The sequence below is a fragment of the Notothenia rossii genome, assembly GCF_949606895.1.
Source record: "Notothenia rossii genome assembly, chromosome: 5".
Taxonomy (NCBI): domain Eukaryota; kingdom Metazoa; phylum Chordata; class Actinopteri; order Perciformes; family Nototheniidae; genus Notothenia; species Notothenia rossii.
In genome coordinates, this window is record NC_136903.1 from 3,680,013 (window position 1) to 3,752,101 (window position 72,089).

At 42.8% G+C, this 72,089-nt stretch overlaps 3 protein-coding genes and 1 long non-coding RNA gene across 6 annotated transcripts in view; 2 read left to right on the plus strand and 2 right to left on the minus strand.

Moving 5' to 3' along the window:
- Positions 1 to 12,869: 12,869 nt before the first annotated feature.
- On the minus strand, positions 12,870 to 29,094 carry LOC307041582 (uncharacterized protein). Of its 2 annotated transcripts, none has more exons than XM_079685048.1 (2): positions 28,611 to 29,094; positions 12,870 to 14,716 (listed from the first exon to the last, which is right to left on the minus strand). In XM_079685048.1, the coding sequence occupies exons 1-2, from the start codon at positions 28,852 to 28,854 to the stop codon at positions 13,509 to 13,511; spliced, it is 1,452 nt and encodes a 483-aa protein (XP_079541174.1). In that variant the 5' UTR covers positions 28,855 to 29,094; the 3' UTR covers positions 12,870 to 13,508. The 2 variants fall into 2 exon arrangements, with proteins under 2 accessions (XP_079541174.1, XP_079541175.1); XM_079685049.1 differs by lacking the exon at positions 28,611 to 29,094 and adding an exon at positions 28,201 to 28,359.
- Positions 29,095 to 33,203: 4,109 nt separating this feature from the next.
- Positions 33,204 to 36,723, minus strand: LOC307041859. The gene is made up of 3 exons (XR_013808913.1): positions 36,100 to 36,723; positions 35,891 to 35,970; positions 33,204 to 34,174 (listed from the first exon to the last, which is right to left on the minus strand). It is a non-coding gene; the product is annotated as an uncharacterized lncRNA (long non-coding RNA).
- Positions 36,724 to 38,169: 1,446 nt separating this feature from the next.
- On the plus strand, positions 38,170 to 51,739 carry LOC307041893 (uncharacterized protein). The gene is made up of 2 exons (XM_079685455.1): positions 38,170 to 38,685; positions 50,281 to 51,739. Exons 1-2 carry the CDS (start codon positions 38,442 to 38,444, stop codon positions 51,405 to 51,407), a joined length of 1,371 nt encoding a protein of 456 aa, XP_079541581.1. The 5' UTR covers positions 38,170 to 38,441; the 3' UTR covers positions 51,408 to 51,739.
- Positions 51,740 to 66,696: 14,957 nt separating this feature from the next.
- The window catches only part of LOC307040157 (uncharacterized protein), a 16,367-nt gene continuing 10,974 nt past the window's right edge, over positions 66,697 to 72,089 (plus strand). The window contains exons 1-2 of one of the 2 annotated variants that reach the window (XM_079682748.1): positions 66,697 to 67,183; positions 70,904 to 71,002. In XM_079682748.1, coding sequence (XP_079538874.1) covers positions 66,934 to 67,183; positions 70,904 to 71,002 — 349 coding nt within the window. In that variant the 5' untranslated portion in view covers positions 66,697 to 66,933. The remainder of the gene's footprint in view (positions 67,184 to 70,903; positions 71,003 to 72,089) is intronic. The other variant, XM_079682749.1, reaches the window with a different exon arrangement.

Here is a 72,089-nt window from a genome sequence, read left to right on the forward strand (position 1 = left end):
ATTACAGGTACTGAGACAACGAAATGCAGTTTAGCTTCTAACCAGGAGTGCAACAAGCAGTAAAGTGAAAAGTAATGTACACAATCTACAGAATAAAAGATAAAATTAATTTAATGATGAATAAACAGGGAGGGGTATAAATACAATAGATATACACAGCAGCCTGTGAGCAGTATGAACAGTGTGTATGAATATGCTAAGATATATAAAGTATGAAAACGGTAAGCAGTGCAAGTATAGTATAAAATATATAGATATTAATTTCATGATGATAAACATTGTGGAACAATGATGAAAAATGTGAATGGAAGTGGCGACGTAAAACTGACACAAAACAACAACAAACTTTTGCTGAGCCAATTGGAAGCAGCACGGGGTACAAACCACCAATGAGCGCTCAGCTCGAGATACCAGCGAGTCGTTTCCCATCAAGCATTTCGCTTCCGCAGCTCGTGGAGAGAAACTGCGCTGCCGTGCCTCGCTCTCAAGTATGCGGGCGTCTTTGTCCCGCAAGATTTCAACGTCTCATGTAGGCGAGCCTCGAGAGCAAGTCGGACAAAATGACTAACCATCATGCACTAGCAAGACGTTGATCGTAATTGCGCAGGTCTGCGTCGGTCTCGCTTTTCTCAAACAAGCCTAATGTTAAAACGAAGTAAACTGGATATAAAATCCCCAAACAGCCGAAAACCTACCAGTTTCACCCACTGTCTCTGCCACCTCCCTCCATGCCTGGCTCCTCCGGTTTGTATCCCGGTAAATAGTTCTGGTCGTAAAGAACCGGGTGATTTGCTACAGTAATTTCTCGTTTGGAATATAGAAAATGAACTGCGGTCTGGCGCTCCCAGCTTGCACGCGGTTTGATTGGCTAGCGCTTGTACTGTCAGATTTACATAAACTGGACTTGATTGGCTAACGCTTCCACCTTAGCTTCAAAAGTTGAACATTGCTCAACTTTTGAATCCTGAAAATCCTGAAAATCCTGAAAATCTTTGCTTTGCTTCCCCACAATGCAGTTCGGCGAAAAGCGAGGCAAAGTGACGGCACCCCATTCAAAGTGAATGGGCAGAGAAGCGTCGGAAGATTTTTCTAAAGCTGCTGTGTGGACGGGCCATGAGTGGCCGGGGTGTGTGATGTCTCATATGATACTGCTGGCTTTCTTCTGCTGTCGACTTTTGTAGATGTCGTCAAGATTGGGCAGCACAGTCCCAACGATGCGCTGAGCAGCCTTCACCACCCGTTGCAGGTCCTTCCACTCTGCGGCTGCGCAGCTGGTGTACCACACACAGTTATGCAGCTGGTCAGGGTGCTTTCAATAGTCGACCGATAGAAGTTTAGCAGCAGTTTTTGTGGAAACCTGGCCTGTCTCAGTTTCCTCAGGAAAAAAAGTCTTTGCTGTGCCTTTTTCACCAGGTTTGAGGTCCAAGTTAAATCATTGGAGATGTTGACTCCAAGGAACCGTAGGTCCTCCACACTCTCCACTGCTTCTCTGTGGAGGGGGACTTCCTTTTTTGTCCTCCTGAAATCAACAATGAGCTCCTTAGTTTTGGTTTTAGTTACTCCTTAACCCTGATTTCACCCACCTGCAACCGATTTGCTAATAATCACAGACGTTCATTTCTTTGACCCCTTGACTCGACAACTTTCTTGTTTAATAATCTTTACATCTCCTCAGGACCAAGTTCCCGTGTCCTGCCTTTCACCTGTTGATCACCCACTGCTCATTTAAGGTCGACTGACTTTTACAATGGACTAGCAAGTCTTAGTGTCTTAATGCAAACGTTTTGTAAAGTGATGCTAGACCAAAAACGTGCTGTTGGGTTGTGTGCTCTCTGCAGGACGGTGTCTGTACCCAAAAGCCGCGTTCACACCGGAATACTTTTCCCACTTTAGTTCCGATATAGTTCCGAAATGTCGCGTTCACACCAAAAACAGCCGGAACTAAAATGAGTTAATGAAAATCTTTTTAACCCCTTTTCCGTCCCTGCTAGAGAGCAGGGACTCTCATGCGGCTCTCTTTTGAGAAAATAGCTATATTTCTGATTGGCTGGGCGGATTGCAAACCACGCCCCGTGAAACTCTGAAAATGCCATTTTTATTCCCTCGCATTATTAGCCCAGCGCACCAACAGACAGAGTACTTTGTTTTTGAAAGCAGTTATGGCAACAGTTATGGAAACAGTTTTGGCAAAGAAGTCATCGGAGCGGTGGAGTGATGAGGATGTGTCGGCGCTTCTGTCGATTTACTCCGAGGACGCGACCCAGCGCCTTCTGCTAAAGGCAGTTTCCAATTCTAAGTTGTACGACTGTTGTTCGCTGAAGTTACGCAACCTGGGAATATTCCACAGCGCTAACTCATGCCGGGACAAAATAAAGAAGCTCAGGCAGGACTACAAAAAAATAAAAGACCACAATAATAAGAGTGGTAACGACCGGAAGACCAGCAAATGGTACGAGATATTGGATGCTCTGCTCGGCCTCAGGCACAGCATCGATAATCGATTCGGGCGCGCTGGTGTGGGAGGCCGCTGAAATGGCGGATTCAGTGTTCGGCGACGACGACGAAGAAGGTAAAAATAAACTACATGCACTGCACTGTTTTAATCTGCACAATACTGGTCTCAGATGTACCTTTATTTGCTCAGTGGATTGAGCTAGCCATGCTACGCTGAACTGGCTAACACTGTTAGCATGCCGACCCTGAGCAGGCTAATAACAGCTAGCTGGCTAGCTATTCTCGGCCGCTATGAAAACATTTTGACTTGCGTATAAGCGTGCAATGTTTCTGTAATTTGCTTCACTAACTAATCGTGTGTTTCAGGGGCAGAGATGGGACAACTCTTTCTAGAAACGAGTGAGCTTTCCCCTCCAGATCGGGACAGCAGTCCCTTTCCACCAACCAAACGCAAAGGTACATACAAACACACTGTTACTACTCTCTTCTTGAAAAGAACGTTATGCATCGAACTGATGTCCACTAATCACGTTTATTTACGTCTTGGTACAATTATGAAACACCGTGAAAATACATCGTTTACGCTTTTAGCGCCTTTTTTCACTCTCTCACAAACGTAAACTTCCGGGCTAGAGGTCGCATGGCTTCCGTTAAGAAAACTTGTTTTGACAAAAAACAAAGTTCAAGCATACATTAAGCACTCTTCACAAATACAAAACAATAAATAAGGGCACTACACACACACACAGTGTATGTGTGTGTATATATATATATATATATATATATATATACAGTATATGTATACACACAAAGTGTGTGTGTATATATATATATATATGTATACACACAAAGTGTGTGTGTATATATATATATATACAGTATATGTATACACACAAAGTGTGTGTGTGTATATATATTATGCTATTTGATCCTATCTTACCTTCTACTTTACACCTGCATTTTTTACACTGTCCCTGCCTGCACCCTGTCAAATGTTGTCTCCGTGAACAACCTACTAGTAAACAAATTCCTTGTATGTTGTAAAACTACATGGAGAATGAACTGATCTTGTATCTTGCTTATTTGTCCTCTTAGGAAAGCGGGCTGGGATGAGAGCTTCCTTGACACCATCGCGGCGATGGAGGACCGGCGTGCCGTGTCCAGCAAGGAGAGTGAGGACCGACGTGCCATGGCCAGCAGGGAGATGCACGACGAACAGATGTTGTCTGTTCATAAGTCCCAGGAAACGGACGACAATCTGGTCATGGTGATGTCGCACCAGGCTGACGTGATGTCGCGCCAGGCTGACGCATCGGCGCGCCAGGCTGAGGTGTCTGCGCAGCAACAATAGGCCTTCCAGGTTGGGCTTCTGGCAGTGCTTTCCGAGCTGGTTAAATCCAACAGGCCTTCTTCGCTGTAGTGTGTATATATAGGGGGGGGCTGTGGCTCAGTGGATATTGTGCTGTACTTTGAATCGGGGGGGTAGCAGGTTTGAGTCCCACTGCAGTCAGCATGTCGTTGTGTCCCTGGGCAAGACACTTTACCCCAAATTGCTCCTGTGGTTGTCCACAGTATTGTGTATGTACTTCGCTTTGGATAAAAACGTCTAATAAATGACATGTAATGTAATTGCCACTGTTTTGATACTGACACTTAACTTGCACTAGTGTGTGTCTGCTGCGGAGCCTATCCCTACACCTGGGACAGTTTATTTTGTATTGTTATTATATATATATATTGCCACTGTTACTATATTGTTTTGGTAGTAAAACTTTAACTTATACGACACACCTGGGACAGCGTGATGCCGTTATTGTTATGTCTTGACTGTGCTAAATAAAAGAGAACCTACATAGCGATTAAACAGATCCTGACATGTCACATGAGGAAGTAGACCACCCCTATCCACAAAACTACCCAGTGATGACATGCCTAACACTCTGCTATCATGCATGCTACCTGGTAAGCCAACAAAAACACTCCAAAAGAGGTCCTTACCATCCACAGCACCCTGCAGGACGAGCGAGTGCCAGCCTTTGCGGTTGAAATACTCGTTGTGGTATTCCTCTGGTCTCAGAATGGGGATGTGTGATCCATCTACTGCACCTACACACTGTGGCAAACCCCATCTGCGCTCAAAAAATAACGCCATCTCCTTTAACTTCTCAGAGTTCGGCCATGGCATAAACTCAAGAAGGAGTAGCGTCACAACAGAGGACCAGAACTCGTGCACACAGCAAAGCACCGTAGAGATGCCGACTCCGAACAAATGAGACATGGTCCTGTACTCAGAGTTGGTCGCAAGTTTCCACAGTGCTATGGCGATTTTTTTACACACAGGTACACACTCCCGGAAGTTTGTGTCGCTTCTCCCCAACGTTGCTTCCAGGCGAGAACAGAGGTATTGAAAAGACTGCTTGGACATTCTGAAATCTTTAATCCACTGCTCATCGGTGTACGTTGGCACCACCGTCTCCCACCAGGCCGAGGTTCTATTGTTCACCCAGAGAGAGCGCGGGATACGACGCGCACCGTAGTATTCGCATATCTGGAACACATACAAAGGCACAAATTAGCTCTTCATGGGTCATTCCAGAATTGGAGGACAATTTAGACACCAACATTTTTGAAAAATTAACCTTTGAGAGGCCGTGAATGACCAGATTGTCGTCCGTTTCCTGGGACTTATGAACAGACAACATCTGTTCGTCGTGCATCTCCCTGCTGGCCATGGCACGTCGGTCCTCACTCTCCTTGCTGGACACGGCACGCCGGTCCTCCATCGCCGCGATGGAGTCAAGGAAGCTCTCATCCCGAACCCGCTTTCCTAAGAGGACAAATAAGCAAGATACAAGATCAGTTTATTCTCCATGTAGTTTTACAACATACAAGGAATTTGTTTACTAGTAGGTTGTTCACGGAGACAACATTTGACAGGGTGCAGGCAGGGACAGTGTAAAAAATGCAGGTGTAAAGTAGAAGGTAAGATAGGACCAAATAGCATAATATATATACACACACACACTTTGTGTGTATACATATATATATATATACACACACACTTTGTGTGTATACATATACTGTATATATATATATATATATATATATATATATATATTCACACACATACACTGTGTGTGTGTAGTGCCCTTATTTATTGTTTTGTATTTGTGAAGAGTGCTTAATGTATGCTTGAACTTTGTTTTTTGTCCAAAAAAGTTTTCTTACCGGAAGTCATGCGACCTCAAGCCCGGAAGTTTACGTTTGTGAGAGAGTGAAAAAAGGCGCTAAAAGCGTAAACGATGTATTTTCACCGTGTTTCATAATTGTACCAAGACGGAAATAAACGTGATTAGTGGACATCAGTTCGATGCATAACGTTCTTTTCAAGACTAGAGTAGTAACAGTGTGTTTGTATGTACCTTTGCGTTTGGTTGGTGGAAAAGGAGACGAGCGAGGACTGCTGTCCCGATCTGGAGGGGAAAGCTCACTCGTTTCTAGAAAGAGTTGTCCCATCTCTGCCCCTGAAACACACGATTAGTTAGTGAAGCAAATTACAGAAACATTGCACACTTATTCGCAAGTCAAAACGTTTTCATAGCGGCCGAGAATAGCTAGCCAGCTAGCTGTTATTAGTCTGCTCGGGGTCGGCATACTAACAGTGTTAGCCAGTTCAGCGTAGCATGGCTAGCTCGATCTACTGAGCAAATAAAGGTACATCTGAGACCAGTATTGTGCAGATTAAAACAGTGCAGTGCATGTAGTTTATTTTTACCTTCTTCGTCGTCGTCACCGAACACTGAATCCGCCATTTCAGCAGCCTCCCACACCAGCGCGCCCGAATCGATTGTCGATGCTGTGCCTGAGGCCGAGCAGAGCATCCAATATCTCGTACCATTTGCTGGTCTTCCGGTCGTTACCACTCTTATTATTGTGGTCTTTTATTTTTTTGTAGTCCTGCCTGAGCTTCTTTATTTTGTCCCGGCATGAGTTAGCGCTGTGGAATATTCCCAGGTTGCGTAACTTCAGCGAACAACGGTCGTACAACTTAGAATTGGAAACTGCCTGTCTGTTGGTGCGCTGGCCTAATAATGCGAGGGAATAAAAATTGCATTTTCAGAGTTTCACGGGGCGTGGTTTGCAATCCGCCTAGCCAATCAGAAATATAGCTATTTTCTCAAAAAAGAGCCGCATGAGAGTCCCTGCTCTCTAGCAGGGACGGAAAAGGGGGTACAAAGATTTTCATTAACTAATTTTAGTTACGGCTCTTTTTGGTGTGAACACGACATTTCGGAACTATATCGGAACTAAAGTGGGAAAAGTATTCCGGTGTGAACGCGGCTTTTGGGTACAGACACCGTCCTGCAGAGAGCACACAATCCAACAGCACGTTTTTGGTCTAGCATCACTTTACAAAACGTTTGCATTAAGACACTAAGACTAGCTAGTCCATTGTAAAAGTCAGTCGACCTTAAATGAGCAGTGGGTGATCAACAGGTGAAAGGCAGGACACGGGAACTTGTTCCTGAGGAGATGTAACGATTATTAAACAAGAAAGTTGTCGAGTCAAGGGGTCAAAGAAATGAACGTCTGTGATTATTAGCAAATCAGTTGCAGGTGGGTGAAATCAGGGTTAAGGAGTAACTAAAACCAAAACTAAGGAGCTCATTGTTGATTTCAGGAGGACAAAAAAGGAAGTCCCCCTCCACAGAGAAGCAGTGGAGAGTGTGGAGGACCTACGGTTCCTTGGAGTCAACATCTCCAATGATTTAACTTGGACCTCAAACCTGGTGAAAAAGGCACAGCAAAGACTGTTTTTCCTGAGGAAACTGAGACAGGCCAGGCTTCCACAAAAACTGCTGCTAAACTTCTATCGGTCGACTATTGAAAGCACCCTGACCAGCTGCATAACTGTGTGGTACACCAGCTGCGCAGCCGCAGAGTGGAAGGACCTGCAACGGGTGGTGAAGGCTGCTCAGCGCATCGTTGGGACTGTGCTGCCCAACCTTGACGACATCTACAAAAGTCGACAGCAGAAGAAAGCCAGCAGTATCATATGAGACATCACACACCCCGGCCACTCATGGCCCGTCCACACAGCAGCTTTAGAAAAATCTTCCAACGCTTCTCTGCCCATTCACTTTGAATGGGGTGACGTCACTTTGCCTCGCTTTTCGCCGAACTGCATTGTGGGGAAGCAAAGCAAAGATTTTCAGGATTTTCAGGATTTTCAGGATTCAAAAGTTGAGCAATGTTCAACTCTTGAAGCCGAGCTGGAAGCGTCAGCCAATCAAATCCCGTTTATGCAAATCTGACAGTATAAGCGCTAGCCAATCAAACCGCGTGCAAGCTAGGAGAGCCAGACCGCAGTTCATTTTCTATATTCCAAACGAGAAATTACGGTAGCAAATCACCCGGTTCTTTACGACCAGAACTATTTACCGGGATACAAACCGGAGGAGCCAGGCATGGAGGGAGGTGGCAGAGACAGTGGTTGAAACTGGTAGGTTTTCGGCTGTTTGGGGATTTTATATCCAGTTTACTACGTTTTAAAATTAGGCTTGTTTGAGAAAAGCGAGACCGACGCAGACCTGCTCAATTACGATCAACGTCTTGCTAGTGCGTTGCATGATGGTTAGTCATTTTGTCCGACTTGCTCTGGAGGCTCGCCTACATGAGACGTTGAAATCTTGCGGGACAAAGACGCCCGCATACTTGAGAGCGAGGCGCGGCAGCGCAGTTTCTCTCCACGAGCTGCGGAAGCACAATGCTTGATGGGAAACGACTCGCTGGTATCTCGAGCTGAGCGCTCATTGGTGGTTTGTACCCCGTGCTGCTTCCAATTGGCTCAGCAAAAGTTTGTTGTTGTTTTGTGTCAGTTTTACGTTGCCACTTCCATTCACATTTTTCATCATTGTTCCACAATGTTTATCATCATGAAATTAATATCTATATATTTTATACTTTACTTGCACTGCATACCGTTTTCATACTTTATATATCTTAGCATATTCATACACACTGTTCATACTGCTCTCAGGCTGCTGTGTATATCTATTGTATTCATACCCCTCCCTGTTTATTCATCATTAAATTAATTCTATCTTTTATTCTGTAGATTGTGTACATTACTTTTCACTTTACTGCTTGTTGCACTCCTGGTTAGAAGCTAAACTGCATTTCGTTGTCTCAGTACCTGTAATAGGCTATGTGCAAAAACAATAAAGTTTAATCTAATCTTGAGCAGGAACACATGTATTTACTTAGTACATATCTGACATTCTTTATAAATGCAAACCGAATCAAGCCCACTCCGGAGGCGGCAGTATGCACCTCTTAAGCCCCACGGACCCGGTTCCGGGGCCGAAATCGCGTCATTTGCAGGAAACAACGTCTAAGGAACCTTAATATTTAATAAACTATGAATATTTTATATCCATATAACGGGAAAACATTTAACTGATCTTTTTCATTTTTATTTTCAAAAAAAACACACAATGCTAACAGTGACCCTCTGAATTAGCCCCGAGCGAAAAATGCTAACCTATTACTGCACCGAAAATCACTCCTAGCTCCCTTATTACTTATCCTAGCTGCACATCCAACACATCGTTTATGATCGTAAAGACACAGAATCTAACGGTGCCCAACTCAACACTGAAAGATACAAACTCGCGATGTTATCAACAAAAGCGTACATCAAAACAAGTGGCGCAAGGTAGCCTAAAACTAACATGGCTTACCTTCGTCTTTGTCTGGTCTAAACTGGTCTTCAATGGCATTAAAACGATAACGACGATGATCTAGTTAATCCATAGGTTAATATCCAATGTGGCTGTGTCCCCTTTGAAATGTTCTGATAATCTATAAGTAATAAAACTGCAATTCCATTTTAAAATAGTAGAGCAGGCCATTCTAACGCTCTGTAGAAATATTGAATGCGCGAAGACGACATCTTTTTTTTTTTTAACATGAGTGTGTGCGGGATGATTTCCCTTCGATTCTATTGGCTCTAACGGTCAGAAAGAGATGTCACATGTCAAAATCGAAGAGATTTTCCCGACTCCGAGCTGTCCGACTTCAGGCGAGCTTTTTGAGACCTCCCCCGGCTGCGATCGGCTATTCTCATCTACTTTCAAGGCGAGCCGCAGCTCGTCTCAAACAAGCCTATTGTTTTGTATGTCGGGGGTGGGAGATTCATGTGATTGGTTGTTGGTCGCGTTGCTCGCAAAAAATCCCCCAAGCTTTCACCCCAGCGACTACAGTTTACATAGCTAGTAACATTTACAGGTTCCAACAGTTTCCGATTGGATAGCATCTATCCTTGCTTTAAAAACATTTAATTTTAGTGGAACCAAATTGCTCAGCTTCCATTCCTTTTGCAGACTGTTCCAAGACAGAGGAGCTGCGCATCTAAAAGCTATCTTCCCTAAGACAGTCCTAGCAGTTGGCACATTTAATAAAACCACAGCATTCGATCTCAGGCCGTAGCCACTTACAATTCGCCGTGAGATCAGGGAGCAGATGTAGGATGGAAGTTTCCCTAACATGGCTTTGTATATAAAAATGTACCAGTGACTGAGCCTCCGTACAGTTAGTGAAAGCAAACCTGCCCTTGGATACAGGGTACAGTGATGGGTTAATACTTTACAGTTTGTCACAAATCTCAGTGCACTGTGATAGGCGGCATCTAACTTGATCAGGTAATGGGCAGGTGCATTCATATAGATCAGATCACCATAGTCCAGTACAGTTAAAAAGGTCACAGTGATTAGCCTTTTCCTGGCCTCAACCGAGAAACAGGACTTGTTCCTTTAGAAGAAACCTAGCCTAACCCTCAGTTTTGTATGCAGGTTATTGACAGGAAGTTTAAAAGAGAGACAATCATCAAGCCAGATACCAAGGTATTTGTAACAGGTAACCACTTCAAGTTCTATTTCATCCTTACTGACCGCCAGAGGCGGTGCTTTAGCACTGGATATCTTCCGTCTCACGCATGCGTTGGTCGAATATTTATATCAACAAAGTCACGTGTGACCTCGTATGACCCCGAAAGGCATAAGTTCCGGCGTTGTCAACGAGTTCAGTCCTTTTTCATCTTCTTGCTGTGCAGGTTACTACTTTTTGAGTAGAAGCCAAGCTATCTTATTGAAAATTAAGATTCTAGCTCATCGCTACATGTAGCCTAGTGATCGTCTCGATCGGAGCTGCGGGCAAGGAAAACGCTCGCCCTCCAAAGGCTGCGACGAGCTAGCTGTCCGCCCTCCCAAGGGAGGGGACCGAGGTGGTCACCGCTCGGACCCTAGGAGCTCCGGACCGGTAAAGAGCGGACGCTCCTGCACGTCAGCCGGTGAGATCGCTACCATTTGTCGCTGATTGTGCTATCTATTCTCAAGCTAATGAGATAACTGTGTACAAGTTAGCCGAGGGCTCTCGATAATTTGTTACTGCGCTAGTGGAGGGAGCGTCTCTGCCCCCCTCTCACTACATACATTTGGCTCCTTGCCTGTTCTATCGTCCAGTTAGCTGAGTGTTTTCGTTCAAGCTAACTGCTACGGCGCTAGTGAAGGGAGCGTCTCCGCCCCCCTCTCACCGCATACAATTAGTTCCTGTTCTATCCCCAGTTAGCTGAGTGCTCTCGCTCAAAGCTAACTTGCTACAGCGCTAGTGAGGATAGTGTCTTCGCTCCCCTCTCACGGCGCACAATTGGTTATTTTATTTAATCGTTTATTTGACACAACCCTCTCTATTTTCCTCCATACCCAAACCTCTTAAAAAAGGGCTGCAACGGATCTAGATTTGAACACTTCTATGACGTCACAGAAGTGGCGCTACGGCTATTGGACCAACTCCACCAATCAGGAGGAGACAGCCACGGACATTGCCGTTTGAAAGCGCTGGAGACGCTGTAGTACATATGCCAGGCCTGTAGATGGTGCTGTTCTCAAAGAATCAGCCCATCAGCATGATCTGTTTGGTATGTTGAAAAATAAAAAGTATAAATATGCCTTATATAGGTATGGTCTTACACTATATTATTCAAATTCAGCATGATAGGTCCATTCTAACTTGCTAGCGCGAGTGAAGAGAGTGTTTCCGCTCCCCTCTCCCTGCTCACAGTTGGTTCCTGTTCCATCCTCCAGTTAACCGAGTGCTCTCGCTCAAAGTTAACTTGCTCCAGCGATAGTGAAGAGAGTGTTTCCTCTCCCCTCTCACTGCACACAGTTGGTTTAATGCCCGTTCCATCCTTCAGTTAGCAGAGTGCTCTCGCTTAGGCTAACTCGCTACGGAGCTAGTGACGTAGCGATCTTGTTTACACAAAACATATTTTTCACATAAATGGCAACGCCACCACCTTTATTAGGTTGGTCGGTATGATATACACTGTAACCATTTAAGGATATGTCAGAGGCCAATATGGATTTATTTAGCCATGTTTCTGACAATGACATCAGCGTCGGTCGAGCTCGTCCAAATGCGGACAAAATCTAGTTTAGGTAAAAGACTGCGCACATTTAAGTGAATGAAACCCAGCCCAGACTTAGAATTCAAATCAGCAGGAGTAGCAATCTGACTACTACTACTGGGCGGTCCAGGGTTAGGTTGTACATTTCCTGATAGCAATAACAACAAGAGAACCAGGCATATTTTCCTCTTAATCGACACACATACAGTTGCAAGAAAAAGTATGTGAACCCATTGGAACTAAATGGATTTCTACATAAATTGGTCATAAAATGTGTTCTGATCTTCAGAAAAGTCACAACAATAGACAAACACAGTCTGCTTAAGCTAAAACCACACAAACAATTATATGTTTTTATGTTTTTATTGAACACACCATGTAAACATTCACAGTGCAGGGTGGAACAAGTATGAGAACCCTTGGATTTAATAACTGGTTGACCCTCCTTTGGCAGCAATAACCTCAACCAAACGTTTCCTATTGTTGCATATCAGACCTGCACAACGGTCAGGAGGAATTTTGGACCATTCCACTTTACAAAACTGTTTCAGTTCAGCAATACTCTTGGGATATCTGGTGTGAATCGCTCTCTTGAGGTCGTGCCACAGCATCTCAATTGGGTTGAGGTCAGGACTCTGACTGGGCCACTCCAGAAAGTGTATTTTCTTCTGTTGAAGCCATTCTGTTGTTGATTTACTTCTGTGCTTTGGGTCGTTGTCCTGTTGCATCACCCATCTTCTGTTGAGCTTCAATTGGTGGACAGATGGCCTTAAGTTCTCCAGCAAAATGTCTTGATAAACTTGAGAATTCATTTTTCCGTCGATGATGGCAATCTGTCCAGGCCCTGAGGCAGCAAAGCAGCCCCAAACCATGATGCTCCCTCCACCCTACTTTACAGTTGGGATGAGGTTTTAATGTTGGTGTGCTGTGCCTTTTTTCTCTCCACACATAGCGTTGTGTGTTCCTTCCAAACAACTCAACTTTGGTTTCATCTGTCCACAGAATATTTTGCCAGTAGTGCTGTGGAACATCCAGGTGCTCTTTTGCAAACTTCAAACGTGCAGCAATGTTTTTTCTGGACAGCAGTGGCTTCCTCCATTTTATGACCAACTTATGCAGAAATCCAGGTAATTCCAAAGGGTTCACAAACTTTTTCTTGCAACTGTACATTGTCAACTACTTTAAAATCACCAGCAAAGTCTGTGAAAGTGTGATTAGAGCTCAAGAAGCAGTCCTGAAGAACCATCATAGCAGGCAAGTGAAAAAGACAAACATATTTTGTCGAACAGATTGTCTGTGACAAGGCAACCGGTAATTGTTTGTGTAACACATCCGAACTTTGGCAGGGGATGCACTGCGAGTGGCAGAACAGACCTGAATTCAGTAGACTTCTCAGGATGACTAGAGATCTTCTCATAGTCCAAAACAGTTAATGGGCACAGCAGAATGCCTGAACTAGCTTGCAGGCTTTGCCCCATTAATCAGAAAATCAGTTTGACAAAAACATTTAACATATTGTCCACTTATATTGATAAAGTTAGAGTTTGTTTAAGTGTTATATGAATGCCGTGCAACAATGTTGATCCAGTCAGGCAGATTTGTTAATCTCAGTTTGAATTTCATTAAGCTTTGAGGACTGACAACCAACACACTTGTGTCTATTGAAACTCATACGCCATTTAAATCTTTTGTCACAAACATTGCAGCTGTATATTTCCTCTCCTGTGTGGATTCTCATGTGTTCCTTTAAACTTCCACTCTGTGAGAAAGCTTTCTTACAAACTGAGCAGCTGTATGGTTTCTCTCCTGTGTGGATTCTTATGTGTTTTTTTAAACTTCCACTCAATGTGAAATATTTGGTACAAACTGAGCAGCTGTATGGTTTCTCTCCTGTGTGGCCTCTCATGTGTTTTTTTAAACTTCCACTCTCCGAAAAAGCTTTCTTACAAACTGAGCAGCTGTATGGTTTCTCACCTGTGTGGATTCTCATGTGTCTATCTAAAGTTCCGCCCCATGCAAAATATTTGGTACAAACTGAGCAGCTGTATGGTTTCTCTCCTGTGTGGACTCTCATGTGTTTTTTTAAACTTCCACTATGGGAAAAATGTTTCTTACAGACTGAACAGCTGACTAGTTTCTCTCCTGTGTGGATTCTCATGTGTAGCTTTAACTCTATATTCTGTGAAAAAACGTTCTTACAGACTGAGCAGCTGTGTGGTTTCTCTGTGTGGATTCTCATGTGTCTCTTTAAATTTCCTCTCTGTGAAAAAGCTTTCTTACAGACTGAGCAGATGGATGGTTTCTTTTCAGCACTACATCGTGGATCACTGACAGATTCATGTCTATTTTTCAGTGAGTTTGAGCCTGATGCAGGTTTTCTGGTCTCCTTCCAATCAGCACTGTCTTCAGTGTCAGGTTCAGACGAGTCTCCAGTGTCGTCCTCAGTCTTTGGTTGTAAACTGCTGTCTGGATCTGAGATCCTGGCTGGTTCTGGTCCTCCACAGTCATCTCCATCAGCTTCTGTTTCCATGTGTTCAGTTTGTCTTTGATGAAGCTGTGAGGACTGAGGTTTCTCTTTATCATCTTCACTCTTCACAGGGTCAGGAGTGAAAGTGGACTTGGTGATATCAGCCTCCTCCAGCTCCTGAAGCTGCTCTCCCTCCTGACTGATCATGAGTTCCTCCTGTTCCTGCTTAATGTGTGGGTGGGGCTCTGCATCCTCCTGGTCCAGACTGGTGCTCCACTCCTGCTGGTCAGGGGGAACCTCTTCTTTAACCACCACCAGCTGCTGGACGTCTGCAGGAAACAGGAAACACACAGTCAGAAAAAACTGTAAGTGTTAGCATTTAAATCTAATCACCATTAAAACAGGAGACATCTTTCAGCCCTAATAATGACTTTGTTTTTATACTTTAATATTATCTTTCCTAGTCCCACCTATTGTGTATTTTTGTTGGCTCAATTCACCTCACGTAGCCCAGCCCCATTCCACTTCCATTTAAAAATGAAAAGGGGTTATTTCTTCTGGTTTAGCACTAGCTGCAATGTAAACAATGAATTGTATTTGGGATCGTTTACAGCTACACTACGCCTATAGAATGTTAATACTAAAAATATATTGTAGGGCCATACCTATACAAAACATGACTGAAGTTGTTTGCTTAAAATACCAAACAGATCACCCATTGTAGCCATGCCTCATACCCCTCTATTCCAGCCCTGTTCCAAAAAGGCTGATTCTGTGACCGTAGCTTTAAATAGAACAGCTGCTGCTACTCACGCCCCTTTGTAGCGTCACGCAGCTTTCCTCTGCTAAGAGTTTTCTACCGGGAGAAACTCAGCTAAACGCTGTCATGATTAAATGCCATATTATGTTCCAAATCACTTCAAGAATTATTTCTGAAACAGTAGGAGCTCAAACCTTTCTGTCTCGCAGGGTTTACCGCAAGGACATTAAGTTACACATATTCTCTCAAGTAGCCTACAGTGTTAGCTCTGAGTGTTAGCATGCTTGCTAATGTAAACACAGACCATATTACTCCCAAAACACGCAGCACATTGTTTCCGATACAGCACATAGCTTGACAGGTGTTAACTGCTATAACCGTGCCATTATATGTATAATATATATATATACAGGACTGTCTCAGAAAATTAGAATATTGTGATAAAGTTCTTTATTTTCTGTAATGCAATTAAAAAAAAAAAAAAAAGTCATACATTCTGGATTCATTACAAATCAACTGAAATATTGCAAGCCTTTTATTATTTTAATATTACTGATTATGGCATACAGCTTAAGAAAACTCAAAAATCCTATCTCAAAAAATTAGAATAGTTCCTCAGACCAAGTAAAAAAAAAAGATTTATAACAGCAAAACACAATCAAACATTTGAAAATGTCCATTAATGCACTCAGTACTTGGTTGGGAATCCTTTTGCACGGATTACTGCATCAATGCGGCGTGGCATGGAGGCAATCAGCCTGTGGCATTGCTGAGGTGTTATGGATGCCCAGGATGCTTCAATAGCGGCCTTTAGCTCATTAGCATTGTTGGGTCTGGTGTCTTTCAGCTTCTTCTTCACAATACCCCACATATTCTCTATGGGGTTCAGGTCAGGGGAATTTGCAGGCCAATCGAGGACAGTAATGCCATGGTCAGTACACCAGTTACTGGTGGTTTTGGCACTGTGGGAAGGTGCCAGATCATGATGGAAAATGAATTCCTCATCTCCATAGAGCTTTTCAGCAGACGGAAGCATGTAGTGCTCTAAAATCTCTTGGTACACAGCTGCATTTACTCTGGGCTTGATGAAACACAGTGGACCAACACCAGCAGCTGACATGGCTCCCCAAACCATCGCTGACTGTGGGAACTTCACACTGGATTTCAAGCAACTTGGATTTTGCTCCTCTCCAGCCTTTCTCCAGACTCTGGCGCCTTGACTTCCAAATGAAATACAAAACTTGCTTTCGTCTGAAAAGAGGACTTTGGACCACTGTGCAACTGTCCAGTGCTTCTTTTCCTTAGCCCAAGTCAGACGCCTCTTCCGTTGTCTTGAGTTCAGAAGTGGCTTGACCATGGAAATACGGCTATTGTAGCCCATTTCCCGGACACGTCTGTGAACAGTGACTTTTGATACCTGGACTCTAGCTTCAGTCCACTGTCTTTGAAGCTCCCCCAAATTCTGGAAGCGACTCTTCTTCACAATGCTGTTAAGGCTGCGGTCATCTCTCTTGGTTGTGCAGCGTTTCCTGCCACATTTCCCCCTTCCAACAGACTTTTTGTGGATGTGCTTTGAAACTGCACTCTGTGAAGCTGTTAGGGATGGGTACCGAGCCCCGGTATTAAACGGGCCCCGGGGCTGAATTATTAAAGACCGTGGTACCGTTGAGCTCCGAAGTTAGCGGTCTTTTTATCGGTACTGGAGACATGTAAAAAATATATGTCATGTGCATTATTGCTACACAAACATTATATTGCAGTTTTAGTGTCGCCAACTCCGTTTCTACTATGCAAAAAGACTGCAAAAATGTTTCTATGATTATTTTTAGTATTTTCGATCTCTCTCCCCCGCCTGCTTGCGAGGGGGCGGGGCAGTTTACACACACACACACACACACACACACACACACACACACACACACACACACACACACACACACACACACACACACACACACACACACACACACACACACACACACACACACACACACACACACACACACACACACACACACACACACACACACACACACACACACACACACACACTTTACCCGCCTAAAGTGCAATAAGAATTTAGCATGTAAGGGCAGTAACACGAGCAATTTGTTGAAACATTTAGCAAAAGTGCTCCACATTCAGACGGAGGAATGCACCGGGTTCGACTGTCTTTCTAGTAGCTCTGTAGCTCCATCCACGAGTAACGTTTCCACGTCAGGTATGTATGCTAGCAGCAACACACCGAGTTAACTACATTATACAAACATGGGTTAATGATTAGGGGTAACCGAGTTATTTATTTAGTTAGTTTTGTTCACAATTTATTTAGTTAGTTTACCTTATTTGTTCTCCAAAAGAACCGATAAAAGTACCGTTAAAAGACCGGACCGATAAGCGGTATCGATAAAAGTAGTAGTACCGTTAAAACCTTAACGATACCCATCCCTAGAAGCTTGGGAAGAAGTTGTAAATAAACATTGTTTGCTCGTAAAATCAATCAAATTGACACAATTTTAACACAACCGGCAGTTAAAAGAAAAGTGGACGAGCCCACGACAAGTCTTTCAGCTTTAATGCCAAAATCAACAAAGTGTGATGAGGCATATATCTCCCTTGACATCTAACGTGTTCGGTGCAGAGATCTCTCTTTAGAGGTTTCTCAATACTCTAATTTCCCCTCCTCGACTCCTATCCTCGATACTTAGTCCCGCCCACAGGAGATGCGAGCGGAGGACTGAGGAGGGGAACCGAGGAGAGAGGAGGGGAAGCAGCAGGCGGTTAGAGAAATGAGAACTCCTCTCCTCTGAACGGTCATTTTAAAGAGACGTCCATTAATGATGATAGGAGGCACAGCAGCACTCTGATGGACAGATGTGTTCATGACCACTTATATATTTACTTTTAATTAATTGACAGTGCGGTATAATTAGAAAATAACAGGCTACAGATGCGGACATATACACACACATATATTTATATAAATATATACAATTCCAGAATCAAACACGTTATTATGAGAGTGCTCTCATACTTAACACAATCAGACTGGATATATATATCCCCCCCCTCTCTTTGGTGCTGAAATGGGGAATTGAAATTACGGGCCAAAAGTTGTATTTACAAGTATTAAAAGTTATTTAGTTAGTATTAAAGTAAGCATAGGACACCAGAACCAACTGAGACCCGTCTGTCCGCCGCATCTACGCATTGTACAGCACACACACCTACACACTGTGGTACAGTGTATCAAACACCTACACACTGTGGTACAGTGTGTAGGTGTGTGTGTGGTACAGTCTGTACCACACACACCTACACTGTACCACACACACACCTACAGCTCCTAAAGCATAATCAGGCTACAGCCATTGTGTATTTTATTATGTGAAGCACTAAATGGTCTTAGAAAATATAGACTCTTTGTTTGTAGATATCTACTAAACTAAAGCAAATACAGAGAGTAGGCCTGTTATACTGAGTGGTATATATTTGACACACTGCTCTGCTTTCTGCACGGACCTCACAGCTGTTCTCACTGTAAACATCACGTCACGATGAGAACAGTTACTAAAATAATATCCAGGGGATGCATGCAGAGCTGTCATTGGCTGAGATAAGTCCGGCCGTGAGTCACGACTCTTTGAAACATCTCTGTTCCCGGAAATGCATCTACGAAGGAGCCGTGGAGGACCGTGGAGGACCCATCAGTGTCTCTTCGGTTAGAGCTCCTCCAGAGAGCCTCCTCGATGCTCAATGCTCGATGCTCGGTCCTCGATGTGCATTTAGAGAAATGAGATGTCCTTCAAGATGGCGCGCTGAAATTCATTTCCGGGTCACAACCGGAGGACCAAGGAGTCCAGGAGTCGAGATTAGAGTATTGAGAAACCTCTTTTCTCTCTCTCTCGTCTGTGTGGGGGGCGGGGCATCTCGCTCACAGACTCGCTGCAGCAACGTACACACAGAGATCCCCCGGTGGAGAACATAGCGTTCAAAAGTGACAATGTAATCTACAGAGCTCGATGTGGTCAATGCTTGTTTGCCATAAGTATTTTCGCGGAAACACGAGCGATCTCTCCGTCAACTGGCCAAAAGGCATCTTATTCATACGGAGAAATGCACCGTTTTCAACGTCCTTAACTCTGGGTTCTGTTAACCCAATTACGTGTAAGGTGGGAGAAGTACTCAGAAGGAGGCCCTGCTGATCTTTTAAAAATGTTATTAATATATTGTGAACGCAACGCTGTGGGTTTGCCTCACACAGGGTGACGTCTGTCTAAATGATGTGGCCTGCCGACATGGCCTATCCCATACCGATCATAAATCAGGGTGTGTGTATGTGTGGTGCGAGCGAGAGAGAGAGCGTGCACCGGTTACTTGTAATTTTGTTGTTAGCATCTGGTTAGCTAGCCGCTCTAAGGAGCTGTTTCAACAACAAGTTGGAGGGAGAGTCCTCTGCTGTCAGACTGAGAGAGATAACTACAGCTCAGGTGAGGTTAAGGACTCTCTGAGTGTTTAGATAGTTAATTTATGGCGCGTTTCAACTGCAGCGCGGAGCTCGCTTTAAGCGGTTGCGTTTCCACTTGGCGTAGTACCGGCTAGCGGGTCTTAATTCACAGTTTTTATGGCCTCATAAAATCGTGGTTCTAGGGCCAGGAACAACCAGGCTGAGTCGGGCTGAGTATGCTAAACTAGAGAGAGAATCGCTGTCAAGGGGGCTACAACTAAAACAAGATGAACATATTTGACCGTGATTTAATTGTAATACACATTTCAAAATGATGCCGAAGTAACAACATACTGATACCGGTTAGTAAAAACCATGAATTAATGCTTTGACAAGTATGCACACAGACGGCAGGCGAAAAACCTTTTAAAATTCGTGTTGTCTAAATGGAGCACGGCTAAGCTAACGCAGTATATACTCCGACCGTCCACACTCACAACAACGGCCTACAGACATAAATAAACCAGCGACTGTATTCTCCATGACACAGACAGTCTGTGGTTTGTACTAGTTTAACTTTTGTCTAGTTTCTGAACACAAATGAGGAGCTGTGAGCTCTGAGTGCTAACAGCTGATGTTGTTTTTCTGGGGCTCTCATTGAAGATGACGTCACGGCTCCGCCTACACTGCGTTACTATAGATACTACCCCAGCTACTAAACTGTAATGGTAATGCGCCATAAAGTGAGCCAGTCCTAACAAGGCCTAGCCTGGTCTCGAAGCTGGTGACCAATGCTAAGGCCTCCACCTGCTCCCTTGACCCCATGCCCACGGTGCTGGTCAAGGCCTGCCTTCCCACCCTCTGCCCCATCATAACAGACATCATCAACTCCTCTCTGTCATCTGGAATAGTTCCCTCCTGCTTCAAAACCGCCTCCATCACTCCCATCCTCAAGAAGCCTGGTCTTGACCCTGAGGAGCTGAACAACTACCGACCGATCTCCAACCTTCCTTTCCTTAGTAAAACCTTGGAAAGAGCAGTCGCCGCCCAGCTTCATCAACATCTGTCAAACCATGAGCTCTACGAACCCCTACAGTCAGCCTACAGAGCACATCACAGCACAGAGACCGCCCTCCTCAAGATCACTAATGACCTCCTTCTCGCTGCTGACTCCGGACAAATCAGTATTCTCATCCTCCTCGACCTCTCTGCGGCCTTTGACACCGTTTCTCATACAGTCCTCCTGAAATGCCTCTCCGACAACCTTGGCATCACTGGCACAGCTCTGTCATGGTTTCAGTCCTATCTCTCAACCAGGTCTCAGTTTGTCAGCATCAGCGGCTCATCCTCCCCCCCGGCCCCAGTCAACCATGGTGTCCCCCAAGGCTCCGTGCTTGGTCCCCTACTTTTCACTATTTACATGCTCCCCCTTGGCCAGATCATACGTCACTTCGGTCTCAATTTCCACTGCTACGCTGATGACACTCAGCTCTATCTCAGCACCTCACCATCTGCCCAGCTCCCTCCACAGTCTCTGGTCAATTGTCTCCATGCCATAAAAACCTGGATGACAGCAAATCTACTCAAACTCAACAGTAAGAAGACTGAGCTCATGGTTGTGGCCCCCAAGGCACTGCTCCGGAAGGTTGGGGATCTCCTCCTCCACATTGACGGCTGTTCCATCTCCCCGTCTCCCGAAGTCCGTAACCTGGGTGTCATCCTTGACTCAACTCTCTCATTTCAGTCACATATCAAATCCGTCACCAAGTCTGCCTTCTATCACCTCAGGTACCACATCTCCCATCTACGACCATCACTCTCCGATTCCGTGGCCGAGACCCTCATCCATGCATTCGTCTCCTCCCGGTTGGACTACTGCAACGGAGTCCTGTTCGGGGTTCCCAGTAAAGCCCTGGACAGGCTCCAGTATGTGCAGAACTCGGCTGCCAGGGTGCTCACTCACACCAAGCCCTGGCAGCACATCACCCCCACCCTCATCCACCTCCACTGGCTCCCAGTCAAGCACCGTATCACATATAAACTCCTTCTTCTGACCTACAAATGCCTCCATGCCCTCGCCCCCCAATACCTATCTGACCTTCTCCGCCACCACACTCCATCCCGGAGGCTCCGATCGTCTGGACAGGATCTCCTCTCTACCCCCCGCACCAGGTTGCGGACTTTCGGTGACAGAGCTTTCATTGTAGCATCCCCCACCCTCTGGAACTCTCTCCCCCCCGAAATCCGCAGCGCCCCAACCTTGGACACTTTCAAAAAAGCCCTCAAAACGCACCTTTTCACCAAGGCTTTGCCCACTATATAGTTAGTTTGATAGGTTTATTTTTATTTTTCCGCTACTTGCTTGCCCCCCCCCCCCCTCCCTGACCTGTCTGCCTCTTTTCCCCTATTCCCCCCCCCTGCCCGACTTGTGAAGCGACCTTGGGTTTCGTGAAAGGCGCTATATAAATATTATGTATTATTATTATTATTAGCCATACTGAGCGAGGCCGTGTAGTGGAAATGCGCCATAAGTCTAAGTCATCTCTGTGGGTCTCAAACGGTTTGGTCACCATTTATGTAAACACATTTTTCCATTTGATGGGGGAGTGATTAGCAAAATATGCTTGACTAAAAAGAAAAAATGTTAAATTGGTGAAAAAAAGGTAAGAAACTTTAAAAACTTGAAGAGAGCTAAAACTAGTGTTTGCTGCTGCCTCAAAGAGGAGCAGGGGAGAGAGGAGGGAAAGGGGGGAGAGGAGGGAAAGGGGGGAGAGGAGGGAAAGGGGGGAGAGGAGGGAGACAGGTGAGGCTGATTCAGGAGCCCAGACACACTCACAACTATAAATGAACCAAAAATAAATAAATAAACAACTTTCAAAAAAAGTGTTTGTATTGGATATGGTATGTTTTTGGTTAGTTAGGCCTTGTTAGGACTGGCTCAATGTATGCTGTGTTTCCATTACAGTTTAGTAGCTGGGGCAGTAACTATAGTAACGCAATGTAGGCGGAGCCGTGACGTCATCTTCAATGCGAACTACAGAAAAAGAACATTAGCTGTTAGCCCTCAAGCTCACAGCTCCTCATATCTGTTCAGAAACTAGACAAAAGTTAAACAAGTACAAACCAGACAGTCTGTGTCATGGAGAATAGTCACTGGTTTATTTATGTCTGTATAGGCCGCTGTTGTGAGTGTGGACGGTCGGAGCATATACTGCGTTAGCTTAGCCGTGCTCCATTCAGAAAACATGCATTTTAAAAGGTTTTTCGCCTGCCGTCTGTCTGCAGACTTGTCAAAGCTTTAATTCATGGTTTTTACTAACCGGTATCAGTATGTTGTTACTTCGGGCATAATTTTTAAACGTGTATTACAATTAAATCACGGTCAAATATGTTCATTTTGTTGTAGTTGTAGCCCCCTTGCCAGTGATTCTCTCTCTAGTTTAGCATACTCAGCCTGGTTATTGCCCCGCTAAAAACCTCGATTTTATTGGGCCAGAAAACTGTGAATTAGTACCCGCTAGTCGGTACTACACCAAGTGGAAATGCAACCAAAGACGGAACGGGCACGGCACGCTAAAACCGTGCTGTAGTGGAAATGCGCCATTATTGTCCCAGTTCGGGCCTGATCAGAAGTACTCAAGTAAAAGTAGTATACTGCAGGGTAGCTTGTGAATTTACTCCAGGTGTAACTAAAGTCTGATTTAAGAGTTGATCATATTTCACATCATTAATCCGGATCTGTAAAGTGACTAAAGGTATTAAATACTAGGGGTGCACCGAATGGGAAATTCTTGGCCGAAACCGATACCGAAAATAGGAAACAGTTGGCCGAAAACCGAATGCCGAAAATGATTAATAGAAATATATATATATATAATGTATACATTTTTTACAAATGTTGTTCAGCTACCTGATTATGGAAAAAGACATGATTATGGCAAAACTTAACTTCAATAATAATCACTATTATGGGTCCATAAAACATTTATTCAGCACTTTTGAATGTACATATAGTACATTAATTCCAAGTCAAGTGCATTTTATTTTCTCTGTAGGATAACTACAACAAAGTGCATTCAGAACAAAGCCAAGGTGCTTTAAAACTGCATAAACATCTAGGCCAGTAGGCCTACTACAAAAAAGTGTAAATAAAGACTGTAACAGCCAGGCCTTCAACAACAACAAATGCACCTATAAGTGCATGCATACAAATGTGCAAACTGGATACATCCACATGAATGTAACTATTTACAAATGAAATTACAATTCAATTTCAAGAATCTGTAAATAAGGCTGTCTGTCCTCATAAGCAAAGTAGTACACATTGTATAAAGATACATAAAGTGAAAACTGGATACAAAATCCACAATCAATTACAAATTAAATTACAATTTCAAGAATCTGCAAATAAGGTGGTCTGTCCTCATGAGCAATGTAAACAACATCGTATCATTTAGATACCGAAAGTACAATATATTGAACACTGTGCTGCTGTCACTTCCCCCTAATGATAACCTGAGATGGTGAATTATAACTCACAATGAAAATTGTTCAGGAAAGTGGGTATAGAGTAAACATGTAGAACTAGATAAGCTTATGATAAGCCAGCCTTGTCTACTTATTAAGGAAAAGTGGGAGGTTATTTTTAATGAACAGTAGCTTCTCTGATTTATCAGCCATAAGTCTGTTCCTCTTCTCATCAAGCACATGAGAGGCAGCGCTGAACAGTCTCTCGCTATCAGTGCTTGTGATTTGATCTTACTCCTCATATTTGTCCGGGTGTTTTGATTTCAAGTGGTGGAGTAATCCCGACGTGGTGAAATTCTTTGCAGTTACACCCCCTCGAGAAATGTCAGCTGAACACGCTTTACAAATCGCAATCCACGGCCAAAAGCCGAAAGGGCCTTTTTAACCATTTTCGGCCGATAATTTTCGGCGGCCGAATATTCGGTGCATCCCTATTAAATACATGTAGTAAAAGTACATCATTTACCTCTGAACTGTAGAGCAGCAGAATTACAAAGAAGCAAAAGACTAAATACTTAAGTATATCAATATAAGTACAGTACTTGAGTAAATCTACTTACTAATACCACCAATGCAATGTTATGTGAGCTAGCAGCCCATAATCCACACTATACATAACATTAATCAATGTGAATTCTGTTTCTAATTTGTTTAGTTTTTTTTTCGACTAAAAAATTACAAAAATAACTTATAAAAATAGTGTTAAAGAACCGGATCAATACAAAGTATTTGTAATTGTTTCAATTAGGCCTCATTATTTCACAGTGGCACAGGATCATCTGCCAATACAATCACTTTTGTTCATGTTCAATCCATAATAATATATAAAATTATAGTTGGATCTTTTTGTCTTGTTATTATTAGCAGAGAAAATGTAATTTTTGTACAACTATGTACAATTAACTCTACCAATCTCAGTGGGAACCGGATTAGGGGGGGCTCGAAAATATTTCCAATTACACAAGGGGGGCCTGACTGAAAACGGTTGGGAACTACTGAGCTACACGACTGTATACTGAGACGATAGGTTGGGACGTGTCACGTGTGCCGGAGACGCTAGGTTGGGACATGTGCCGGAGACGATAGGTTGGGACGTGTGCCGGAGACGATAGGTCGGGACGTGTGCCGGAGACGCTAGGTCGGGACGTGTGCCGGAGACGATAGGTTGGGACGTGTGCCGGAGACGATAGGTTGGGACGTGTGCCGGAGACGATAGGTTGGGACGTGTCACGTGTGCCGGAGACGATAGGTTGGGACTTGTCACGTGTTCCACATTTCACCAATGACGTCATAGGAGCCAAATCCTGGATCTGCTCGTTTGCACCCCCGTTTTTTTTTTTGTGATGTGGGTAAGGAGGAAAAGAGGGAGGCTTGTATTTTCTGAATATTTGAGAGTCTCCTTACAAGACGAGGCAACTTTAGAATAGGGAACATGTTCAGGTCAATTAGAGTCAAACTACTAGCTTATTGGTTATGAACAAGACTTCACTTTAGAATAGGGAACATGTTCTTAGATATAAATACCTAATTTTGAGTTAGACACAATTAACACTTGTAGTTTCATGTCTTGTTACATAAGAATAGATCATATTTGTTAAGTGTTATTAAGGGAGAATTACTATTCTTGTGCCCTTATTGAGCAGAGCATATTAAGACCACAACTCATGTACAATAACTTCCTTACTTGCAATGAATAAGCACTAATTAGAGGGTTATTGAGGAAAAACTCTCAACTAATGGCTTATTACTTGTAGAATATGGTCATGTAGAATAAGGCATTAATAAGTGTTTTATAATGACTAATAAAGAGCCAATATACTGCTAATATGCATGTTAATTAGCAACTAGTTGATGGTTAATTTGTGTACCTTAATATAAAGTGTTACCATATTTATGTATAAAATACATAAAAAAGTGCATTTTGCATACTAGGTCCCCTTTAAGTAAAAGTACTTAAAAGTATTCTCAGAAACATGTACAGCACCTTCTTATGTAAAATAATGATACTGCAATAAAATGTTCCCTGTCAGTGTTTGATTTATTACGTTTCTTGATTATTGTCAGTGTCGCATTTTACTGTGTACATGTTTAAGGTTGCACTTCTATAAATGATGATAGAAGAGGGAACCCGCAAACTGAATACAAAAATAAATACATACATTTAACAATGAATAAATCATTAAAAATACCTTTATAATGGGGAACATTAAACAAATAAGAGAGAAGCAAAAGAAGCAAAAGGAAACTTATTATTTTATGAATTAAATATTTTCTACATTTATTTTGTATATTACTTTTTGGTCAATATAATTGCATGATAATTCATTTATTAATTCCTTATGTAATGTATTCACTTGTCTTTAAATCAAAGAAATTATTTTTCAGCTTGAAAAAGAGTTGAAAGTGTTTATAAAATGAGAGCATTTTAGACTGCTGCAGTGCTCACATGAACCAACACAGAACATAAGTGGGGGGGACAGAAACATGGAGAAAGGTACCAAACTCTTACATGGACATTTGTAATCTGTTCCAGGCGTTGAGATTGACATGGAATATTTTGAATGCTACTCTGTAAAGGGAATAGGCCTACTACTGTTAAAATAACCTTATTTGTTTAAAATAAAAGTGCGCAAAAAACTAATTTTGAATTCATTATTGAATTGTGTGCATAACAATGCAATTAATCGCAGAAAATCCTTTGATTAATCATGATTCAAAAGTTTAATCGCTGCCCAGCAATAATAAATAGTCTTAAGTGTTACCAAAGAGTTTAAAGCAGGGGTGTCCAAACTCTTTTCAAAGAGGGCCACATACAGAAAAATATACAAAGGGCTGGGCCACTCATAAAGGTGAGGTATATCGCCTCGTAAGTTAAAGGTGGGGTAGGTAAGTTTGAGAAACCGGCTCGAGATACACTTTTTGTTATATTCCATGGAATGCTCTTAACATCCCGATAGCAATGAATATCTGAAGTGCTTTGACAACAAATCCATTAAAAAATGTCATCTGTGGAAGCCGTAGTACTGTAAAAAGCACGACCAGTCATTTTAGCCGGCCCGGCTAAAATAACTGGATGGCCTACCTGCCTTTCAGCCTTCCATCTGTGCACAAACTTATCTCGTGCCCTCATTGGTCATGTGCGCGTTCGTGTGTGTTGGAGGAGGGGCTCTGTAAGGAAGTGGCAGATTTTTTCCGGCTGTGTATTTTGAAATTCTAGCGTACTCGAGCTGGTTTCTCCAAAATTACCTAACCCACCTTTAAGTTATAAGTTAGCAAAATGTAGCTAAATTAGGCTTAATATGCTTTAAGAAAAAAACAGCCAACATCACAGCTCTCTATCGGGTTTCATTTATCGTGTTGGCAGCTCATCCCTTAAAAACAGAAGCCTCAGAGTGATTATAATAACATGAAATATGAAGGGTCTATTTCAAGCTTGCTGTGTAAATAAGTTATTAGGCTTTTTTTCATCAACTAAGATTTGTTAGAACATTTTATCAACAGGAATTGACTGAATTTATTTTAGTGAGCTTATTAACACATGAATACTAGTGTGTAATATGGCTGTACATATATATTTAAGAAGTAAAAATGAGAAAAGCACATTTCATTGTGGGCCATATTTCCCAAATACTTTTTGAATTAGCTGAGGGCCGGTGTTACCGAATAAGATGTGGGCCGAACAACTGGTGATATTCTTTAACGGTATAGGCAGATGTATCAGGGGCGTGGCCTTTGTCCAATAACCAGGAAATACACATTTCGACCGCTTCTTCTGTCGTTTACATCAATCTTTTGGTATATTTGGCTCCATAGGAACACTTTGATGCACATTCAGTACCAGTGTGTGAGGTTGTGGTTGCGATGCCGATATGCAGATGCGTACAGCGAGGACTACAAAAAGACACATGAGGTGACTGGGGATGTGTGTTCAAAACATTGCAAGCTTGAATAAATCATTTAAACCATTTATTGTTTCCAGACTTATTACTGAATATCATTCTTAATGTGATACCAAGTCCATCTGAGAGCTGTGTATCCCTTCAGACAGCCTACAAGTGAAGCACACGTTGTTTACTCACAGTTGGAAAGCAGCGTGGAGAAGTCTTCAGCTGTGGAGCTGTGATCCGCCCAGGATAAACTGTGATACGACTTCTGCGCAAACAACCAGCGATCATGTTTAATATTAAAGACTACACACATTGATCCCTTATCAAAACGGTATTCTGCACTTTGTCACACTTATCCAGATCAGTTGTGACTGTTTACTTGGTCAAATATACCAAAAGATTGATGTAAACGACAGAAGAAGCGATCGAAATGTGTATTTCCTGGTTATTCGACAAAAGGCCACGCCCCTGATACATCTGCCGATACCGTTAAAGAATATCACCAGTTGTTCGGCCCACATCTTATTCGGTAACACCGGCCCTCGGGCCGTAGTTTGGACACCCCTGGTTTAAAGTGTTAATTAAGAGTAAAGGGAACAGACCTGCTCTGTGTATCCGAAGCTTAGGCTGTAACACAGCGTCCAGTAGTTTCTGGAGTCTCTTGTTCTCCTCTTTTGAACGAGACAGCTTCTCCTCGTACTCTGCTATCGTTTTTTCCAACAGAGCAAATATCTCTTCAGCAGTGAGTCGCTGCTTCTTCAACGACAGCAGCATTTGGACTTTACTCATGTTTACTAGATCACCTTTTCCTGCAAACTCCGTTAAACACACCGTTTCTCTCTCCATCAAACTCTCAATCTGACTAGTGTTGCCAACGTGTTTCCAGCTAGCATGCTAAGCTAGCTCCTATAGTCCGAGGTAAATGCTCCAGAAAAAAGAGCACATAGTCCATTCGGAGGTTTATCCAGACACACAGATGATGGATCAGTAGTGCTGGAGCTCACAAACGCTTTCTCAGGAAAACAGAGACAGAGAACCGTAGCGACGAGACGCCACCTGGACCCAGTGTGATGACTACTAACCGATGTGAATCCCTGCCCAATTTGCAATGCGCATGCGCGAGATGGCGTTTGGCAAGGCGGAAAAGAGAAAACACAAAAAAATACGATAATATTAATCTGAACGAGAGAGATGAGTTATTGTTGTTACAACGTGACTCAACTATTATTTAACAACTCGTTTTATTGGGTTGAGTACATTGTCAGAATGAGTGAGAAATTGATTTAACTTCTGTTAGACAGCTATCATACTGAAGAAATATTTACTGTGAATGTATGCAAAAATGTATGGCATTCAAAACTTATATCTAATTACATTAACTGTGAATGTCTTTCATTTTATTTCAAATTAAATACAATTACATAAAAGATTTTCCATAAAAAAGTTGATTCAAGAACAAATCTCTGTTATTAGATCAGTACTTTTCTTATATTACTATTATTGCTACATTTGAAAGGTCTTTACCAGCTTTGGAATTATATATATATATATATATATATATGCAAATCGGGCAACAGTTTAAGTTTAAAACTCACGCATGCGCATTGCATACTCGTGGAGTAGAGTGACAACGACCCTCCTGTCAGATGGAGGGATTAAATACAGGGGCAAGCTTTGGGACAAACTCCCCTCTCTCCGGCAGAAACAGGAAATGCCATAACTGCAGTGTTCGAATTGGGGGGGGGGGGGAGCTTGGTTAATTTTTTTTGCATATTTGTTTCACACAGATTACAAATGTTGAGTTTCTGTAAATAGAAGTTCTTGAAATAAATAACAATCATTGTTCATTACAGTTTCTGAATATTCGTTTTATATTTTTGAATATTTCTGGGTGTTGCCGTATCTCTACGTTGCGGCGCTGCATTCTTTACGCTACTTACGTTGCTATGGTTACAGCTTTTAACTGGACAGAAAAAATGGAGTGGAATGAAAGGTATCAATGGCTTTTCATAAAAAAAAAAAATGCAACAAGTATGATCTCCGTGCCGCTCGCAGAAAAATCCACGGGAATGCATCTTTAAAAATAAATAAAAATAGGGCTCCCCCGACAGCAAATGGGTTATTCAAACACTGAGTAAGTGAACACTACAGTTTACCTGTTTCTGACTATAAACATCAGCAACTACTACATTATATTCTGTAGAAGGCAGTGGCGGCCGGAGGAAAATATTTTAGGTGGGGCTATGTTCAATGGTGACCCCGGACCCCCCTAGCATAGGGGGGGTCCGGGGGGATGCTACCCTGGAAGAAAATCTTGAGAAATGACCCCTTAAATTAGGACTTCTGGTGATGTTAGAGGGGGGGGGGGGGGAGGACAAATTGAGGCTTACAAATATGAGAAGACTGATCAATACCTCCATAATCTTCAGTGTGGTTAGCTATGAATCTTACAAAACTTCCAACCACCTCGTCGTGTACATAGTTTCTACCAGGCCGTGAAGTTGTTTGTAGCCTGCCAGTAAACCCAAAGCAGACGAAGAAGAAGTGACGTCAGCGGCTTAATTTGCCTAATCCTCCCCCAGGGACTTATTCCGGTGTGAACGCCATCTGTACTTAGTTCATGAGAACTAAAGAGTTCTCATGAACGTTTGTGGGAAAAGTACTGCGGTGTGAATGCGCCTAAAGATTGTTTATGAAATGAGAGTTTAACTCTGTTTTTGTTGTCCAAACGACGCCAAAAGAGTGATACGTCTTCTTTCCAGCAGGTGGCACACATGTTAAATTATCCAGTTCAACAGTCATCCACATATTAATGATTCAAAACAGCAATGTGTAAGATATGGCTAGTAATTGACTATTTCAACAGAATGTGAAAAGGTTATAGTCTTGAGGCATGTCCAATATGTTCATGTTTTGTTTGATTAAATCTACTGAAATGAGCATTCAAAACTGTAAAAAAGGATTTGATCATTAAGTTATTGTAACTTTTGTCTTTAAGTTACTTTCACTTAATATATCAATTTATGCAATTTCTACTAATTTCATAAGTTGTTATTATTTCAACTCAGCTCTGTAAGCCAGTTCAATGACCTCTACATTCTATGAAGTCAATTTGACTGAACAGTGTGATGTGTAATGGTCTGGAACTTTCCATGGCCTCTTAACATGGCAGTAGTGATGGCATATTCCTGACCGGTGAAAATAGTCCCGGTCTCATAGGTGTTTTCATTAATTGAAGGCATTTAACAGGGACATGAGTTTTCTTTTTCTTTTAAGATATACAGCAAGTGAACCACCGAGTTCGATTCGCCATTATCAAAAGAAGAACTTCAAGCGGACAGATTGATGACTACGAAAAGCTAAGCGGCGGATGAATACGTTTTTGTAAAGCGATGTGAGTGAACATGACCTACAGAGTAAGGGGTATGCAGATCTTTTCGGCTGATGAACCACACTGACGGACAGGCAAAGTGAGGTGAGTGGTTGTGTGGAGTCTATTTTTATATAACATTACAAGAGTAATTCTTATTATTACATGATATGCTTATTGTGCTCATGAGATTGCTATGACTATAGAATAAATAGACACAATCACTAATCCCAGGTTCTGATGGGTTAGATTAGATACCAACGAGGGGAATAGTCAGAAGAAAGTTTAGCTTGCAATATAGACAAGTTTACGCGCCAAAACACGGGTAGCGCCATGACACTACACAAATGCACTTCATTTCCGCCGGAAGTCTTTTGCACAGCGTCTGTCGGTGTAAACCGATGTAAACAGTCAGACGGGCACTGGTGTAAACACAGCGATTTCGATGCTAACAGTGATGCTAGCTTGGGAACACGATTCTACTTCTTTGACTGGAGATGGCGTTACTCTCCCCCACCCGAATTCAGTGCAAAACTGGGAGGATAACATGACGACGTGGCCCAGCATAAAACCAAAATAAACTGCCTTATTTAGGTCATGCCCACAGGAGCCAACAGTTGTCTGTTGTTTACATAATGCACAATTTACATGATCTCTTTATGCTGTGCAATATATCATATGTGCCTGTACTGTTTGAGTGAAAATAAAGTTTGATGTAATTTCATTTCATTATTGCACTGTTATTGCATTATTGCATTTCATATGTTCCTTAGAGTGCTACAATTTATTTTAACACAGTTCATCATTCATATTAAGCTCATACTGTACATAAATAACACTGAATTAATTAATTGTTGAGAGGAAACTAAAGAAATGGCTTCAACAAGAAAGATCACATGTTTAATCCTAACAGGTATTACAAATTAAAATATAAAAGCAGCCCACACAATTACATCACTATGAAAATATTCATATATAATATTAAAAAATACAATGCATGCAGTATTTGTTGTGTTTATCTGTATTTAATGAACAACATGGCTGGGTGCTGGGTGCTGGTTTGTGGTCGTAGCACTCTCTATCTAACCACTCGTTCAGGTGCTTTCTCGAGTGATTGCAACCAACTACCGCACACGTAGTTCCCGAACCACATTTCTTCATGTTGTAATTGTTATATCCTCTTTGTCTCTGCGATATCAGTGCTTTGTCGGCACAACGGAGCTAGCTAGCAAAACAAACCCAGTCCGCCAAAACGGAAGTGCATTGCATCGAAGGGAGGAGTTCAGGATGTAGAGCGGAAACGGCTCAATAACTTGTGTATTGAAAGTAGCAAGGTCGAGTGCAGAGACTGAGAGAACACAAAGAGGTAGTCAGAACAGCACATCGCACCGGCCTTCACTTTGTATGGGAGCCGCGCTCCCCCGCAAACCTAGGAAGAAACATTATGGTTTCCCACTACATCTGAAGAAACGTTAGAGAAAACAAATGAGTATGATGGTGCCAGAGCAGGGAGGGACTTCCACAGGCCGGCCGAATGCTGATTGGAGGATCGTGTTGCCAAGAGACTCTATCTGAGTCTGCGCACCCTGCTAACAAGCTACAATTCAAGTGATTCTATCCTTGCAACGTTTTTCTGGTTCAGCTCACGCTAAACCTGCCCAGATACAGAGGGGGTGCCTCGCGCCATTGAACGAGTAAAATGCTAATAGGCTCTGTGCACAAGATGGCAAGAGTTTTGACAGCTTGACAGTTTGACAGTTTGTTATGACACACCGAGAGCAAGAATGAGCGGATTTCGGGGTAAAGAAAATCGATTGGCCTTCCAGCGTGTAAGAAACTCGTACATTGCTGTGTGCCCCTTTGTATAAATTCGTCCCGTTAACAGAATCAGAATCCCTTTATTAGTCCCACAGAGGGGAAATTTGCAGCGTTACAGCAGGAAAGAGCCACAGACAGCTTAGTGTTGCATATCTTACATGCGTTCAAAAGTACTAAGTTATAATATAATAAACATTATGCTAAAAAAAAGATTAAAAGTTACATAATTTTCAAAAATACAGATCAAAAACAAATCAAATCTACAAATCAAATCCTGTAGCAGTTCTTAGGATTTAGCAGCCCGGTATATATTACAGTTATTAAAGATGGCATATGTATATAAAGTATTGCACATAAAGCACATATTGCACATAGTTTGACGGTATTTAACAGCAGCAAGTTACACAATGTTATAATCGGGAGATAAGTTTCCATTCATTTCGGCAAGCCTGGCAACAACGATAAAAAGATTTCTTGCTCCCAAACCAATTGTGTATTTCATTACAAAAAGCAGTTATACCATACTATGTTTAGGGAATAATGAATTATATCCTCAAAACAAACGCACACATCAATAACAAAGGAAAATACATAATTTAATAAATCCACAATATGATAACATTTTACAGATTAATTTAATAAACTTTTACAAAACATATGTTGATGTTATATCGGGGGGGGGGGGGGGAAATACATATTTAAACATTTCAATTAGTCTCTGCATATTTAAGTAGTGCTAGTTTATATAACAGATGAACAGATGTACAATATCCAGAAAGTAGATCCAAAAAATATATATAATGTGTGCATTTCCAACATATCCTCTGATAGAGTGTTAGTCGTTGAGTTGAGTATTGAGCCATTCGTTTTTTTTTCGTGGTGCGATGTCTGCTGAGAAGTCCTTGCTTCGCTGCCTCGCTGACTTTGAGGACATCTGGGTCTGGCAGCTCCTCCCGCACGGCCTTGTAACGTGTACTCCTTTGAACATGTTTATATGATAATTAGGACTTTAAGAACAATTTTACAATCAGACAACGATCACAAAGTTGTAGCAGGCCAATTACTTAAGACAATATACAGGACTGTCTCAGAAAATTAGAATATTGTGATAAAGTTCTTTATTTTCTGTAATGCAATTAAAAAAACAAAAATGTCATACATTCTGGATTCATTACAAATCAACTGAAATATTGCAAGCCTTTTATTATTTTAATATTGCTGATTATGGCATACAGCTTAAGAAAACTCAAATATCCTATCTCTAAATATTAGAATATCATGAAAAAGTATACTAGTAGGGTGTTCAACGAATCACTTGAATCGTCTAATTAACTCGAAACACCTGCAAGGGTTTCCTGAGCCTTGAAAAACACTCAGCTTGGTTCAATAAACTAAATCACAAGTATGGGGAAGACTGCTGATCTGACTGCTGTCCAGAGGACCGTCATTGACACCCTCCATCAGGAGGGTAAGACACAAAAAGACATTTCTCAAAGAGCAAGCTGTTCACAGAGTGCAGTTTCAAAGCACATCCACAAAAAGTCTGTTGGAAGGGGGAAATGTGGCAGGAAACGCTGCACAACCAAGAGAGATGACCGCAGCCTTAACAGCATTGTGAAGAAGAGTCGCTTCCAGAATTTGGGGGAGCTTCAAAGACAGTGGACTGAAGCTGGAGTCCAGGTATCAAAAGTCACTGTTCACAGACGTGTCCGGGAAATGGGCTACAATAGCCGTATTCCCATGGTCAAGCCACTTCTGAACTCAAGACAACGGAAGAGGCGTCTGACTTGGGCTAAGGAAAAGAAGCACTGGACAGTTGCACAGTGGTCCAAAGTCCTCTTTTCAGACGAAAGCAAGTTTTGTATTTCATTTGGAAGTCAAGGCGCCAGAGTCTGGAGAAAGGCTGGAGAGGAGTAAAATCCAAGTTGCTTGAAATCCAGTGTGAAGTTCCCACAGTCAGCGATGGTTTGGGGAGCCATGTCAGCTGCTGGTGTTGGTCCACTGTGTTTCATCAAGCCCAGAGTAAATGCAGCTGTGTACCAAGAGATTTTAGAGCACTACATGCTTCCGTCTGCTGAAAAGCTCTACGGAGATGAGGAATTCATTTTCCAGCATGATCTGGCACCTGCCCACAGTGCCAAAACCACCAGTAACTGGTGTACTGACCATGGCATTACTGTCCTCGATTGGCCTGCAAATTCCCCTGACCTGAACCCCATAGAGAATATGTGGGGTATTGTGAAGAAGAAGCTGAAAGACACCAGACCCAACAATGCTAATGAGCTAAAGGCCGCTATTGAAGCATCCTGGGCATCCATAACACCTCAGCAATGCCACAGGCTGATTGCCTCCATGCCACGCCGCATTGATGCAGTAATCCGTGCAAAAGGATTCCCAACCAAGTACTGAGTGCATTAATGGACATTTTCAAATGTTTGATTGTGTTTTGCTGTTATAAATCTTTTTTTTTTACTTGGTCTGAGGAACTATTCTAATATTTAGAGATAGGATTTTTGAGTTTTCTTAAGCTGTATGCCATAATCAGCAATATTAAAATAATAAAAGGCTTGCAATATTTCAGTTGATTTGTAATGAATCCAGAATGTATGACATTTTTGTTTTTTTAATTGCATTACAGAAAATAAAGAACTTTATCACAATATTCTAATTTTCTGAGACAGTCCTGTATATTACCTTACACCGTCAGCAACTGTAAACTGCTTTGGCTCAGTGGAGATGAACACCATGTCACTCACTCTGCCTGGTTTCACACCCTATTAATTACACAAAAGAATTGTCAAATTAATTGAAATGGTCGTTGATGCAACATACTAAATCAGCTCTTGGCACAAAGGAAATACTCATTAAACCGTGGATTGGTTGTGAACACATACTGTACTTACCATGGTTCTTGGCTTGTGCCATCGCTGCTCTGTTTCAGTGCAGCTGAGGACAGGGGGTACAGCAGCCAGGTTGAGGAGTATCGTGCGGTCTGGAACAGCAGTGCAACATTGTGGTTGCAGAGTGCTGTTCCAGCTACACAGGAACACTTTGCCACTGCAATCTCCAGGTGAACAGTTCTTAAAACAAAATGTCAGTCATTTTACATTTAGGACACTGCTTCAATACAACACAGACAAATGAGAAAGCTGAGAGCAGGCTGATCAGTAGTAGTAGGTGTGGGAAAAGGCTAAACCATGTCAGGTTTTCTGTGACATCACATACACAGAAGTTCTGCTGTTTGGAATACTGTAATTTAAGGACATTCAAACAGATATGCTTGTATAGCCTGTCTCAGCTCTCTCAATGTATTATCTTATATTATAACTACATAAAATAGTGTTAGTAGAACGTTGAACAGCTTAACATAGATGTAGGGTACAAAACCAGCACTTACCTAACACTGGCCAACACAAATAATTGGACCCTACATGGATTATACTAACCATTCGAACAGCAGCCGTCACAACCAGTTTCTGGGGTTTCCATCAAAGCAGAGATGGTTTTCAACCTCTCATTAAGAATCTTTGATGAAAGGTAAGTTTGGGTTTAGCAAATGTATCATTTTTTTTTATCAGATTCTTGAAAATGCACTTTTAACATAAAAGCCACCTCAGCCAGTTGGTAGAGGCTCATAAAAACAAAATTGTGTGGTCAGTCAAAACAATTACAATTGTGTGTGGTTATTTGTGGCCCATTTGATAAAAAAATGCATCACCAGAAGTCCTAATTTAAGGGGTCATTTCTCAAGATTTTCTTCCAGGGTAGCATCCCCCCGGACCCCCCTAACATAGGGGGGTCCCTAGGTCACCATTGCCATAGCCCCACCTAAAATATTTTCCTCCGGCCGCCACTGCCTTCTACAGAATATAATGTTTGCAAGTATAGAGTAGTGGCTGATGTTTTTAGTCAGAAACAGGTAAACTGTAGTGTTCACTTACTCAGTGTTTGAATAACCCATTTGCTGTCGGGGGAGCCCTATTTTCATTTATTTTTAAAGATGCATTCCCGTGGATTTTTCTGCGAGCGGCACGGAGATCATACTTGTTGCCTCTTTGCAAATCTCACATCCACATTTTTTTTTTTAATGAAAAGCCATTGATACCTTTCATTCCACTCCATTTTTTCTGTCAAGTTAAAATCTGTAACCATAGCAACGTAGGTAGCGTAAAGAATGCAGAGCCGCAACGTAGAGATACGGCAACACCCAGAAATATTCACAAATATAAAACGAATATTCAGAAACTGTAATGAACAATGATTATTATTTATTTCAAGAACTTCTATTTACAAAAACTCAACATTTGTAATCTGTGTGACACAAATATGCAAAACATTTTAGCTCCCCCCCCCCCCCCCCCATTCGAACACTGCAGTTATGGCATTTCCTGTTTCTGCCGGAGAGAGGGGAGTTTGTCCCAAAGCTTGCCCCTGTATTTAATCCCTCCATCTGACAGGAGGGTCGTTGTCACTCCACTCCACGAGTATGCAATGCGCATGCGTGAGTTTTAAACTTAAACTGTTGCCCGATTTGCATATATATATAATTCCAAAGCTGCTAAAGACCTTTCAAATGAAGGTATAGAGATTTGTTCTTGAATCAACTTTTTTATGGAAAATCTTTTATGTAATTGTATTTAATTTGAAATAAAATGAAAGACATTCACAGTTAATGTAATTAGATATAAGTTTTGAATGCCATACATTTTTGCATACATTCACAGTAAATATTTATTCAGTATGATAGCTGTCTAACAGAAGTTAAATCAATTTCTCACTCATTCTGACAATGTACTCAACCCAATAAAACGAGTTGTTAAATAATAGTTGAGTCACGTTGTAACAACAATAACTCATCTCTCTCGTTCAGATTAATATTATCGTTTTTTTTGGTGTTTTCTCTTTTCCGCCTTGCCAAACGCCACTGTGACAAGTGTTCTATTTGGGGTGCCATATATGGCGGACCATCTCGCGCATGCGCATTGCAAATCGGGCAGGGATTCAGATCGGTTAGTAGTCATCACACTGGGTCCAGGTGGCGTCTCGTCGCTACGGTTCTCTCTCTCTGTTTTCCTGAGAAAGCGTTTGTGAGCTCCAGCACTACTGATCCATCATCTGTGTGTCTGGATAAACCTCCGAATGGACTATGTGCTCTTTTTTCTGGAGCATTTACCTCGGACTATAGGAGCTAGCTTAGCATGCTAGCTGGAAACACGTTGGCAACACTAGTCAGATTGAGAGTTTGATGGAGAGAGAAACGGTGTGTTTAACGGAGTTTGCAGGAAAAGGTGATCTAGTAAACATGAGTAAAGTCCAAATGCTGCTGTCGTTGAAGAAGCAGCGACTCACTGCTGAAGAGATATTTGCTCTGTTGGAAAAAACGATAGCAGAGTACGAGGAGGAGCTGTCTCGTTCCAAAGAGGAGATCAAGAGACTCCAGAAACTACTGGACGCTGTGTTACAGCCTAAGCTTCGGATTCACAGAGCAGGTCTGTTCCCTTTACTCTTCATTAACACTTTAAACCAGGGGTGTCCAAACTACGGCCCGGGGGCCGCTGTTACCGAATAAGATGTGGGCCGAACAACTGGTGATATTCTGTAACGGTATAGGCAGATGTATCAGGGGCGTGGCCTTTGTCGAATAACCAGGAAATACACATTTCGATCGCTTCTTCTGTCGTTTACATCAATCTTTTGGTATATTTGGCTCCATAGGAACACTTTGATGCACATTCAGTACCAGTGTGTGAGGTTGTGGTTGCGATGCCAATATGCGTACGCGTACAGCGAGGACTACAAAAAGACACATGAGGTGACTGGGGATGTGTGTTCAAAACATTGCAAGCTTAAATAAATCATTTAAACCATTTATTGTTTCCAGACTTATTACTGAATATCATTCTTAATGTGATACCAAGTCCATCTGAGAGCTGTGTATACCTTCAGACAGCCTACAAGTGAAGCACACGTTGTTTACTCACAGTTTGAAAGCAGCGTGGAGAAGTCTTCAGCTGTGGAGCTGTGATCCGCCCAGGATAAACTGTGATACGACTTCTGCGCAAACAACCAGCGATCATGTTTAATATTAAAGACTACACACATTGATCCCTTATCAAAACGGTATTCTGCACTTTGTCACACTTATCCAGATAAGATGTGACTGTTTACTTGTTTAAATTTTGATACAGCGACACCGAATGACGAGGGTACTCACATAGGCTACGTTGAGAACTAGAAACACATATATTCATACTTTTTCACACTGTTAACATGTTTTCGTTTCTAAATGAACTTGTATGCGTTTATCCATGTGGTCTTTGTTCTCATGTGTTTTATCTATTTTTGTGTAACTTGGTAATATTAATATGAATTCCTTGTTATTGTTGTATTTCCACAACAGGTGATGATTATAGCTACTACTTAACGAAACACATGGTCTGATTTGCATATTTGAATTTAATGTGTGCACTAGAATACATAATACGTAAAATGACCACTTATCACAACATAATGTAGGCTCGCAGGCTGATAAACTAGGATATCTGATCTCGGTGGGTCTTAATGATGCTCAGTCGGTAGGCTATACAGGACTGTCTCAGAAAATTAGAATATTGTGATAAAGTTCTTTATTTTCTGTAATGCAATTTTAAAAAAAAAAAAAAAAAAAAAAAAAAAAAAAAAAGTCATACATTCTGGATTCATTACAAATCAACTGAAATATTGCAAGCCTTTTATTATTTTAATATTACTGATTATGGCATACAGCTTAAGAAAACTCAAAAATCCTATCTCAAAAAATTAGAATAGTTCCTCAGACCAAGTAAAAAAAAAAGATTTATAACAGCAAAACACAATCAAACATTTGAAAATGTCCATTAATGCACTCAGTACTTGGTTGGGAATCCTTTTGCACGGATTACTGCATCAATGCGGCGTGGCATGGAGGCAATCAGCCTGTGGCATTGCTGAGGTGTTATGGATGCCCAGGATGCTTCAATAGCGGCCTTTAGCTCATTAGCATTGTTGGGTCTGGTGTCTTTCAGCTTCTTCTTCACAATACCCCACATATTCTCTATGGGGTTCAGGTCAGGGGAATTTGCAGGCCAATCGAGGACAGTAATGCCATGGTCAGTACACCAGTTACTGGTGGTTTTGGCACTGTGGGCAGGTGCCAGATCATGCTGGAAAATGAATTCCTCATCTCCATAGAGCTTTTCAGCAGACGGAAGCATGTAGTGCTCTAAAATCTCTTGGTACACAGCTGCATTTACTCTGGGCTTGATGAAACACAGTGGACCAACACCAGCAGCTGACATGGCTCCCCAAACCATCGCTGACTGTGGGAACTTCACACTGGATTTCAAGCAACTTGGATTTTGCTCCTCTCCAGCCTTTCTCCAGACTCTGGCGCCTTGACTTCCAAATGAAATGCAAAACTTGCTTTCGTCTGAAAAGAGGACTTTGGACCACTGTGCAACTGTCCAGTGCTTCTTTTCCTTAGCCCAAGTCAGACGCCTCTTCCGTTGTCTTGAGTTCAGAAGTGGCTTGACCATGGGAATACGGCTATTGTAGCCCATTTCCCGGACACGTCTGTGAACAGTGACTTTTGATACCTGGACTCCAGCTTCAGTCCACTGTCTTTGAAGCTCCCCCAAATTCTGGAAGCGACTCTTCTTCACAATGCTGTTAAGGCTGCGGTCATCTCTCTTGGTTGTGCAGCGTTTCCTGCCACATTTCCCCCTTCCAACAGACTTTTTGTGGATGTGCTTTGAAACTGCACTCTGTGAACAGCTTGCTCTTTGAGACATTTCTTTTTGTGTCTTACCCTCCTGATGGAGGGTGTCAATGACGGTCCTCTGGACAGCAGTCAGATCAGCAGTCTTCCCCATACTTGTGATTTAGTTTACTGAACCAAGCTGAGTGTTTTTCAAGGCTCAGGAAACCCTTGCAGGTGTTTCGAGTTAATTAGACGATTCAAGTGATTCGTTGAACACCCTACTAGTATACTTTTTCATGATATTCTAATATTTAGAGATAGGATATTTGAGTTTTCTTAAGCTGTATGCCATAATCAGCAATATTAAAATAATAAAAGGCTTGCAATATTTCAGTTGATTTGTAATGAATCCAGAATGTATGACATTTTTGTTTTTTTAATTGCATTACAGAAAATAAAGAACTTTATCACAATATTCTAATTTTCTGAGACAGTCCTGTATACTATTTCAAAGCAAATATAATATTTATTTTATATGGCTTAAAGTATACATACATTCGCTCACATTATAAAAGATGATCGGGTTGAATTGTTCTGACTCTTTTAACAATGTTAATGCGAGAAAATAACCTGTGATGATCAAATACATCGTATTGATCAGTGGCTCACTCATAACGCGCATGGCACTAGGGATTTTTGCTATTGGGACTCGGGTTTGAGTCCAGCATGAACTTTTTTGTTATTTTCATGTCGATGGACACTGAATAATATTTTTGAATAGAGCTCATAATATTGTTTGCCGAGAACAAAATTAACGATCAAGCAGCATTTTAAATTGTAAATATCCCTGCAAATGAAGCAATGACATTTCTGCTTCTATCTTTGCAAAATGAGTAAACAGTCAAATTTGATCTGGATAAGTGCGGCAAAGTGCAGAATACCGTTTTGATAAGGGATACATGTGTGTAGTCTTTAATATTAAACATGATCGCTGGTTGATAACCACAGAACTCGTATCACAGTTTAATCTGAGCGGATCAATGTTTACCACAGCTCTCCACTCTGCATTGGAGATAGGTGTAAACAACTCAGACAGACTGTATGTTTCACTAACAGACGGTATGAAAGTATAAACGGGTCTCAAATCAACTCGACATCATATTAATAACGATACATGATACAAATATAAGACTGACAACAAGAACAAGCCACAGAAGTCGTATCACAGTTTATCCTGGGCGGATCACAGCTCCACAGCTGAAGACTTCTCCACGCTGCTTTCAAACTGTGAGTAAACAACGTGTGCTTCACTTGTAGGCTGTCTGAAGGTATACACAGCTCTCAGATGGACTTGGTATCACATTAAGAATGATATTCAGTAATAAGTCTGGAAACAATAAATGGTTTAAATGATTTATTCAAGCTTGCAATGTTTTGAACACACATCCCCAGTCACCTCATGTGTCTTTTTTTTAGTACTCGCTGTACGCGTCCGCATGTCGGCATCGCAACCACAACCTCACACACTGGTACTGAATGTGCATCAAAGTGTTCCTATGGAGCCAAATATACCAAAAGATTGATGTAAACGACAGAAGAAGCGATCGAAATGTGTATTTCCTGGTTATTCGACAAAGGCCACGCCCCTGATACATCTGCCTATACCGTTAAAGAATATCACCAGTTGTTCGGCCCACATCTTATTCGGTAACACCGGCCCTCAGCTAATTCAAAAAGTATTTGGGAAATATGGCCCACAATGAAATGTGCTTTTCTCATATTGCACTTCTTAAATATATATGTACAGCCATATTACACACTAGTATTCATGTGTTAATAAGCTCACTAAAATAAATTCAGTCAATTCCTGTTGATAAAATGTTCTAACAAATCTTAGTTGACGAAAAAAAACCTAATAACTTATTTACACAGCAAGCTTGAAATAGACCCTTCATATTTCATGTTATTATAATCACTCTGAGGCTTCTGTTTTTAAGGGACGAGCTGCCAACACGATAAATGAAACCCGATAGAGAGCTGTGATGTTGGCTGTTTTTTTCTTAAAGCATATTAAGCCTAATTTAGCTACATTTTGCTAACTTATAACTTAAAGGTGGGGTAGGTAATTTTGGAGAAACCAGCTCGAGTACGCTAGAATTTGAAAATACACAGCCGGAAAAAATCTCCCACTTCCTTACAGAGCCCCTCCTCCAACACACACGAATGCGCACATGACCAATGAGGGTACGAGATAAGTTTGTGCACAGATGGAAGGCTGACAGGCAGGTAGGCCATCCAGTTACTTTAGCCGGGCCGGCTCAGATGATTGGTCGTGCTTTTTACAGTACCACGGCTTCCACAGATGACATTTTTTTATGGATTTGTTGTCAAAGCACTTCAGATATTCATTGCTATCGGGATGTTAAAGGCCCAGTGAAGTGCATGTTTTTGCACCAAAATGAAATGGCAGTTTCATTCTTTACATATCATTGTGCCTGTTCATGGCTAAAATAATTTTTAATAATTCATAATTAATGAATTAATTAATTATTAATTTTGCCGTCTGAGCCTAACGGAAGTTGCAGACGATAGTGGCTGTGACGTCACAAGATGTACCCAGTTGCGATTGTAAACATGGCGGAGACTCTGGAAAGTGATACTAGTGTGAGAGAAATGATTGATTTGGACAGCTTTTCGGACAGGATAGATGAGGAAAGTGATCAATCTGGTGCACTTTGAGGGCAACATTAAGAGATTTATGGATACAGCTCTCAACACTCATATGAAACATATATTTCAATAATCAAAAAACATTGGAAGGATTTCTTAACCTATTTTATACAACTAATATTACATAGATGGAAATATTTGTTTACATAGATGACCAAACCCACTGAGATAACTTAGGCTACAGTTTACCTCCCTGAGCTGACGTTATCTCTCTCAGTCCCACAGGAGAGCACTCTTCCTCTCCTTATTGTTGAAACAGCTAATCTCCGTTAGCTCTGAGCTAGCACCAGATGCTAACAACAACCCTGTAACTCTGTCAGTCTCTCTTTCTCTCTCTCTCTCGAATCGACCAGTGGCCTTTATTTATCATGATCAATCAAAGAATCTCCGAAACAATGACCCCAGCCAGGCTCACCTTCATCTTTTGGGAACAGAAACATCGCCACTTCGGCAGACTTGACATTACTACAGCCAGCGGCAATGCATCGTTTCCCCTGTGTTTTTCATCCCTCTTTCTTCACTGTCGCCTCCATTGTCAGGTTTTCTCGATTGGCAATCACTCCCAGTCGACTCCGACACACTTTCCAGGAAAATACTAGCTCAAAAACGTTGAGAAATTCGACTTTGAAAAAGAGAAAAAATGAACGGTGGTGAATGTAAACAGTGCGGCGGCGTCCATCTCGTGACGTCACGCAGTAGATCGCAAGCCACGCCCACGAAGGCGAAGGTCGACTGCAGATTTCCCCGGAAAATTCAAAACTCGTCAAATTCGTTGCTATTCCAACATCTTTTGATATGGGTTCCAATGGACAATTTTGGTCATTACTATACGTATTAGCATAACAGATCATGCACAGGTGCACACTTCACAGGGTCTTTAAGAGCATTCCATGGAATATAACAAAAAGTGTATCTCGAGCCGGTTTCTCAAACTTACCTACCCCACCTTTAACTTACGAGGCGATATACCTCACCTTTATGAGTGGCCCAGCCCTTTGTATATTTTTCTGTATGTGGCCCTCTTTGAAAAGAGTTTGGACACCCCTGCTTTAAACTCTTTGGTAACACGCGGATGTCTTTGGTAACACTTAAGACTATTTATTATTGCTGGGCAATGATTACACTTTTGAATCATGATTAATCAAAGGATTTTCTGCGATTAATTGCATTGTTATGCACACAATTCAATAATGAATTCAAAATTAGTGTTTTGCGCACTTTTATTTTAAACAAATAAGGTTATTTTAACAGTAGTAGGCCTATTCCCTTTACAGAGTAGCATTCAAAAATATTCCATGTCAATCTCAATGCCTGGAACAGATTACAAATGTCCATGTAAGAGTTTGGTACCTTTCTCCATGTTTCTGTCCCCCCCACTTATGTTCTGTGTTGGTTCATGTGAGCACTGCAGCAGTCTAAAATGCTCCTTTTATAAACACTTTCAACTCTTTTTCAAGCTGAAAAATAATTTCTTTGATTTAAAGACAAGTGAATACATTACATAACGCATTAATAAATGAATTATCATGCAATTATATTGACCAAAAAGTAATATACAAAATAAATGTAGAAAATATTTAATTCATAAAATAATAAAAGTTTCCTTTTGCAGTTGTTCCACTATTTATCTCTATTATTTGTTTAATGTTCCCCATTATAAAGTTATTTTTAATGATTTATTCATTGTTAAATGTATGTATTTATTTTTGTATTCAGTTTGCGGGTTCCCTCTTCTATCATCATTTATAGAAGTGCAACCTTAAACATGTACACAGTAAAATGCGACACTGACAATAATCAAGAAACGTAATAAATCAAACACTGACAGGGAACATTTTATTGCAGTATCATTATTTTACATAAGAAGGTGCTGTACATGTTTCTGAGAATACTTTTAAGTACTTTTACTTAAAGGGGACCTAGTATGCAAAATGCACTTTTTTATGTATTTTATACATAAATATGGCAACGCTTTATATTAAGGTACACAAATTAACCATCAACTAGTTGCTAATTAACATGCATATTAGCAGTATATTGGCTCTTTATTAGTCATTATAAAACACTTATTAATGCCTTATTCTACATGACCATATTCTACAAGTAATAAGCCATTAGTTGAGAGTTTTTCCTCAATAACCCTCTAATTAGTGCTTATTCATTGCAAGTAAGGAAGTTATTGTACATGAGTTGTGGTCTTAATATGCTCTGCTCAATAAGGGCCTAATAAGGAAGTAGTAGCACAAGAATAGTAATTCTCCCTTAATAACACTTAACAAATATGATCTATTCTTAATTAGGTATTTATATCTAAGAACATGTTCCCTATTCTAAAGTGAAGTCTTGTTCATAACCAATAAGCTAGTAGTTTGACTCTAATTGACCTGAACATGTTCCGTATTCTAAAGTTGCCTCGTCTTGTAAGGAGACTCTCAAATATTCAGAAAATACAATCCTCCCTTTTTTCCTCCTTACCCACATCTCTAAAAAAAAAAAAACGGGGGTGCAAACGAGCAGATCCAGGATTTGGCTCCTATGACGTCATTGGTGAAATGTGGAACACGTGACAAGTCCCAACCTATCGTCTCCGGCACACGTCCCAACCTATCGTCTATCGTCACAAGACAAAAAGATCCAACTATAATTTTATATATTATTATGGATTGAACATGGACAAAAGTGATTGTATTGGTAGATGATCCTGTGCCACTGTGAAATAATGAGGCCTAATTGAAACAATTACAAATACTTTGTATTGATCCGGTCCTTTAACAGTATTTTTATAAGTTATTTTTGTAATCTTTTAGTCGAAAAAAAACTAAACAAAATAGAAACAGAATTCACATTGATTAATGTTATGTATAGTGTGGATTATGGGCTGCTAGCTCACATAACATTGCATTGGTGGTATTAGTAAGTAGATTTACTCAAGTACTGTACTACTTATATTGATATACTTAAGTATTTCCTCTTTTGCTTCTTTTGTAATTCTGCTGCTCTACAGTTCAGAGGTAAATGATGTACTTTTACTACATGTATTTAATACCTTTAGTCACTTTACAGATCTGGATTAATGATGTGAAATATGATCAACTCTTAAATCAGACTTTAGTTACACCTGGAGTAAATTCACAAGCTACCCTTCAGTATACTACTTTACTTAAGTACTTCTGATCAGGCCCGAACTGGGACAATAATGGCACATTTCCACTACAGCACGGTTTTAGCGTGCCTTGCCCGGCCCGTCTTTGGTTGCATTTCCACTTGGTGTAGTACCGACTAGCGGGTACTAATTCACAGTTTTCTGGCCCAATAAAATCGAGGTTTTTAGCGGAGCAATAACCAGGCTGAGTATGCTAAACTAGAGAGAGAATCACTGGCAAGGGGGCTACAACTACAACAAAATGAACATATTTGACCGTGATTTAATTGTAATACACGTTTAAAAATGATGCCCGAAGTAACAACATACTGATACCGGTTAGTAAAAACCATGAATTAATGCTTTGACAAGTCTGCAGACAGACGGCAGGCGAAAAACCTTTTAAAATGCGTGTTTTCTAAATGGAGATCGGCCAAGCTAACGCATTATATTCTCCGACCGTCCACACTCACAACAGCGGCCTATACAGACATAAATAAACCAGCGACTGTATTCTCCATGACACAGACAGTCTGTGGTTTGTACTTGTATAACTTTTGTCTAGTTTCTGAACACATATGAGGAGCTGTGAGCTCTGAGTGCTAACGGCTGATGTTGTTTTTCTGTGGTTCTCATTGAAGATGACGTCAAGGCTCCGCCTACACTGCGTTACTATAGTTACCGTCCCAGCTACTAAACTGTAATGGAAACGCAGCATAAAGTGAGCCAGTCCTAACAAGGCCTAACTTAAGCCGAGCAAGGCCCTGCAATGGAAATGCGCCATAAGTCAGGCCGGGAATTATGCACCCAGTCAGGCCACTACCAGTTTTTCTTTGTGCCATTTTGCAGGATTTATCTGTGAATATTTACAGCGTTGCTGCCCATAGGTATAGCCCTATAGTTTAAATCTACTACCCCATAATAAACATATGGACAGGGGTTACTATTCAAATCCTCTAGGTGTGTCTCGGTAAGATTTATGTTTCAATTTTGGAGTTAAATGCATCAATCTGGTGCACTTTGAAGGGAAAATAAAGAGACTAGATCTATGGAAACACCTATATGAAACGGAACTCTATCCATTAATTAATCATTGACCACATCGAGCTCTGTAGATTAGATTGTCATTTTTTAACGCTATGTTCTCCACCAGCGGATCTCTGTGTGCACGGTGATGCAGTGAGTGTGAGGCCCCGCCCCCACACAGACGAGAGAGAGAGAAAGAGAGATCTCCACACCGAACACGTTAGATGCCAAGGGAGATACAGTATATGCCTCATCACACTTTGTTGATTTTGGCATTATAGCTGAAAGACTTGTCGTGGGCTTGTCCACTTTTCTTTTAACTGCCGGTTGTGATAAAAATGTGTCAATTGTATTGATTTTACGAGCAAACAATGTTTGTTTACAACTTCTTCCCAAGCTTCACGCGCCCCCCCCTGCAATAGCGCTGCGCCCCCAGGTTGGGAACCACTGGTCTAGCTGAATCCCCTCTCGCAGCTGTGTGTCTGTGTATTCAGCATGATGTCTGCAGGAGGCACTTAGAGTAAAGTTGTTATATATATATTATACATATAATGCCACTGTTATAGCAGTTAACACTTGTCAAGCTATTTGCTGTATCAGAAACAATGTGCTGCGTGTTTTGGGAGTAATATGGTCTGTGTTTACATTAGCAAGCATGCTAACACTCAGAGCTAACACTGTAGGCTACTGGAGAGAATGTGTAACATAATGTCCTTGCGGTAAACTCTGCGAGAGAATAAGGTTTGAGCTCCTACTGTTTCAGAAATAATGCTTGAAGTGGTCTGAAACATAATATGCAGGGGTGCACATAACTGGTACGCATGCAAGGCAACAATCTGAAATGCGTACCATCACTTGTGTCACAAAGCGCATTTGCGTACCGACGTTAGGGGTTTCACAACTACCAATATTTACTAGTCGACACGTTTTTCAAAATAGCAGTCGACTAGTCGTTACGTCATAATAAAGACACACAAAGAGAGGTTTACTGTATTTTCTATTGGAACTCATACAGTAACATTAAACACTGCATTTTAATTTGTGTTACATGGCTGAGTAAATAACAAACAGTAACTGGACTCACCAAAATCGACAGCAAAAAACTCTTGTTTACATAAATGCCACGTAAATCCAGTGCGCAACACTTTATTCGCTGTCCTCCACGATAACGTCCACCTTTCCATATTTTTGGTTTGAACACCAACGCATCGACATGTGAGGGAAGGAGGCTTGACCGCTTTCGGGTGACAGTGTTGCCTGCCAGGGAAAAAACCCTCTTACTCGGGGTGCTTGTGGCTGGAATAGCCAGGTAGCTCCTCGAAAGCGGGGGAAGCGGTGCACGTTTTCTGCCCACCACTCCAGTGGATTATCCATTGTGGGGATATGCGGTGACCGCTGGCAGTAATCCCGTAGCTCATCATCCGCATCACTGTTGACCCGTGTTTTCTTGCTATTCGTTTGCCTCTGTTCAGTGCTGACGCCGGTCCGTTGCTCACTGGTGCTAGCATTACTGCTAGTGCTAGCTGTCGGCAGCGGGTGTTTCATCTTCAGATGGTTGCGCATAGCAGATGCATTTGTATTGTACTTCAGTACAGCTGTACACAACTGACACTTCACTGTGGAGTTGGTTACATCTTCGTTGAAGTACTGCCATACATAAGAATGTCGGACGTGTTTTGTAGCATTTTGCAGCACCTCGTTTACCTCCATTTTTTTCACGACTAGTTGACTAGGGCCTACAGCGCCGACTAGTGGTAAAGGTAGTCGACTAGTCGATTAGTTGGTGAAACCCCTAACCGACGTACTTGTGAAGCTTTTCCAGAATGCGGTTAGATCACCGGACGAGAGAGTCGGTCTCCATATGCACAGACAGGGCTGCTGTTAACGTCGGTCTGTACAACGGAATTGTGCCAAAACTACGCCAACCGGCTGCGGAGGGAGACTTCCAGGTACTCATCTGAGTACCTCACTGAGAAAGTTATGTGCACCCCTGATAATATGGCATTTAATCACAGCAGCGTTTAGCTGAGTTTCTCCCGGTAGAAAACTCTTAGCAGAGGAAAGCTGCATGACGCTACAAAGGGGCGTGGCTAGCAGCAGCTGTTCCATTTAAAGCTACGGTCTCACTTCAGTCATGTTTTGTATAGGTATGGCCCTACAATATATTTTTAGTATTACCATTCTATAGGCGTAGTGTAGCCGTGAACGATCCCAAATACAATTCCTTGTTTACATTGCAGCTAGTGCTAAACCAGAAGAAATAACCCCTTTTCATTTTTAACTGGAAGTGGAATGGGGCTGGGCTACGTGAGGTGAATTGAGCCAACAAAAATACACAATAGGTGGGACTAGGAAAGATAATATTAAAGTATAAAAACAAAGTCATTATTAGGGCTGAAAAAAAATGCCTCCCGTTTTAATGTTGATTAGATTTTTAAATGCTGACTGTGTGCTTCCTGTTTCCTGCAGATGTCCAGCAGCTGGTGGTGGTTAAAGAAGAGCCTCTCCCTGACCAGCAGGAGTGGAGCACCAGTCTGGACCAGGAGGACGCAGAGCCCCCCCCACACATGAAGCAGGAACAGGAGGAACTCAGGATCAATCAGGAGGGAGAGCAGCTTCAGGAGCTGGAGGAGGCTGATATCACCAAGTCCACTTTCACTCCTGACCCTGTGAAGAGTGAAGATGATGAAGAGAAACCTCAGTCCTCACAGCTTCATCAAAGACAAACTGAACACATGGAAACAGAAGCTGATGGAGATGACTGTGGAGGACCAGAACCAGCCAGGAACTCAGATCCAGAGAGCAGTTTACAACCAAAGACTGAGGACTCTGGAGACTCTTTTGCACCTGACTCTGAAGACTCTTCTGAACCTGACACTGAAGACAGTGCTGATTGGAAGGAGACCAGAGAACCTGCATCAGGCTCAAAGTCACTGAAAAATAGACGTGAATCTGTCAGTGATCCACGATGTAGTGCTGAAAAGAAACCATCCAGTTGCTCAGTCTGTAAGAAAGCTTTTTCACAGAAAGGAAATTTAAAGAGACACATGAGAGTCCACACAGGAGAGAAACCACACAGCTGCTCAGTCTGTAAGAAAGCTTTTTCAGAGAATGGAAGTTTAAAAGCACACATGAGAATCCACACAGGAGAGAAACCCTTTAGCTGCTCAGTCTGTAAGAAAGCTTTTTCAGAGAATGGAAGTTTAAAGGCACACATGAGAATCCACACAGGAGAGAAACCCTTTAGCTGCTCAGTCTGTAAGAAAGCTTTTTCAGAGAATGGAAGTTTAAAGGCACATTTGAGAATCCACACAGGAGAGAAACCCTTTAGCTGCTCAGTCTGTAAGAAAGCTTTTTCAGAGAGTGGAAGTTTAAAGGAACACATGAGAGTCCACACAGGAGTGAAACCACACAGCTGCAATGTTTGTGACAAAAGATTTAAATGGCGTAATTGTTTAAGTAGACACAAGTGTGGTGGTCGTCAGCCCTCAAAGCTTAATGAAATTCAAAATGAGGATGACAGAGAGGCAGAGCCTCCAATCAGCAGCTCAGCTGAACACATGGAGACAGAAGCTGATGGAGAGGAAAATGAATAAGTCTTATGACAGTTCACACATGAGAAATATCTGCCTGAGTGGATCAACAACATTCATATAAGACTTAAACGAACTCTATCTTTATCAATATAAGTGGACAATATGTTTAATGTTTTTGTCATACTGATTTTCTGATGTATACGTTAACCACTGACTGTTGATGACCCATTTCATTGTGGATTGAGGGCTCCAAGTTTCCATATACAGATATAGGATGATTTGATGTATTGTTCTTTATTTCTAAATGTTTTGTATCATTGCTTTCCTGTTAATGATCCCTGTTTTGCATAAATATACCTGTTATCTGATTGTTTTTGCTTCTGTAACTGTAAGGGAACACATTTGCCTATTTTGTATCCTGATGACCTAATGCCGTTACATGTAATACTTTAGAATATAATATAATGTCTTTATTGTCATCACACATCAGTGTAACGAAATTCAGTTGGCTTCTCTCACTGCAGTACATAAATAAGAACACGTCCATAAAAGTAGTGATAAAGCAGAGATACAGTTGCAAGAAAAAGTATGTGAACCCTTTGGAATTACCTGGATTTCTGCATAAGTTGGTCATAAAATGGAGGAAGCCACTGCTGTCCAGATAAAACATTGCTGCACATTTGAAGTTTGCAAAAGAGCACCTGTCATACTTGTCAACCCTCCCGATTTTTGCGGGAGACTCCCGATGTCATTGCCCTCTACGGTTTCCTCCCGGGCTCATATTTCTCCCGCATTTCTCCCGATTTCTGACAAAATCCGATTTACTCAGGACTGTTTCCACTCGGACTTTAATACAGCCACACCATTGTTTGGTTTTCATGGTAACACGTCTCTTTAGTAGCGCGCGCAACTGAACGTCTGAGAGGGTGAGGCAGATAGTCACAGAAAACAGAACAAGAATCGACAACTACTCTACTCTCTGCTCACTCCTTTCCTGCACACACATATGCTCCAGTGTTTCCCCTACCATTGACTTGGCGGGGCGCTGCGCCCTGCCAACGGAGCCCCGCGCCCTGCCTGAAATTCAAGGTGTTTTTAATTTGTTTTTTAATTTAAAAAAAATATATATATATATAGCACCAAATTTCAACTGAAGTAATCTATCTACGGTCACTTTTCACATTGAACATGTGCTCTTTTATTAAATAAACTAAACGCCATGTTATTTATCCAATGTGTTCATGTTTCAGTGTCCACTGCTTTGCGTATTCACATTCTCCCTCCGCTCTGTTTCTGAAGGGCGGGGCTCACACACACACACACACACACACACACACACGAATGCACACACGCTCACAATCAGAGACAAGAGCGGAGGAAAGGAGGAGAACAACAAAGTGTAAAAAAGTCAAACAAATCTGCTTTATTGCCCCGAGCTCTGCTGTCCGCCCGTTTGTGTCCCCCCCAAGTTTCAAATTCGTTTATTATTATTTTTTTAACCGCCAGCCGTTATCGTCACGGGAGAAGGACACACACATCCTGCCCAGGTGGACGCGCGCGAACGCGACAACGAACGTAGCGCGCGCATTCTAAAAATAGCTCACAGATGGAGCAGGTAACCCGGTTTTGAACTACAGTATTGAGATGGGAGTTGGTTTATTCAGTAAATTAGCTCAGGATAATTGGATGTTCTGTCTACACCTGTTGATGTGAGGCTAATGCAGGACTTGCTAGCTTGGTGCTACCGGCATTTAGCGGCAGTGACTCAACACATTGCCTCTAAAAATGTATTGTCAGCAATGTATGACAAGCAGACTGCTTGTTTAATGTTAGACTCACACCAATAGCTCAATATGATCATAACACGATTGCTTTCATATCAGAGATCAGATGAGGTGGAGCTGCCTCCAGCAATAGAGGATGAGGCAGAGAGAAGCAGCAGCAGCACAGGGTTGCAGCAGGTATGTTATATGCTGTAGTCAGGTGGTTGAAATGTATCAATGAAAGGAAGAAGTGTAGGCTACATGATAAAAAGGGAATACAGTTTGAATAAAAGTAATACAACTTACTACTTTTTAATGTACAAATACTTTGTTACTGTACGATATCAATAACAATAATCCACAGCTCCTCTCTGTTCCAGAGGATAACAAAAATTTGGGCGCCCCGACATTTTTTTTCGAGCAGCACCCTGCCAAGGCAGTAAACCTAGGGGAAACACTGTGCTCCATCAAGGACGGTGCTACAGGCCAAAAGGCAGTGCACTTACAACTACAATAAGCATGTTAATGTTAATCTAACAGCTCTGGCTATCCACTAGCACTTCTAGTAGACCTCAACAATGGAATTATGATCAGTAGAAATGGCCATGACATGGGACCTTTAACTAGACGGAAAATACAAATAAATTGTTCACATGTGAGAATCTAATTATGACATGTTTTTACTGAAAGGATTACTCAAAACGATAATCAATTATAGAAACAGCTGGTCAATTATTTTAAATTTGACAATGAATCAACTGATAATCACCCTTACTTATATACTGATAACAATACTAATAATAACATTACGTTTTGTGGGACGATGTTTTTCGCAAAAGCTTAGCAGCACAACTATTGGTGGATTGCTGCACTGGTTTTATCCCCCTAACATTGAAGTCTTAAATGATTGATTCATAAAAAACAATCAATATTTGTAGTTTCATTTTTAGCTGTAATTACTCAGATTATAAATGTATATCGATTATACTTGATCATTTATTCACCATGCCTCTACTTTGTTTTCCTCTCAAAAGTGACTTTGGCAGTTGAACCTGAGGGGCCGCAGACCCAGGATCAGATTCCTGTCTGTACCGCTCTCCTCCGGCCTGACTCCTCCTCTCTCCATTGAGTGGAACTTTAAAAAAACACATGAGAGTCCACACAGGAGAGAAACCCTTTAGCTGCTCAGTCTGTAAGAAAGCTTTTTCAGAGAGTGGAAGTTTAAAGGAACACATGAAAATCCACACAGGAGAGAAACCATACAGCTGCAATGTTTGTGACAAAAGATTTCAATTGCGTAATTGTTTCAACAAACACAAGTGTGTTGGTCGTCAGCCCTCAAAGCTTAATGAAATTCAAACTGAGGATGACGGAGAGGCAGAGCCTCCAATCAGCAGCTCAGCTGAACACATGGAGACACAAGCTGATGGAGAGGAAAATGAATATGTCTTATGACAGTTCGCACATGAGAAATATCTGCCTGAGTGGATCAACAACATTCATATAAGACTTAAACGAACTCTATCTTTATCAATATAAGTGGACAATATGTTCAATGTTTTTGTCATACTGATTTTCTGATGTATACGTTAACCACTGACTGTTGATGAACCATTTCATTGTGGATTGAGGGCTCCAAGTTTCCATATACAGATATAGGATGATTTGATGTATTGTTCTTTATTTCTAAATGTTTTGTATCATTGCTTTCCTGTTAATGATCCCTCTTTTACATAAATGTACCTGATATCTGATTGTTTTTGCTTCTGTAACTGTAAGGGAACACATTTGCCTATTTTGTATCCTGATGACCTAATGCCGTTACATGTAATACGTTAGAATAGAAGAGAATGTCTTTATTGTCATCACACATCAGTGTAACGAAATTCAGTTGGCTTCTCTCACTGCAGTACATAAATAAGAACACATCCATAAAAGTAGTGATAAAGCAGAGATACAGTTGCAAGAAAAAGTATGTGAACCCTTTGGAATTACCTGGATTTCTGCATAAGTTGGTCATAAAATGGAGGAAGCCACTGCTGTCCAGATAAAACATTGCTGCACATTTGAAGTTTGCAAAAGAGCACCTGTCATACCTGTCAACCCTCCCGATTTTTGCGGGAGACTCCCGATGTCATTGCCCTCTACGGTTTCCTCCCGGGGTCATATTTCTCCCGCATTTCTCCCGATTTCTGACAAAATCCGATTTACTCAGGACTGTTTCCACTCGGACTTTAATACAGCCACACCATTGTTTGGTTTTCATGGTAACACGTCTCTTTAGTAGCGCGCGCAACTGAACGTCTGAGAGGGTGAGGCAGATAGTCACAGAAAACAGAACAAGAATCGACAACTACTCTACTCTCTGCTCACTCCTTTCCTGCACACACATATGCTCCATCAAGGACGGTGCTACAGGCCAAAAGGCAGTGCACTTACAACTACAATAAGCATGTTAATGTTAATCTAACAGCTCTGGCTATCCACTAGCACTTGTAGTAGACCTCAACAATGGAATTATGATCAGTAGAAATGGCCATGACATGGGACCTTTAACTAGACGGAAAATACAAATAAATTGTTCACATGTGAGAATCTAATTATGACATGTTTTTACTGAAAGGATTACTCAAAACGATAATCAATTATAGAAACAGCTGGTCAATCATTTTAAATTTGACAATGAATCAACTAATAATCACCCTTACTTATATACTGATAACAATACTAATAATAACATTACGTTTTGTGGGACGATGTTTTTCGCAAAAGCTTAGCAGCACAACTATTGGTGGATTGCTGCACTGGTTTTATCCCCCTAACATTGAAGTCTTAAATGATTGATTCATAAAAAACAATCAATATTTGTAGTTTCATTTTTAGCTGTAATTACTCAGATTATAAATGTATATCGATTATACTTGGTCATTTATTCACCATGCCTCTACTTTGTTTTCCTCTCAAAAGTGACTTTGGCAGTTGAACCTGAGGGGCCGCAGACCCAGGATCAGATTCCTGTCTGTACCGCTCTCCTCCGGCCTGACTCCTCCTCTCTCCTCCAGCCTGACTCCTCCTCTCTCCTCCAGCCTGACTCCTCTCTCCTCCAGCCTGACTCCTCTCTCCTCCAGCCTGACTCCTCTCTCCTCCAGCCTGACTCCTCCTCTCTCCTCCGGCCTGACTCCTCCTCTCTCCTTCAGCCTGACTCCTCTCTCCTCCAGCCTGACTCCTCTCTCCTCCAGCCTGACTCCTCCTCTCTCCTCCGGCCTGACTCCTCCTCTCTCCTCCAGCCTGACTCCTCCTCTCTCTTCCAGCCTGACTCCTCTCTCCTCCGGCCTGACTCCTCCTCTCTCCTCCGGCCTGACTCCTCCTCTCTCCTCCAGCCTGACTCCTCCTCTCTCCTCCAGCCTGACTCCTCTCTCCTCCAGCCTGACTCCTCCTCTCTCCTCCGGCCTGACTCCTCCTCTCTCCTCCAGCCTGACTCCTCCTCTCTCTTCAATCAATCAATGTTTATTTATATAGCCCAATGTTACAATGTTACATTTGTCTCAGTGGACTTCACAGTTTGTACAGAATATCAGTATGACAATACGACACCCTCTGTCCTTAGACCCTCACATCGTACAAGGAAAAACTTCCAGAGAAAACCCCACAGTTTAAAGGGAAAAATGGGAGAAACCTCAGGGAGAGCAACAGAGGAGGGATCCCTCTCCCAGGACGGACAGACGTGCAATAGATGCCGTGTGTAAATTGAAAAGATAATACATTTGCAACATAGGTAGTCCAAATGTTTTGAAATGCATGTGTGTATAATAAGAAGATGAATCCACGAGGATATCCATCCAGGACTTATGATCCAGGACCGCAGCCACGACTCAAGATCCAGGACTCGCAATCCATGACACAGGACCGCAGGATCATCCATGACTCCTGATCCCGGCGTATATAGACACCAAAAAGAAAGAAATTTGGGGAAGCTGGGTTAATCGGAACATGAGAGTACACAGGTATAGACAGAGAGAAGGAAGAAGTAAGATGTCCCCCGACAAACTAAGCCTATATCAGCAAAACTAGGGGCTGAATCTAATCAGCCCTAACTATAAGCTTTATCAAAAAGGAAGGTCTTAAGCGCACTCTTAAAAACGGATAGGGTGTCTGCCGTCCGAACACAAACTGGAAGCTGATTCCACAAAAGTGGAGCTTGATAAGAAAAGGCTCTGGCTCCCATTGTACTTTTAGAGACTCTAGGAACAACCAACAACCCTGCATTCTTGGAACGCAATGCCCTAGTAGGACAATAGGGTATAATCAGTTCTTTAAGGTAAGATGGCGCCTGCCCATTAAGGGCTTTGTAGGCGAGAAGAAGAATTTTAAATTCTATCCTGTGTTCTATAGGGAGCCAGTGTAAGGCAGCCAGAACAGGAGTAATGTGGTCCCTTTTCCTAACTCTGGTTAGTACACGAGCTGCAGCATTTTGAATCAGCTGAAGCCACTTGACTGACTTCTTGGTACACCCTGATAATAAGGAGTTACAATAATCCAGCCTTGAAGTAACAAATGCATGGACTAGTTTCTCTGCATCGTTTTGAGGCAAGATCTCTTCCAGCCTGACTCCTCTCTCCTCTGGCCTGACTCCTCCTCTCTCCTCCGGCCTGACTCCTCCTCTCTCCTCCAGCCTGACTCCTCCTCTCTCCTCCAGCCTGACTCCTCCTCTCTCCTCCAGCCTGACTCCTCCTCTCTCCTCCGGCCTGACTCCTCCTCTCTCCTCCAGCCTGACTCCTCCTCTCGCCTCCAGCCTGACTCCTCTCTCCTCCAGCCTGACTCCTCCTCTCTCCTCCGGCCTGACTCCTCCTCTCTCCTCCAGCCTGACTCCTCCTCTCTCCTCCAGCTTGACTCCTCCTCTCTCCTCCGGCCTGACTCCTCCTCTCGCCTCCAGCCTGACTCCTCCTCTCTCCTCCAGCCTGACTCCTCTCTCCTCCGGCCTGACTCCTCCTCTCTCCTCCAGCCTGACTCCTCCTCTCTCCTCCAGCCTGACTCCTCTCTCCTCCATCCTGACTCCTCCTCTTTCCTCCAGCCTGACTCCTCTCTCCTCCAGCCTGACTCCTCCTCTCTCCTCCGGCCTGACTCCTCCTCTCTCCTCCGGCCTGACTCCTCTCTCCTCCAGCCTGACTCCTCTCTCCTCCAGCCTGACTCCTCCTCTCTCCTCCGGCCTGACTCCTCCTCTCTCCTCCAGCCTGACTCCTCTCTCCTCCAGCCTGACTCCTCCTCTCTCCTCCAGCCTGACTCCTCCTCTCTCCTCCAGCCTGACTCCTCTCTCCTCCGGCCTGACTCCTCCTCTCTCCTCCAGCCTGACTCCTCCTCTCTCCTCCAGCCTGACTCCTCCTCTCTCCTCCAGCCTGACTCCTCTCTCCTCCATCCTGACTCCTCCTCTCTCCTCCATCCTGACTCCTCTCTCCTCCAGCCTGACTCCTCCTCTCTCCTCCGGCCTGACTCCTCCTCTCTCCTCCGGCCTGACTCCTCCTCTCTCCTCCAGCCTGACTCCTCTCTCCTCCGGCCTGACTCCTCCTCTCTCCTCCGGCCTCACTCCTCTCTCCTCCAGCCTGACTCCTCCTCTCTCCTCCAGCCTGACTCCTCCTCTCTCCTCCAGCCTGACTCCTCTCTCCTCCAGCCTGACTCCTCCTCTCTCCTCCAGCCTGCCTCCTCCTCTCTCCTCCAGCCTGGCTCCTGCTCTCTCCTCCAGCCTGACTCCTCTCTCCTCCGGCCTGACTCCTCTCTCCTCCAGCCTGACTCCTCTCTCCTCCAGCCTGACTCCTCCTCTCTCCTCCGGCCTGACTCCTCTCTCCTCCAGCCTGACTCCTCTCTCCTCCAGCCTGACTCCTCTCGCCTCCAGCCTGACTCCTCCTCTCTCCTCCGGCCTGACTCCTCCTCTCTCCTCCGGCCTGACTCCTCTCTCCTCCAGCCTGACTCCTCCTCTCTCCTCCAGCCTGACTCCTCCTCTCTCCCCCAGCCTGACTCCTCCTCTCTCCTCCGGCCTGACTCCTCCTCTCTCCTCCAGCCTGACTCCTCCTCTCTTCCCCAGCCTGACTCCTCCTCTCTCCCCCGGCCTGACTCCCCCTCTCTCCTCCAGCCTGACTCCTCCTCTCTCCCCCGAAATGACTCCTCCTCTCTCCTCCAGCCTGACTCCTCCTCTCTCCTCCAGCCTGACTCCTCCTCTCTCCTCCAGCCTGACTCCTCTCTCCTCCAGCCTGACTCCTCCTCTCTCCCCTCCAGCCTGACTCCTCCTCTCTCCTCCAGCCTGACTCCTCCTCTCTCCTCCAGCCTAACTCCTCTCTCCTCCAGCCTGACTCCTCCTCTCTCCTCCAGCCTGACTCCTCCTCTCTCCCCTCCAGCCTGACTCCTCCTCTCTCCCCCGGCCTGACTCCTATCTCCCCTCCAGCCTGACTCCTCCTCTCTCCTCCAGCCTGACTCCTTTCTCCTCCAGCCTGACTCCTCCTCTCTCCCCTCCAGCCTGACTCCTCCTCTCTCCTCCAGCCTGACTCCTCCTCTCTCCCCCGGCCTGACTCCTCTCTCCCCTCCAGCCTGACTCCTTCTCTCTCCTCCTGCCTGACTCCTCCTCTCTCCCCCAGCCTGACTCCTCCTCTCTCCTCCAGCCTGACTCCTCACTCCTCCTTTCTCCTCCAGCCTGACTCCTCCTCTCTCCTCCAGCCTGACTCCTCCTCTCTCCTCCAGCCTGACTTCTCCTCTCTCCTCCAGCCTGACTCCTCCTCTCTCCTCCAGCCTGACTCCTCCTCTCTCCTCCAGCCTGACTCCTCCTCTCTCCTCCAGCCTGACTCCTCTCTCCTCCAGCCTGACTCCTCCTCTCTCCCCCAGCCTGACTCCTCCTCTCTCCTCCAGCCTGACTCCTCACTCCTCCTTTCTCCTCCAGCCTGACTCCTCCTCTCTCCTCCAGCCTGACTCCTCCTCTCTCCCCTCCAGCCTGACTCCTCCTCTCTCCTCCAGCCTGACTCCTCCTCTCTCCCCCGGCCTGACTCCTCTCTCCCCTCCAGCCTGACTCCTTCTCTCTCCTCCTGCCTGACTCCTCCTCTCTCCCCCAGCCTGACTCCTCCTCTCTCCTCCAGCCTGACTCCTCACTCCTCCTTTCTCCTCCAGCCTGACTCCTCCTCTCTCCTCCAGCCTGACTCCTCCTCTCTCCTCCAGCCTGACTTCTCCTCTCTCCTCCAGCCTGACTCCTCCTCTCTCCTCCAGCCTGACTCCTCCTCTCTCCTCCAGCCTAACTCCTCTCTCCTCCAGCCTGACTCCTCCTCTCTCCTCCAGCCTGACTCCTCCTCTCTCCTCCAGCCTGACTCCTCTCTCCTCCAGCCTGACTCCTCCTCTCTCCTCCAGCCTGACTCCTCCTCTCTCCTCCAGCCAGTTTTCAGTTTATATCTGCATTTGGGTCCTGCCTGCTTCACACACCGTAACAGAACGAACCGACCAAGATATGGGCCCAGCAGATCCTTTTGAGCAGGAGATATTGGAGTTTAACTTTTCGTTGATTAACTGCTCTGATCGATGGATGGGAGCGTCCAGGGTTCAGCAGCGAGAGGCTGCTCTGGCAGAAGCACGCCAGATTACAGTGGAGAAACCAGGCTTGGTTAAATTCTTACCGGGCAGGATTTTGGATTTCCTCATGGTGTGTTATCCCCTGCCTGCTAGCCCCGGGCATGCTAGCTCCCTGCCTTCCAATTCCTGTTATGACACCACACGCATCGGTGTGGTCCGTTTGGAGTCAACCCTGGCTTCTGCCCCAGTGCCTGCTCCTGTTCAGGAGTCGTTCTCTGGAACTCGTCTCGCTTTTGGAGGTTCACAGAGCCTCCAAACGGCTCCTAAAGGAAGGAGTCGCAAGGCCAGGTTAGCAGCCCGAGTCCAAAGAGCCATGGTTCCAGACCCAGTTCTGGCCCCAGCAGCCATGGTTCCGGCCCCGGTTCCGGCCCAGTTCTGGCCCCAGCAGCCATGGTTCCGGCCCCGGTTCCGGCCCAGTTCTGGCCCAAGCGGCCATGTTTCCGGCCCTGGTTCCAGGCCCAGTTCTGGCCCCAGCAGCCAAGGTCCTTCCGCTGGGGGTCCTGCCAACCCTGTGTCCTGTCCCGTTGGGGGTCCCGCCGACTACTCTCCTGCCGGGGGGTCCTGCCAATCCTTTGTCGTGTTCCTCTGGGGGTCCCGCCGTCAACTCTTCTGCCGGGGGTCCTGCCAACCCCTTGTCCTGTTCCGTTGGAGGCCCCGCCGTCTCCTGTCTCGCCGGGGGTCCTGCCAACTCCTGGTCCTCTTCCGTGGGGGATTTTGCTGAAGCCTGTCCCACCGGCTCCGGTTTCTGCCTGGCCTCCGGAGTTGTTCCATCGCCGCCTGCTTCGCCCTCGAGCCCGGGCCCCTGAGTGCTGCGGTCTTCGCCCTCGAGACCGGCCCCCTGACTTTCCCGGCCGCGGTCCTCGCCCTCGGGCCCGGCCCCCTGACTCTTCCTGCCGCTGCCTTCGCCCTCATGCTCGGCCCCCTGATTTCGCCCGCTGTGGCCTTCGCCCCTCCTTGGACTCTGCCTTGTCCCCGGGTCGTCCGCCTGAGACCCCTTCCGGGTCCTTCGCTGTGCCCCTGGGCTATCAGCCCAAACCCGTCCTCCAGACCCCCTCCACCCACCCTGTTGGCCTTAGTTTCGTGATATCTGCATTTGGGTCCTGCCTGCTTCACACACCTTAACGGGTTGAGAAGGTTATTTTTTACTGAATGCCTTTATGCACAATAACTGACCAGACAACAACATGAAATGCTAAACACCTTCTCTTCAAGGTTTGCAAGTATCACCTTAGTGTCCCTTTTTTGATCTTTTTTTTAAAGATCAAGCAGGATTAACATTATCATTATTATTATTATTATTATTATTATTATTATTATTATTATTATTATACAGAAATTCAGATGAAACAACCTATAGTGCTTAATTAAAAACAAACAGAACAGAGACTCTCTTGGCAGAACAGTGTGCCATGGCAGCACCATCATAATGAAATGATTGCAGAATACATTTAATTCAATATCATGTAGCTCAGGATGGTGTTAAATTACTACAACAAGAAACTCAGATATTCTTAATGTACATTTTGAAATGCAATCTTACTTTGACAAATCTCTTTGAGAGTGTCTTGTGGAGATTCTCCACCTTCCTGTGGTTCCATTGCATAGCCAGCACGGTTATCATATCTGCTCTAGCTGTAAAGATGAAAATTCATATCAGCTTTACAATGTGGCACAACTTAAAACAATTTGTTTTCCTCTACCAACCTGATTTGGTCATGTATTTTGTTGTCAGAGCTGCCCTTGAGAGGAAGCTGTTAACCTGTTCCACTTCCTCGCCAACAGTATTTCCAGCACCTTCCTGGCTTCTGCCACCCCACTTCACCTGCTCAGAATCATAAACAATGAGATCTAGATATTTAGTTCAATATTTTAATCTCTTGTACTGTAGATCTTTAGTTAACATCAGTGTCAGGAGCAATTTCAGAAATTTAAAATGTTCTGAGATTGAATTATGCTTTGAACTACAATGTCACAACTGCAGTTATTTGAAGCTCTGTTCATTCATTATTTCTACAGTGCGGATATATTTACTAAAAAAAACATAATGGGTTTTGGAAGCCTATCCTTGTGACAGTCTCTTTTGTCACAATTTTGTCAACATTTGTAACTATTACAATTATTCCACAGGCTTGATTAGAATATACTACATGATATTCTTATGTGCACTACAATTTCTAAAACATTTGAATCTAGTCACACAAATGTTTAACTTGCATACTGTACCTCGCATTTGCCTGTGTGGGCCTTGGCGTGCATTACAGAGAGAAAAGGTTTCATCTCTGTAAGTGGTTGGAGCTCAGGCAACTTTGCTCCAAATAAGGCCAGTACCTGTAATGACAAAATCCATTAGCTTTTCCAGTTGCATGATGGCATAATAGTAAAAAGATAAACCAGGTCCTTAAAATTACCAGTACAATCCTTGTAACCAACATCAGCATTTATCCAAATGAATGCTTTTTTGCTTTACATCTACTGGATGTGCAAGAATTAAATAGATAACACGTTTCCCACAAACACTTCGAATTTTGCAATAGTTATAACTACCTGCAGGCAACATCCATAAAAAAGAATGTTGCATTCGCAACTTCAGCCAGCTCCTTCTGCAGGAACATTGGGAAGGCATATATTTCACCACTGTAGTGATTTAGGCCTTGTAGTAAGATGCCATGTCTGCACACAGCTATTTGCAGTCCTTCCTCATCCACCTTGGCCCTGGACTTGTGTGAGGTTTCTCTGCAAGCTGTGAATGTTGCCGGTCCACAAACATCACGACCACTTTTCTGAAATAGACACAATCTGTTACATTTAACCCTGTGCTAAGTAAAATAAATAAAGGGTTAGGGGATTGAATAGATTCTTACAATCGTCATCTGGCTCCTGATTTTGTCGACAAAGGCAGACACTTTACTGTCCTGGGCAATGAACAGTCCATCAAATAGAGACGGTTCACCTGTCCTGCGAAATTCGAGAAAGAAATTGTAAGCAACATTATCGTACATACATAAGTTTGATTGTGTCCTCTATTTAAAGTGGGCAATTTGCTTTTGCTATCAATTTTTCATAAATGTGGAAAAGTTCTTTGTGAATTTGATCTTTAATTTGTGTAAAGCCTTTTGTCACCATTATTTAACATTAGTGAAAAGCGCACCCCTCTCATCAAGGTTGGTTGCATATTATTGTTTTTCCTATTATTAGAAACTGTTAATGCCAGCAACGCTGAAGACTCTAAATAATAATGATCATGGTACCAAATATAGATTAAAACTAAAGTAACAAACCTGTTTTAATAATGTAAGAAGGAGAAATTACAGGTATTTGTGTTAAAAATGTAAGAAGCAAAAGTAAAAAGTCCTCAGAACAGTAAGTAGTGGAGTACGAAGTGAAGTATTGATACCAGAAAGATGTATAAGTACAGTAACGAAGAAAGGGCGGTTTTATTATTTATGCAGTAGTAGGCGGTAATGCAAAGTCCGGAACCGAGTTTTACCAGGTGTGCAGAGGACCCCGAGTGAGAGCTCCGACTCACGCCTTTGCTCGGCTGATCGATCCGGAAACAGGAGCGAAGGAAGACAAGTGTTTGGACAAACATTTGGAGCAGGGCAGGTGGCAACACTGGACTGTGACTGGATGAGAGATGGCAGAGGGAAGTGATGGGGCAGGAAGCGAGTTAGGAGACATGGAGAGAGTAGGCGGGAGTTATGGAAATGGAGAATGGGATATAGTGAGGAGGAATAAACGTAAAAAGCAAGGAAATACTAATTCGGATGAGAGTAATAGTGAGGGTGAAAGGAGAGAAAGAGTAGTCGGAAATAGGCAACAGGAGTTCATGGTGGTTGTGAAACTTGCGAAAGAGGGAGCTTCGTTAGGCGAGTGGAACCCTACACGGTTAACTAAATCGATCAGTAAAGAAATCGGGGAGGTAATGAGTGCCAAAGTATTGAGGAATGGATCAACGTTGATCAAATGTAGGGATAGAGAACAACAGGGGAGGGCAATAAAGATGAGTACCGTGGAGGGTAAGAAAGTGGAGTGTTCACTGTTTAGTGGTAAAAAGCTAGTCAGGGGAGTGGTGACAGGAATCCCCGTCAGAATTACAGCGGATGATGTGAAAGAGAATATAACAAATGCAAAAATAAGTGATGTCAAACGCATGAAAGCAAACCGCAACGGGGTTAAAGAAGATAGTCTTTCGGTTCTGATCACCTTTGATGAAAAAAGGCTTCCGGAAAAAAATACTTATTGGATATACCTGTTATTATGTGAGACCGTATGTTCCACCACCAATAAGATGTTTCTAAAGGTCAGAGATTTGGACATGTGGCGGCAGAGGGAAACAAAGGTGTGGCAGATGTGGTGGAGATCATGAATACGGCAAATGTGAAGAAGGGGTAAAGCTGAAATGTTGCAATTGCGGAGGGGAAAATAGTTCAGCGTACCGTGGATGTGAGGTTAGCAAGAAAGCAGAAGAGGTGCAGCGAGTCAGGGTGACGCAGGGAGTAAGCTATGCAGAGGCAGCAAAAAAAACAGGCAAACATGTCTCTGACTAATTATAGAGACACTGGCTTTGCTCCGGCCACTGCTAAAGACATGTGTGAGGAAATGAATGTGGAGGCTGTGCTGAAAGAGAAGAGACTGAGAAGCACAAAAAAACACTTTGCCTATGAAGCCCCAGACGAGCCTATTGCAGATGCCATGAAGAGGCTAGGAACGACATTCTTCAATGCAGTTGTTGACACGACTATTGAATCCTTAAAGGATAGATTTGAAACTCTGGGTGAAGTGAGAGCCAGATTTGGAGTGCTGCTCAACTTCAAAAAACTGGATGATGTGGAATTGTGCAACCAGTGTGACAAGCTCTACAGCACATTAAGCACTGGAGATGGAGGTGACATTGATGGAAAGGAGCTGGCTCTGGAAATGACCAATCTGCCGAGCCTGCCTACATGTGAAATGACTGCACTGGAGCTCCTCTCTTTCATCCACAAAAATGTGATGTGATGACATTATTGATGACGTTGCTTCTAAAAAAGCAAGGAAGCAGAAGTTTTGAGGAGGAAAATGTAAAGTAAACATTTTTGAGAAAGTGCTGCATCTCTTTCAGTTATTGACATAGAGGAGCCTCATTGTTTACCTTTTTTAATATCATTTTCTGTAAGTTTCCATTGCTTGGGTCAACTTGAGATGTTCAATTTTAATTTAAGAGAGGTTTTTGTTAATTTAGCCTGTTTTCGTCTTAAAGTGTAACAGATTAATGCATCTCCACAGATCATCTTAAAGGCTTTGTAATCCTCCCAATGTAGTTTGACAAAATAGGGCCCCCAAACAGCATCTTGCATAGGGCCCCCAAAAAGCTAGAAACGGCCCTGCCTGTATTTACTCCCTCCATCTGATAGGAGGGAGCCTCTTGTCACTCCACTCCACGAGTATGCACTGCGCATGCGTGAGTTTTAAACTTAAACGGTTGCCCGATTTTCATTGCTATATATAAATATAAATATAAAATTCCAAAGCTGGTAAAGACCTTTCAAATGTAATAATAGTCATATAAGAAAAGTATTGATCTTATAACAGAAGTTTGTTCTTGAATCAACGTTTTTATGGAAAATATTTTATGTAATTGTATTTAATTTGAAATAAAATGAAAGACATTCACAGTTAATGTAATTAGATTTAAATTATGAATGCCATACATTTTTGCATAGATTCACAGTAAATATTTCTTCAGATAGCTGTCTGACAGAAGTTAAATCCATTTCTCACTTATTCTGACAATGTACTTAACCCAATAAAATAAGTTGTTAAATAATAGTTGAGTCACGTTGTAATAACAATAACTCATCTCTCTCGTTCAGATTAAGATTATCGTTTTTTTTTGTTGTGTTTTCTCTTTTCTGCTTTGCCAAACGCCACTGTGCCAAGTGTCCTATTTGGGGTGCCATATATGGCGGACCATCTCGCGCATGCGCATTTCAAATCGGGCAGGGATCCAGACCGGGTAGTCACACTGGGTCTAGGTGGCGTCTCGTCGCTACGGTTCTCTCTCTGTGTTTTCCTGAGAAAGCGTTTGTGAGCTCCAGCACTACTGATCCATCATCTGTGTGTCTGGATAAACCTCCGAATGGACTGCGTGCTCTTTTTTCTGGAGCGTTTACCTCGAACTATAGGAGCTAGCTTAGCATGCTAGCTGGAAACACGTTGGCAACACTAGTCAGATTAAGAGTTTGATGGAGAGAGAAACGGGGTGTTTAACGGAGTTTGCAGGAAAAGGTAATCTAGTAAACATGAGTAAAGTCCAAATGCTGCTGTTGGTGAAGAAGCAGCGACTCACTGCTGCTAATGAAGAGATATTTACTCTCTTTGAACAAACAATAGCAGAGCTCGAGGAGGAGCTGTTTCTTTCCAAAGAGGAGAACAAGAGACTCCAGAAACTACTGGACGCTGTTTTACAGCCTCAGCTTCGGATTCACAGAGCAGGTCTGTTCCCTTTACTCTTAATTAACAATTTAAACCAGGGGTGTCCAAACTACGGCCCGGGGGCCGGTGTTGTGCCGTAGGTTGAGCGTTCGTCTAGTTCAGGGGTCGGCAACCTTTTTGATATGAAGTGCCATTTAAAACAAAAAATGTTATCAGCGTGCCAACGATCGATAATTATCAACGGGGGGGGTTGAGGGAGCCTCGCTGCGGGGAAGCAGTGTGTGGACCTGTCAGCGCAATTTACATGATGCCGAATTTAACAAACACATTTAAATAATTGGTTTACACGGCATAATGATAAGGACGATCGTCCGTTCTGTGATTCTCCAGAACACACAAGTTATGATATTAGGGTCATGCAGAGTGAGATGAGATCGCTGTCCCTGAGAGATTGAGAGGGGTGCGGCTTGTGCATGTGTGTTTGTGAATGGTAGAGCGACAGTGAGGGAACGTGTGTATGTTTCTGGAAGTGAAACGGGAAAGCAGAAAAACAGGTCTGTGATGTATTTTGTGAAACAGAAGAACAGCTAAATAAATGCAACGTCCTCCCAAGAAGAGCTCGCCTCTCTCCAGTCATTTAAGCTAAAGTGGGTTATTGAACCTGAAGCTTGTTGCTTCTGCCCTCCTCGACTACGGTCTGGGAGCCGACAGGAAAGTTCAACACACAGATGGTCAGTCCGCCCCTTTGTAGCATATTATTTCGATGAGAGATGAGCAGATCGCCACTGGGCTTTCAACTAAATAAACACAGCCACGCAAAAACTGCGTCATTTGTACAGCTCCTTATGGGTACTGGAATTAGTGAAGTGCTTTCCTCAGTGGTGAAACGATCAGCACTGCACCACGGAGGAAAGCGGCAGAAAGTCACCTGGAGATAAAGAGAGCGGGGCTGCGTTACGTGCATGGCTTCCTTCTGCAAGTAACGGGGAGACGCGCTCTGGCATTCAGGATCCGAAAATACAATTTAAATATTTTGAACACTTATTCCTAGTGTGCCACTGGTTACGGTGCCGCGTGCCACGCGTGCCAGGGGTTGCCGACCCCTGGTCTAGTTTAATAAGCTTTTTTTTAATCTCTTTTGAATGATATGTTTCCCATCAGATTAAACAGCAAACGGCTGAATAAATAGTGTGCATATAATTGACCTTTCGCAAAGCCACGCCCCCCCTTGGTTACTGTTGCTAGTCCGACAAGCTGAGAGCCAGATGCGTTAAACAAAGCCATAATGGAGGGTCTCCGTAACGTCGGAGTCGCCTTAACAGACTCATTTTGGAGCAATAACGCAGCAATATCCTCCAGGTCCCGACAAAAGGGGCTACAATACGCTATGGAGGGTTATATCCACAGTATAAACATTAGAAAAGAGGGAGGCACAACATCAATAGAGGCACTTGCATACAGGTCGCAGTGCAAGAGTGAAAAACCACATGAGCTGTATGTCAAATTCGACGGAATTATTATTATTATTTTGGAATAAAACAATACAATCACAAGAGGCATTAAATGTTGTAGTTTGTCTAAAGTTAACTACCGTTTCCTTGGTGGCTTTCTGCATCCACCTTGTTGTTCCTTTGTGGGGGTCGGGGTGCCCACTTGTGCAGCAGGATTAGTTAAGTCGGCAGTAGGCTTTCCATTAACAAAATGCTACAAAGATTAAAGCAAAATATAAATGAATGATTGCCTGTTGGCTTTCTTGTTTGTACTTTGACCACAGGTAGACTAATAACGGAGCTCAGCTGTTCAGACATTATTATGCATCAAGTGATGGTCAAAACGACCTAGAAGCACACAGCTTACAGCTGTAGTCGTGTGACTTTAGCTAACGTTAGTTAGTGGAATTAGTTAATTAAATTAGTTAGTTAATTTGTGAATGTAATCTTTGCTAGCTAGCTAGCTACGTTAGCACGTATTTACCTTGGAGCAAACGTATTTGTGTTTGTTGATATTCGCCATATTCAGCTGGGCATGGGGCCTGCCGCATTTCTTTATCCACTGGCGGCATCTCTCCTCTCGGGTTTTGGGTTTAGGAAACGGGTAAAATATCACCCCCCCCCTCTAAACTTATGGGATATCTGCTATCCGATTTGCAAAGACCATAAGCACAACGCTTCACCATTTTCGCAATGAATTTGAACGCTAAGCTTGTCGGACTTCCACAGGGAGCCGCGCACGTGATCGAATATGATTGGACAACGGGCATTTAGGGGCGTGGCTTTGCGAAAGGTCCAATTGCGAGGTGGCTCGTTTTAAGGACGCAATCTTCGTATTGGAACAAACTTCCGTTTTTAAGTCTAGTCCCGCTACAAGGAGTTATGTTCCTCCTTCCTACAGAACAGACAATGAAAGGATAAGATGTCATTTGTCAGTATAGTCCTATTTCTTAAAATCTTGTCTGTTGTTTAAGTGTCTGATACTTGATAAACACGAATAGTAAGCAATTATATTACCGTAATGATATAACATGATGTCAGACACTGTGTTATTTTCAATCAAGCCTAAAAGATAATTTGTTCAAACTAGCTTCACTCGCTTTAATTGCTCCTTTGAATGTAATTTTCCTCTATGGTTTCCTACTCAACACATTTTTGAATTGTACTTTTTTTATTTTATTTTAAAGTGACATTGAATATTTTGAAAGGTGCCCTAAAATAAAGTGTATTATTGATCTTATATCTGTGCCTAATCACACTATTAATGTTCCTTACTTTAGACTAGGTTTTTCCTGGTGTCAATAGGGAAGATCTGCACTGTTCTCTACATAACATGTTCAGCAGAGCAGGTATTTCTCCTGCCGGGCCGGCTAAAATGACTGGTCGTGCTTTTTACAGTACTACGGCTTCCACAGATTACATTTTTTTAATGGATTTTTTGCCAAAGCACTTAAGATATTCATTGCTATCAGGATGTTAAGAGCATTCCATGGAATATAACAACAAGTGTATCTCGAGCCGGTTTCTCAAACTTACCTACCCCACCTTTAACTTACGAGGCGATATACCTCACCTGGCCCAGCCCTTCGTATATTTATCTGTATGTTTGGACACCCCTGCTTTAAACTCTTTTGGTAACACTTAAGACTATTTATTATTGCTGGGCAACGATTACACATTTGAAACATGATTAATCAAAGGATTTTCTGCGATTAATTGCATTGTTATGCCCACAATTCAATAATGAATTGAAAATGAGTTTTTTTGCGCACTTTTATTTTAAACAAATAAGGTTATTTTAACAGTAGTAGGCCTATTTCCTTTACAGAGTAGCATTCCAAATATTCCATGTCAATCTCAATGCCTGGAACAGATTACAAATGTCCATGTAAGAGTTTGGTACCTTTCTCCATGTTTCTGTCCCCCCCACTTATGTTCTGTGTTGGTTCATGTGAGCGCTGCAGCAGTCTAAGGCCCGCCCAAAATGCTCTCATTTTATTAACACTTTCAACTCTTTTTTTTAAGCTGAAAAATAATTTGAAGTGAATACATTACATATAAGGACTTAATAAATGAATTATCTTGCAATTATATTGACCAAAAACTAATATACAAAATAAATGTGGAAAATATATAATTAATAAAATTTTAAAGAGCAACTTGCAGGTTAGAGACACCAGTCTCATGTATGAATAAACATGGATCACAATGCTAGTTTTGACACAGAAGAGGTTGAAAATATATATTCGAATGCATATGATTATAATTATGAGCCTGCTATGCTTCCAAGAGACCAGGAGCAGCCAAGGATTCGAAAAAATAACGGCCATCGGAGAGAAATGGAGCTGTGGTGTGAGGAGAACCAGTGGAGAACAGGGCAGCTGTCTTGGTGAGTGACCGGCGTTAGCTACAGAATGTTAGCTAATGTCAGTCACATCACAACATTGTAAAGTTAGCTATCATATATCAGGCTATAACTAAAGTAGCATTAATAATATAGTAACTTTACTGGCAGGACTGTTGATACTGAGCCATAACAGAAACTAATGCGCAAGTATCAGCCGTATCTCGCGTTACCTAATGCAGCGCCACACTACGGTGCTGTGTACCGGAGGAGAGACGCGAGATACGGCTGACACTTGGCGATCTGGCGGAGAAAGGTTGTGGAGCCTCCGTTGATATGCCGTTGTAAATGGCTTGATGGTAAGCAGGTGTGTAGTCGGGGAGGGTGCACAGCTGATTGCAGCAGGTGAGTGGAGGTTGAGCCGGGAGCCAGGAGTGACAGCCACCACGCTAGGGCTGGGCGATTTGGCCTAAAAATAAAATCTAACTAATGGACAATTTTCGATTTAAACCTAGATTTTTGTTTTGTTTTTTTCTAAGCAAACCTGACCAAGGCAACATTTAAATACATATTTTCTTTATTAACACAATACAAATAAATGAGATTACAGTGCATCTAAGCTAATTTACAGATGGCCCTGAGCCCAATAGAGATTGCCCTAAAAAATGCGCGCGGACGAAATGGCACGAAGGTTTTGGGGGGCCTCCCCCTGGAACATTTAGATTTTTGCAGGTCTTAGATGCTGTCTGGTGCATTCTCTAGACTGAATTATAAGATGAACCACCACAATATTATATTGTACAATTTCAATTTTATTCTTAATTTCACTTGTTTGTTTGTTCTTGTTTGTGTTTGCTCTCTTGCATGCCCTGCATAGCTATAAGAAATACTTAAGTTGTTGGTCAAGACACTTTCCATCTGATGAAGGCAAATGCCTTCCCAGATGTAAAAAAGTAGAAAAACATTACATTCAGTTATAACTGCCAAAACAAACATTATTTACACTATTATGGCCCCTGTTAAAAATGTTTGTAATGTTATCTACTGTAAGTTGGTCGAACGAATGCCTCCTCATCCGGAAGCTGACCGAGCAGACCCGAGCAGCAGTCGACAGGAGCTGAGAGGAGCCGAG

Bases quoted from the DNA above. Each gene is read 5' to 3' on its own strand.
- LOC307041582 (XM_079685048.1), bottom strand. From the start codon at position 28,854: ATGGAGAGAGAAACGGTGTGTTTAACGGAGTTTGCAGGAAAAGGTGAT. The intron at 14,717-28,610 runs GTCTGTTCCCTT...TGTTTCCTGCAG, and splicing joins GCTTCGGATACACAGAGCAG to ACGTCCAGCAGCTGGTGGTG.
- LOC307041893 (XM_079685455.1), top strand. From the start codon at position 38,442: ATGGAGAGAGAAACGGTGTGTTTAACGGAGTTTGCAGGAAAAGGTGAT. The intron at 38,686-50,280 runs GTCTGTTCCCTT...TGTTTCCTGCAG, and splicing joins GCTTCGGATTCACAGAGCAG to ATGTCCAGCAGCTGGTGGTG.